This window comes from Dioscorea cayenensis, chromosome 21, assembly GCF_009730915.1.
Source record: "Dioscorea cayenensis subsp. rotundata cultivar TDr96_F1 chromosome 21, TDr96_F1_v2_PseudoChromosome.rev07_lg8_w22 25.fasta, whole genome shotgun sequence".
Classification (NCBI taxonomy): Eukaryota; Viridiplantae; Streptophyta; class Magnoliopsida; order Dioscoreales; family Dioscoreaceae; genus Dioscorea; species Dioscorea cayenensis.
In genome coordinates, this window is record NC_052491.1 from 307,302 (window position 1) to 379,390 (window position 72,089).

A 72,089-nucleotide genomic window follows, 5' to 3' on the forward strand; every position below is an offset into this window, starting at 1 on the left:
AGTGAAGCTCAATAAAAACCAAATAATTCGAGTATATATAAAAGATAGACAATGAATACAACTCGAACTGTAAAATGAAAATAAACTCAGAAGGAGAATCCTTTCTGAGTGAACGAGTCTAAAATAAAATGCAAAATAAAGGAAATGCAGAAAAATAAAGTCAAATGTCAGTGTCACGCTTTGTCGGCTCCTTTACTACTGCTGGTGGTGGGGAACATAAGGTGGATCCACCAGTGCTGGTATAGGAGATGGGGGTGCAGAAGATGCCGAGGGTCTGGATCTCAATAGATCTCGTAGGAAGTCGAAACGGGCCATAAGATCTGTACACTGAGTTGACTGTATCGTACGGAGCTCCGCTATCTCGGTCCGAATCTCTCTCACATCGCTCTTAAGCCTCTCAATAAGATCATAAGCTCGAGGCCCCTGTGCTGCACGGGATCTGGGAACCTGTCCGAAATCCTCCACTGTATCCCCTCCGCTCACAGCGGTCTCTGGGGTAGCTGAAGCAATAATATAGACCCCTGGCCCACATCTCCGTACCAACCCCATCATCCTGATCGTCTCAAATGCAAGAGGTGTAGCCACAACTGTCCTCTCAACACCATGTAAAGCATCTACCAAACCCATCCCCAAGATGAGTCTAGTAATGTAAGGGCCAGCAAATAATAATCCCACTTTCACAGACTGACCCTAGTACCTCAGAACATCCACCACTATGCACCCCAAACTGAATCGGCACATTACCGGCCATGGAGTATAAAAAGAATAAGTCCTGCCTGGTCAGAGCAGCTGTGTTATCACCTCGACCTGACACAGACTGACAAGATCCCCTTGCTTATATCCCGCAAGTGCACGGGCTTGTCGAAGTAATAATCCCAGGTGAGCGGGGTCGAATCCACAATGAGTAGGGAGTGAAAATACTTAATTTGATTCTTAGCTATGTGGAATATCAATAGTGATAAGTGTGAAATTGATTCAATTCTCAACAATAAAAACAACAAGTGAAAGAGCAAAAGTAAGAAGAGGGTAAGGCAATTGATAAAGAATGGGGTACTCGGATAATACTTCACCTAGGATGATCGCTTCAAGTGCAAGAACTCTCTATTATGCTTCCTAATCAATGCAATGGTGAGTCGTGGAAATCCTTACATACATAGTCCCAAATCTAAGGTCAACTATGCCTAACTCTATACATGTCCCGGAGGAGAAATCGAACAATCTCAACACCTCGCACTCGCATAGAGTTGCAATGAGCTCTAGAGATTCCAAGTGATAAATCTCTTCCTAAATATAGACCTACCCCTTTGGTCCAGGTGGAAGGTCCCTAGCCACAATTAAGCCCTAGATACTAAGATCCTCTCAACGCTTCACTCCATTGCACGCGCAACTAGGCCCCAGCGGAGGTTCATCCCTTAGACCATTCACTCCATTATGGCCGCAAAGAACTCGAGGAACAGAGGTAGAATCTATCACGTCGGAGGGGAAAGGGGACGCTCCTGTACCTCTCGACTCACCCTCTCAACCCTCTCCAACCTAGCTTTATCTAACGCTAGTGGTGTGTCACTCACTCACAAGGTTACCAACAAGAACTCTCAACCCTAGTGTCACTCTAGGGGAAACGTTCATACAATCAAACATTCAATGTTGGAACTCACAATAAACATCAATTTATTGAAAGCATAATAAAGAAGTTCAATGAAACGTATACATCCTAGGGTTCACAATCATCCAAGTACCCACTAGGGGTTTAGCTCTCCATGGAGCTTAGTACAATCAAAGAAATCGAATGTAAAAGCAATGAATCCATAAAGAAACCCCCTCGATGGTCCTGTCGATGGCCTTGTGGAAAGTCCTCTACTCGTCGTCCAAGGATTCCTTCATCCAGTATAGGATACACCTCGATGGAAGCTCCACTACCAACCTTCTTCTGAATGGAATCACGATGTCAGAGCCATAGAACCTCTCCAAAACCTTGGCCAATAACCCTCGAAACCCTAGCCAAAGTTCTCTCACAAGTTGGGGAAAAGATGGAGAAAAGAATACCAAAATCGGGGTTGAATCGGCTTTAAATAGGGCTGGAATCGGGCAACTCCACGGGCATGGACGATACACGCGCCCGTGCGGAATTTCCACACGGGCATGGATAATTTCCACACGCCCGTGTGGATTCTCTGTTTCTCTGATTTTTCAGCCGGCTGTGAACAGTGTTGCCACAGTAATTGCTACAGTCTTTAACCTGATTAACTTCCCAATTCCATACTTTCATCGGGGTAACGCAAATGGGCACACGTTCACGTCGTGAATCACTTACTTCTTCAATGATGTACATGTTGGTGGGGCTCTTGTTCTTATCTGCATAAGTCAAAATGCTCGAGCGTGACTGCCTTTGTGCCCCTCCAAATAGATGTGCTCACTCGAATGCGAGGAGGTTGACACACACTCTAGCATCTCACACCTGACCTATGTCTTCGCGTTTGAACCTTAACAAGATCTCCTCCAAAATAGGTGCATTATGATCCACATTGGCCCATTTCCTTCATACTCGGCCTCACAACCCTACCTGCGTAAAAGTAACATAAAAACACACATATTAATGTAGAAAACTGAGGAAAGTAATGCTCAACATAAGGAATGAACGCTTCGCATTCATATCACACAAGCACTTATCACAGACCTACTGAGGACCACGTGCAAATACCTGTAGCTCAACCGGGATAGGCTGGTGGCCTTCGACATTCCCAGTTCAATCTGCCCATATCCACATAGGACCCTATACACATAGTCTGGAGTCACTGATACTGGAAAATCCATAGGTAAACGTCCATTCTCCTCTGTACTGGTATATGCGATGTCGTACAAACCCATCCAAATCGAAAACTCATTGACACTCATGAAAATGGATGTCCGAATACTCGAAACTATATAGCATCCATAGTGTCAATTCTCCCATACCTCAACTCAAAAGACGCTAAAACCTCAAGCGTCAATGCGCAGTAAGACGGCTCATGAATCGTCAGTAACCTCCTCCAGCTTCCTACTGCTAACATATTATCGATCTCATTAGCTAGCTCATCACACCGCTGAATATTTCTCAGCGCTTGCAAATCCACAAAACAAGTCTGACCAAAACCAAGTGCTGAAAGTCTCTCAAATCGATCTTGATGCTCGGGATTTGAGAATTCCATGTGTATTGGCTCTGGTGGGGTGACTCTGAGACGCTTTACTTCGTTCTTCTTCACGTGAGGTGCCATACCTGTAGTACGAAAAGAGGAAAATGATCAAAGAAGCTCAAAATCAGTATACTGCAGAATTCCACACGGGCTTATGGAAATTACCCACGCCCGTTTGGATCTGCAGAGCGTGAAAAATCCGCATGGGTAAACTACAATTCTCAAGAGTTTAAGTTAAAACCGCGTTTAGACACTTTCTAAACATGCACCATGTATTGTAAAAATGAAAATTCACACTTATAGATATTTAATCTGTAAAAAACAAGAGTTGACGAAGAAAAGAGGATTAAAAGGTTACCGATGAAATAAATGCAAAAACTCTGAAAATTGGCATGATATGCGAAGAAAAATCCTCCAAATCAATGGTGAGAGGTCGGTAATATGATCAGAAATGGTTTTCAGGCGGTTGATGATGAAAAAGAAGAGAGCATGCAACGATTTTTTATAGGAAGACTCGCGCCTGTTGGACTTCTGCGCAATCGCACGGGCGTGCAGAAATTACGCACGCCGGTGCGCCTCATCAAGAGAGATCCACATGGGCAGATGCACGCCCCTGTGCGTTCTCGGGAGAAACTCGCACTGTCTCTGAACGCCCCTCCACGGGGGTGTGAAAATTACGCACGCCCGTGCGCCCGACCAACAGGGGCAGATGCACGCCCCTGTGACTACTCTGGTCATCCGAGAAAATCTCCTAAATGTTTCGCATGCCCATGCAGAAATTATGCACGGGCGTGGACATTCACAATCTCAGCTCACAGGGGCAAGCTTACGCCCCTGTGTCTTCTCGGGACGGTGAGAGCTCCTCTACAGAGATTCCCACGGGCGTGTGGAAATTACCCACGCCCATGCGATTTTCACAAGGTCGCCCACATGGGCGAGTTCACGCCCCTGTGCACTCTCGGGATAATTTGACAAACTCTGCAAGAAATCACACGCCCGTGCAGAAATTACCCACGGGCGTGGGATATTCGCATGGTCGTTCACAGGGACAGCTGCACGCCCCTGTGCCTTCTCTGGATAAGCTCGCAATACAAATACACGGCCGTGCAGAAATTCCACACGCTCGTGCGTTTTCACTAGATGCCTTAGAAAAACCTGCAGGCTCTGCAGAAAGTTTCTTAACATGTTTACACACTCAGAGCCTGCCCTAGTTTGTAAGTTTTACCAGTGAAAAACATGGAATAAAGCTCAAACAACATAACTTCGCCAATTCCACATGAAAACACACAATGAATATTCAAAGCCGACAAGAAAATCTCAGCACAAGCATCTAAAAATCAAGACACCAACACTTAACAAATTATTCATGTAAACAAACTAACCTAGAAGATAAGAAAATAGTAAACACTTGGGTTGCCACCCAAGAAGCGCTTGTTTAATGTTACTAAGCTTGACGTACCTTGTCTTACCTCACGGGGGTTCATAGATGAAGGTTGCCCTGTTACCCATGACTTTAAAGCATGATGTGCAAAGTCTCTTGAGGATAGAGGGTGAATTATTGGGCTTCGGACCACCTAGCGATGGTTCATCCAACTCCTTCGGTTTACGGACGTCTCCAATAGCCGTGGAGTGGTTCCGGTGGCCTCTCCTTGCCCTCTTCCTTTTTCGGAGCACCTTCTTCAAGATCCCCGGGGTAGATGGTACTTCTTCCGTCGAACCAAGCATCATTACTTCTTCATAATCCTCCTCTTGGTCGAACAAACCCTCGTATAGGTCCGGATTGAACATTTCCTGCATGTATTCATCAACAATCTCATCAGTAGTGCCTAGAAAGTATAAAGTATCATCAAAATCAAGAGAATGCCGCATGGCTTTGGCAAGGCGGTATGTGAGCTTGTCATCTCCAATCCTCAAAGTTAGCTCTCCACCGTCCATGTCAATCAATGCCTTGGAAGTCCGTAAGAATGGTCTCCCAAGTATCAAAGGTGCATCCGCATCCTCATCGATGTCTAGCACTACAAAGTTAACCAGAAAAATGTACTTGTCCACCTTGACAAGCACGTCTTCAATGATGCCTCTCGGATATCGCACTATTCGGTCTGCTAGTTGCAAAGTCATCCGAGTAGGCCTAGGCTCGGCCAAGTCTAGCTTTTGAAAGAAGGTGTATGGCATAACGTTGATACTGGCCCCTGAGTCTGCCAATGCCATTTCCTCACCTAGGTTACCAATATTACACAGAATGATGAAGCTTCCTGGGTCATTCTTCTTGTTCGACATGTTCTTTTGCAATACTGCCGAGCATGAAGCATCTAAAATCACTGAAGCACTTTCCTCCAACTTCCTCTTATTAGTCAACAAGTCTTTCAAGAACTTCACATACCTAGGCATTTGGGCCAATGCCTCAACAAAAGGAATATTGATGTGGAGTTGCTTGAACAAACTTAGGAACTTCTTGTACTGTTCATCCCCTTGGTCATTTTTCAATCTAGAGGGATAAGGGATTCTTGGCTTGAAAGGTGTGGGTGCCACCTCTTTCTCTTTGCTTGTTCCCTCTTCTACCTCTATAACCTCGGGTGCATATTCTTTTAGCTTCTCACTCCGAAGCCTACCTTCAACCTCATGACCACTTCTCAAAGAGATCGCCTTCACATGCTCTCTAGAGTTCGTCTCTGTATTGCTCGGTAACTTCCATGTGGCCTTTCAGAGAGAGACTTCGCAGTTTGCCCCACCTGATTTTTAAGGTTATGCAAAGAGGCGGTGTGGTTGCGAAGTGTAGCCTCCACTGATTCAAACCTTTTATTTGCAGATTGCACAAATCTAGTCAAGTGCTTCTCTAAGTCATTAATTCGGGTTTCCAAACCTGAGACTCTGTTTTCCACCTCAGGGGCTTGTTGTTGTTGTTGGAAACCCAGTGGCCCCATGGCTTTTTGTGGACCCTGATTACTCAATGAGAAATTGGGGTGATTCTTCCAACCCAAATTGTAGGTATTGCTATATGGGTTTCCTTGAGGTCCCATGCCATTACCTACAAAATCAACGTTCTCCACCGAAGAAACATCACCGATAGAGATCGGGCAATCGAAGGAAGCATGCCCTCCACCACACCCGGGGTAATTAGTCACGGCCGCCACTCTATTTGAAGTTAGAAGATCTAACTTCTTACTCAAATTTTCCACTTAAGCCGCCAATGAAGTCACCGCATCTATTTCATGGAGATCGGCCACTTTTTTCTTCTCCCTAGCATTCCATTGGTAGCTGTTTAACCCCATTTCTTCAATTAACTGATGGGCATCATCGACGGTCTTGCTACGTAAGGTACCTCCTACTACCGCATCCAAGAGTTGCCTTGTACTCGGGTTCAAACCATTATAAAAGATCTGAGAAAATCATCCACTCTGGGAATCCGTGTTGCGGGCAATTTCTCAAGAGCTCCTTGAACCTTTCCCATGTCTCGAATAGAGACTCCAATTCAAACTGAACAAAGGATGAGATCTCGTTCCTAAGCTTTGTTAATTTTGCGGGAGGGAAATAACAGGCCAGAAAAGCTTCTACCATCTACGCCCACGTGGTAATTGATGCTCTAGGTGATGAGTGTAGCCACTGCTCCGTCACCCCGTTTATCTTCAGCATATCACACATCTCAAGAAAGCTCTCTATATAACTATTTGGATTTTCATCGGCCAAACCATTGAATTGTGCAGATTGCTGTAACATGTGGATAAATGCCGGCTTCAGTTCAAAGTTCTGAGCTGTAATCGAGGGACGCACAATACTCGACTGTGTCCCCAACACTGAAGGTCTGGCATAATTGGATAATGTTCGCTGTTGCTCATTATGTTCTGCCATGTTTTCAGATTCTTTAACTTCCAAATCAGCTAAATTAGACTGTTCTTGCATAGGCTCTTTCCCTTTTCCTCTAAGTGTACGTTCAAGCTCAGGATCTCCTTCAATCAATATTGAGGGATTCCCTCGGGTCATAACCTGGAGTTGCACACAAAAAGAAAGAAAAAGAAATCAGAACGATGATAGAATAAGAAGATATGAAATAGAATGTATGGTGAAATAGCGAAGAAAACAAAGGGCAAAGTATCTCCAAATGCCTAGTCCCCGATAACGGCTACAAAAACTTGACAAAACCCCATTGCGTATATCCCGCAAGTGCACGGGTTTGTTGAAGTAATAATCCCGGATGAGCGGGTATCGAATCCACTGGGAGTATGGAATAAAAATACTTAATCCGCTTCTTAGCTATGTGAAAGATTAGTAGTGATAAGTGTGACAATGATTCAATTCTCAAAAGTAAAAGCAACAAGTAAGAGAGCAAGAGTAAAGGAGGAGGTAAGGCAATCGATAAAGATGGGGTACTGACAATGATAAGTGTGATAATCCCGGGTGAGCGGGGTCGAATCCACAGGGAGTAGGGAGTAAAGACACTTAATTCGATTCTTAGCTATGTGGAGTATCAACAATGATAAGTGTGATAATTATTCAATTCTCAACAATTAAAAGAAACAAGTAAGATAGCAAAAGTAAGGAGTAGGTAAGGCAATCGATAAAGATGGGGTACTCGGATGATGCTTCACCTAGGATAATCGCTTCAAGTGCAAGAACTCTCTATTATGCTTCCTAATCAATGCAATGGTGAGTCGTGGAAATCCTTATATACATAGTCCCAATTCTAAGGTCAACTATGTCTAACTCTATTCATATCTCAGAGGAGAGATTAAATAACCTCTCCACCTCGCACTCGATTAAAGTTGCAATGAGCTCTAGGGATTCCAAGTGATAAATCGCTTCCTAATTATACATCTAACCCTTTGGTCCAGGAGGAAGGTCCCTAGCCACAATTAAGCCCTAGATACTAAGATCACCTCAACGCTTCACTCCATTGCACGCGCAACTAGGCCCCAGCGGAGGTTCATCCCTTAGACCATTCACTCTATTATGGCCGCAAAGAACTCAAGGAACAGAGGTAGAATCTATCATGTCGGAGGGGAAAGGGGACGCTCCTGTACCTCTTGACTCACTCACAAGGTTACCAATAAGAACTCTCAACCCTAGTGTCACTCTAGGGGAAATGTTCATACAATCAAGCATTCAAAGTTGGAACTCACAATAAACATCAATTTATTGAAAGCATAATAAAGAAGTTCAATAAAACGAATACATCCTAGGGTTCACAATCACCCAAGTACCCACTAGGGGTTTAGCTCTCCGTGGAGCTAAGTACAATCAAAGAAATCGAATGTAAATGCAATGAATCCATAAAGAAACCTCCTCGATGGTCGTGTCGATGGTCTTGTGGAGAGTCCTCTACTCGTCGCAAGGGATCCTTTGTCCGGCCTAGGATACACCTCGCCGGATCGATGCCGACGAAAGCTCTCCCAATAACCATCTTCCAAATGACACGCGATATCGGAACCGTAGAACCTCTCCAAAAACCTAGCCAATACCCCTCAAAACCTAGCCGAAGCCCTCTCTCAAGTTGGGGAAAAGATGGAGAAAAGAATACCAAAATCGGGGCTGAATCGGCTTTAAATAGGACTGGAATCGGGCAACTCCACAGGCGTGGATGCTACACGCACCCGTGCGGAATTTCCACACGGGCGTGGATAATTTCCACACAGCCGTGTGGATTCTCTGTTTCTCTAATTTCTCGGCCGGCTGTAAACAGTGATGCTACAGTATTTGCGTCATTGTTGCTACAGTGCTCTGCTATAGTCTTCGGCCTGAATAACTTCCCAATTCCATACTTTTATCGGGGTAATGCAAACGGGCACACGTTCACGTTGTGAATCACTTGCTTCTTCAATGATATATATGTTGGTGGAGCTCTTGTTCTTATATGCATAAGACAAAATGCTCGAATGTGACTGCCTTTGTGCCCATCCAAATGGATGTGCTCACTCGAATGCGAGGAGGTTGGCACACACTCTAGCATCTCACACCTATCCTATGTCTTCGCGTTTGAACCTTAGCTAGTCTACTCCAAAATAGGCGTATTATGATCCACATTGGCCTATTTCCTTCATACTCAGCCTCACAATCATACCTGCATAAAAGTAACATAAAAACACACATATTAATGTAAAAACCTGAGAAAAGTAATGCTCAACATAAGGAATGAACATTTCACATTCATATCGCACGCCCGTGGGGAAATTCCCCACGGGCGTGGACATTCACATGCCCAACTCACAGGGGCAGCCGCACGCCCCTGTGTTTTCTCGGGATGGAGGGAGCAACCTGCAGAGTATCGCACGGGCGTGCGAAAATTACCCACGGCCGTGTGTGGATCACAAGGTCACTCACAGGGCGAGTCGACGCCCCTGCGTGTTCTCGGGAAAATCTGCCCAACTCTGTAGGAATTCACACGCCCGTGCGGAAATTATGCACGGGCGTGCTCCAGTCGCATGGTCGTCCACAGGGGCAGCCGCACGCCCCTGTGCCCTCTCTGGATGAGCTCACAGTACACATCCACGGGCGTGCAGAAATTCCACACGCCCGTGTGTTTTTCTGAATAACTTAGAAAAACAAACTGCAGGCTCTATAGAAATATTTTGAACATGTTTACACACTCAGAGCCTACCCTAGTATGCAAAATTTATCAGATAAAAACATGAAATAGAACTCAAACGACCAAACTTCGCCAATTCTTCATAAAACACCCGATGAATTTGAAAAACCCGCAATAAAAATTGCAGCACAAGCATTTAAAAATTGAAACACCAACACTTAATAGTTTATTCATGAAAACAAACTAAACTAACAGGTACGAAAACAGTAAACACTTGTGTTGCCTCTCAAGAAGTGCTTGTTTAATGTCACTAAGCTTGACGTATCTTTCTTACCTCACAGGGGTTCATAAATGAAGGTTGCCCTCTTACCCAAGGCTTGAAAGCATGATGAGCAAAGTCTCTTGAGGATAAAGGGTGTACTCTTGGGCTTCGGACCACCAAGAAATGGTTCGTCCAACTCCCTTGGCTTCTTTACGTCTCCAACAGTCTTGGAGCATTTTCGGTGGCGTCTTCGAGCCCTCTTTATTTTCTGGAGAACCTTCTTCAAGATCCCCGTGGTAGATGTTACTTCTTCAGTCAAACCAAGCATCATTACTTCTTCATTGCTCTCCTCTTAGTCAAACAATCCTTCATACGGATCCGGGTTGAACATTTCCTGCATATATTCATCAACAATTTCATCAGTAGTGTCTAGAAAGTATAGAGTATCATCAAAATCGAGAGAATGCCGCATGGCTTCAGCAAGGCGGTATGTGAGCTTATCATCTCCAACTCTCAATGTGAGTTCCCTGCCATCCATGTCAATCAATGGCTTGGACGTCCGCAAGAACGGTCTCCCAAGTATCAAGGGTACGTCTGCATCCTCATCGACATCTAGCACTATAAAGTCAACCGGAAAAATGTACTTTTCCACCTTGACAAGCACGTCTTCAATGATAGCTCTCGGATGTCGCACCGTTCGGTCCGCCAATTGTAAAGTCATCCGAGTAGGCCTAGGCTCACCCAAGCCTAGGTTTTGGAAGAAAGTATATGGCATGACGTTGATGCTCGCCCCTGAATCCGCCAATGCCATTTCCTCACCTAAGTTGCCGATGTTACACGGAATGATGAAGCTTCCCGGGTCTTTCTTCTTGTTTGCCATGTTCTTTTGCAACACCGTCGAGCATGAAGCATCAAGCACCACTGAAACACTCTCCTCCAATTTCCTCTTATTGGTCAATAGGTCTTTCAGGAACTTCGTATACTTAGGCATTTGAGCCAATGCCTCAAAAAAAAGAATGTTGATGTGGAGTTGCTTGAACAAACTCAGGAACTTCTTATACTGTTCATCCCCTTGGTCATTCTTCAATCTAGAGGGATAAGGGATTCTTGGCTTGAAAGGTGGGGTTGCCACCTCTTTCTCTTTGTTTGCTTCCTTCTCAACCTCTACAACCTCGGGTGTGTGTTCTTTCAGCTTCTCACTCAGAAGCCTCCCTTCAACCTCACGACCACTTCTCAAAGTGATCGCCTTCACATGTTCTCTAGGGTTGGTTTCCGTGTTACTTGGTAAACTTCCATGTGGCCTTTCGGAGAGAGACTTTGCAATTTGCCCCACATGATTTTCAAGATTGTGCAAGGAGGCAGTGTGATTGCGAAGTGTAGCCTCGACTGATTCAAACCTTGTATTTGCCGATTGAACAAATCTAGCCAAGTGCTTCTCCAAATCCGTCATTCGGGTTTCCAAGCCTGAAATTCTGTTTTCCACTTGAGGGGCTTGTTGTTGTTGTTGGAAACCCGATGGCCCCATGGTCTTCTGTGGTCCTTGATTACTCCATGAAAAGTTGGAATGATTCTTCCAACCTGAATTGTAGGTGTTGCTCTATGGATTCCCTTGAGGTCTCATTCCATTACCTACAAAGTCAACGATCTCAATTGAAGAAACATCAGCAATGACGATTGGGCAATAAAAGGGAGCATGTCCTCCACCACAACCGGTGCAATTGGTCACGGCCGCAACTCTATTAAAAGCTATAAGATCTAGCTTGTTACTCAAACTCTCCACTTTGGCCGCCAATGAAGTTACCGCATCAATTTCATGGAGACCGGCCACCTTTTTCTTCTCCCTAGCGTTCCACTGGTAGCTATTTAACCCTATTTCCTCAATCAATTTACGAGCCTCATCGGGGGTCTTGCTACCTAAGGTACCTCCTGCCGTCGCATCCTAGAGTTGCCTTGTACTCGGGTTCAAACCATTGTAGAAGGTTTGAACAATCATCCACTCTGGGAATCCGTGTTGCGGACACTTTCACAGGAGTTCCTTGAAACTTTCCCATGTCTCAAATAGATACTCCAATTCCAACTGCACAAAGGATGAGATCTCATTCCTAAGCTTTGCTGATTTTCCAGGAGGGAAATAACGGGCTAGAAAAGCTTCTACCATCTCCTCCCATGTAGTGATTGATGCTCTAGGTAATGAGTGTAGCCACTGCTTTGCTCTCCCGTTTAAGGAAAATAGGAAGACTCTCAATTTGATGGCATCATCCATCACACCATTTATCTTCAGCATGTCGCACACCTCGAGGAAGCTCTCTATGTGACTGTTTGGATCCTCATCGGCGAAACCATTGAATTGTACGGACTGCTGCAGCATATGGATGAATGCCAGCTTTAGCTCAAAGTTCTGAGCTGTAATTAGGGAGATGCACAATACTCAATTGTGTCCCCAACAATGAAGGTCTGGCATAATCGGATAGTGTTCGTTGTTGCTCATTTTGTTCTCCCATGTTTTCAGATCCTTCTACTTCCAAATCAGCTGGATTATGCTGTTCTTGCACAGGTTCTTTCCCTTTTCTTCTAAGTGTGCGTTCAAGCTCAGGGTCTCCTTCAATCAATATTGATGGATTCCCACGGGTCATAACCTGGAGCTGCACAAAAAATAAAGAAAAAGACAATCAGAACGATGATAGAATAAGAAGATATGAATTAGAATGTGTGGTGAAATAGCTAAGAAAACAAAGTGCGAAGTATCTTTAAACGCCTAGCTCCCCGGCAACCGCGCCAAAAACTGGACAAGGTCCCCTTGCGTATATCCCGCAAGTGCACGGGTTTGTCTAAGTAATAATCCCGGGTGAGCGGGGTCGAATCCACAGGGAGTAGGGAGTAAAGACACTTAATTCGATTCTTAGCTATGTGGAGTATCAACAATGGTAAGTGTGATAATGATTCAATTCTCAACAATTAAAAGCAACAAGTAAGAGAGCAAAAGTAAGGAGTAGGTAAGGCAATCGATAAAGATGGGGTACTCGGATGATGCTTCACCTAGGATAATCGCTTCAAGTACAAGAACTCTCTATTATGCTTCCTAATCAATGCAATGGTGAGTCATGGAAATCCTTATATACATAGTCCCAAATCTAAGGTCAACAATGCCTAACTCTATTCATGTCATGGAGGAGAGATTAACTTCCCAATTCCATACTTTCATCGGGGTAACGCAAACGGGCACACGTTCACGTCGTGAATCACTTGCTTCTTCAATGATATATATGTTGGTGGAGCTCTTATTCTTATATGCATAAGACGGAATGCTCGAGTGTGACTGCCTTTGTGCCCCTCCAAATGGATGTGCTCACTCGAATGCGAGGAGGTTGGCACACACTCTAGCATCTCACACCTGTCCTATGTCTTCGCATTTGAACCTTAGCAAGATCTCCTCCAAAATAGGTGCATTATGATCCACATTGGCCAATTTCCTTCATACTCAGCCTCACAACCATATCTGCATAAAAGTAACATAAAAACACACATATTAATGTAAAAACTTGAGAAATGTAATGCTCAACATAAGGAATGAACACTTCGCATTCATATCGCACAAGCACTTATAAGGTACTCGGATAATGCTCCTCCTAGGACAATCGTTTCAAGTGTAAGAACCCTCTATTATGCTTCCTAATTAATGCAATGGTGAGTCGTGGAAATCCTTAAATACATAGTCCCAAATCTAAAGTCAACTATGCCTAACTCTATACATGTCCCGGAGGAGAGATTAGATAACCTCTCAACCTCGCACTCGAATAGAGTTGCAATGAGCTCTAGGGATTCCAAGTGATAAATCTCTTCCTAATTATACACCTAACCCTTTGGTCAAGGTGGAAGGTCCCTAACCATTATTAAGCCCTAGATACTAAGATCACCTCAACGCTTCACTCCGTTGCATGCATAACTAGGCCCCAGCAGAGGGTCATCCCTTAGACCATTCACTCTATTATGGCCGCAAAGAACTCAAGGAACGGAGGTAGAATCTATCACGCCAGAGGGGAAAGGGGACGCTCCTGTACCTCTCGACTCACCCTCTCAACCCTCTCCAACATAGCTTTGTCTAACACTCGTGGTGTGTCACTCACTCACAAGGTTGCCAACAAGAAATCTCAACCTAGTGTCACTCTAGGGGAAATGCTCATTCAATCAAGCATTCAAGGTTGGAACTCACTACAAAAATCAATTAATTTAAAGCATAATAAAGAGATTCAATGAAACAAATACATCCTAGGGTTCACAAATACCCAAGTACCCACTATGCGTTTAGCTATCCATGGAGCTAAATACAATCAAAGAAATAGAATGTAAAAGCAATGAATCCATAGAGAAACCCCCTCGATAGTCGTGTCAATGGTCTTGTGGAAAGTCTTCTACTCGTCGTCCAAGGATTCCCTTGTCCGGTATAGGATACGCTTGATAAGTGCTTGTGTGATATGAATGCAAAGTCATCCATTAGACCATTCACTCTATTGTGGACGCAAAGAACTCGAGGAACGGAGGTAGAATCTAACACATCGGAGGGGAAAGGGGATGCTCCTGTAATACATCAAAGAAAAGCAATGCTCAACATAAGGAAAGCGCTTCTTGGGAGGCAACCCAAGTATTTACTATTTTCTTATCTTCTAGTTTAGTTTGTTTGCATGAATAATTTGTTAAGTGTTGGTGTCTTGATTTTTGGATGCTTTTGCTGAGATTTTCTTGTGGGCTTTCAGTATTCATCGTGTGTTTTCATGTGGAATTGGCGAAGTTATGTCGTTTGAGCTTTATTCCATGTGTTTTGCTGGTAAAACTTGCATACTAGGGCAGGCTCTGAGTGTGTAAACATGTTCAGAAACTTTCTACAGAGCCTGCAGTTTTTTTTAAGGAATCCAGTGAAAATGCACGGGCGTGTAGAATTTCCGCACGCCCATGTATTTGTATTGCGAGCTCATCCAGAGAAGGCACAGGGGCGTGCAGCTGTCCCTGTGAATGACCATGCGAATATCGCACGCTCGTGGGTAATTTCCGCACGGGCGTGTAATTTCCTGCAGAGTTTGTCAAATTATCCCGAGAGTGCACAGGGACGTGAACTCGCCCCTGTTGGTCACCTTGTGAAACCTGCACGGGTGTGGGTAATTTCCACATGGCCGTGCAAAACTCTGCAGAGGAGTTCTCTCCATCCCGAGAAGCCACAAGGGCGTGTGATCACCTCTGTGAGCTGGGCCTGTGAATGCCTATGACCGTGCGGAATTTCTGCACGGGCATGTGGAACACTTAGCAATTTTTCTAGGATGTCTAGAGAAGCCATAGGGGCATGTCGCTGCCCCTGTGGGTCGTGTGCACGGGCGTTGGTATTTTCCGCACGCCCGTGCGAGAGCATTCAGAGTCAGTGAGTGTTTTTCCCGATAGTGCCCGGGGGGTGCACCTACCTCTGTGAAGCTCTTCTGTGGGGGCGCACGGGCGTGGGTAATTTCCGCACGCTCGTGTGGATGTACAGAATGCCAGGAGGCATGACTTCTTTTTAAAGAATAGTCGTTTCTCTTCTCCCTCACACCCTCCATTCGTCTGGGAGCACTTTCACATCAACCCCCGACCTCCTAGCACCGATTTGGTAGGATTGTTGCAAGGTTTTTCGGCCGATTCATAGTTCTTTCATTTTAACTCGTTGGTAAGCCCTATTTATGATTTCCTTCATCAATTCATGATTTTCATAGATGAATCTGGTTAATAATGCTTTGTTTGGTCAATTAGAAAGATGATTTATGTTTAGAACAAAGTTAGAAGTATTTTTAAGTTGTATTTTTTTATTCTTGTGGCACGGCCATGTGGTTTTCATGCCCCGTGCATCCACACGGGCGTGCAGAAATTCCGCACGACTGTGTGGAATTCTGCAGTAATGCTTTATCATCTTGTTTGACCGATTTCTTCTCAAATTTTACAGATTATGGCACCCCGGTCGAAGAAGCAAGCTGATAAGTGGCCGCGTGAGTCATCTTTCGAGTCTGAGGACATGAGTTTCACCATTCTAGAGCACAGAGTTCATTTTGAGTGGCTGTCGAGAGTTTGTTTTGGACAGACTCGATTCCTTGATACGAGTATACTAAACGATCTGCCATACGAGAGCTCGCACTAAAGGTCTTATCATCATTTGATTTCGACAGATCCTATTCGATCTTTGACAGTATTGATGCCATTCAGTTCAGAGTATTTAGACACCACCATAGCTTGAGCGTTACTCAGTTTTCAGTTCTACTTGGCTTGTATGAGGAGGCATTCATAGACACTGAGGAGTACTATCAGTTACCGACTGATTATCCTGGAGCCTTGACCCCGCAGAGAGCTTACAGAGTGCTATGTGGTCAGGGTCAGTACGAGTCGGGGGTGTCCAAGGCTACGTGCCTTTCCTGACCTGCATATAGATATTTACATGCCATCATGAGTAGGTCGGTGAATGGCCGTGGTGATTGCATTGGTGTTCTGAGCCGACAGGAACTTTTGTACTTGTACTCAATGATGCAGTGCGTACCGATTCACTTAGGACACAACATGGCAGAGTACATCAGACATCAGGGGCATTATGCTAGACTGGGAGCGATCTTCTCGGGCCCCTACATTACGAGATTAGTGCTGGGCATTGGTCTCTTGGATGCAATTCGTGGGACTGAGAAGACGAGTATACCTACCCCCCTGAGTTTAGAGACACTGAGATTGATGGGCATGGTCTGTAGAGTTTAGACAAGGGTTTATGCGTTGGTGCTACCAGCTCCAGAGATAGCTGAGGGTGAGGGTGATCATGCCGAGGCTTCCCAGCCTGCTCCCCAGCCTCAGTCAGCATCGATGGAGACCGAGGCACCTTCGGCGGCAGATGACGCTCCCCCCATACATATGTTTTCACCATCTCGAGCCCATGATCACTTCGAGAGGCTTGAGAGTGCGGTGAGACGTTTCCTCAGTACACAGAGTTCATGGCACATTTCGACGTATTACAGCAGATCTTAGAGCGAGACGTCGCCTCCTCATTTGTCTTGCGACCGAGGACTCCTCAGTCCCCCTCGGCATCGCCTGCACCCCCATCTCCTATACCAGCACCGGTGGATCCACCTTATATTTCCCCACCACTAGAAGTAGCAGAGGAGCCGACAAAGCATGACACCGATATTTGACTTTATTTTTCTACATTTTTTTTATTTTGCATTTTATTTTAGACTTGTTCACTCAGAAAGGATTCTCCTTTTGAGTTTATTTTCATTTTGCATCTCAAGTTGTATTCATTGTCTATCTTTTATATATACTTGAGTTGTTTTTGTTTTATTGAGCTTCACTGAACCCCCTCGTGTATGCGTGCAGATGGTCTTGTAATCATGGGAATTGAGACTTTGTCATGGGCATGGCCAAAGTGCTTTGGCACTTGACCGTGTGAGCTTCACAACTCGTCGGAACATTACTCCCAAGGACTTAGCTCCATCAAATGTGACACTAGGAGTCAAGGGAGTATTGTTTTGATTGCTTCTCCCACATATATTTTTCATTGATATACATTATGAGTGAGCTTGCATGTGTACATTGGGGACAATGTACAACTTAAGTGTGGGGGGGGGGAGTTTCATAGTGCACATATCTTTTATATTAGTTTTGATTGTTATACATGCTCACATAGCCAATGGCGGTTCACCTTAGTTGCAATAATTGTATTTTTGAGTTTAGGAGAATTTTTAACATTGAATACCTTCATGCTCTAGTTTTATTTGAATTTTTAGGAATTTTTGCCCGAATTACACTCAGTGCACTACTCACTCTTTAAACTCTATTGGAAACTCATGTTTGATGTTAAAGGGACTAGTTATAGTTGTTTCTTGTGTTAAATTCTGGAAAAAAAAAGAATTATGAAAAGAGGGAAGAAAATAGTTTTGTTGTTTATTTGTGCTTATTGGGTGGAAAGAGCTACCACCTATGTAGTATGAAGCTACTCTCATAAGTCGGATACTAGTTATGCCCTAATGAGAGAAAGAGCTATCTCATAGGATGAGTGAAAGCTACCACTCCGGTAGAAAGAGCTACCACCTCGAAAATGTGAAAGCCACCTTAGCGGCCGGTTTGGAAAGGGCTACCTTAGAGGATGTGTGAAGCTACTACCATCTTTAAAATTGTTGTCACTTTTGTAGATAAATAAGTCCCTTGTACTTAGAACTTTGAGGAGTATACCTCGTTTTGTTTTGAGTGAGTTCACACACGTACACGATTTCGGGTTTGTTGTCCTATTTGATTCAAGTTTTTAGCTAGAGCTTTGATTTTTTGTATTTAATGTTGAAATTTCACTTACTTATAGAATGCTCTCTCTGTACACTTTGGTGAACCTAAGGCCAAGCACTTCCAATATTTCCTTCATCTATGCACAGAATGTTTAATTTTTGCTTGAGGACAAGCAAAAGCTTATGTGTGGGGGAGTTTGATAAGTGCTTGTGTGATATGAATGCGAAGCATTCTTTGCTTATGTTGAGCACTACTTTGCTCAGGTTTTACACTAATATATGTGTTTTTATGTCACTTTCGTGCAGGTAGGGTTGTGAGACCGAGTATGAAGGAAAGAAACCAATGTGGATCATAATGCTCCGATTTTGGAGGAAATCTTGGTAAGGTTTAAACGCGAAGACATAGGACGGGTGTGAGATGCTAGAGTGTGTGCCAACCTCCTCGTATTTGAGTTAGCACAACCATTTGGAGGGGCACAAGTGTAATCACACTCAAGCATTCCAACTTATACACATAGAACAAGATCTCCACCAACTTGTCCGTCATTAAAGAAGCAAAGCGATCCATGACGTGAACGTGTGCCCGTTTGCATCACCTCGATGAAAGTATGGACTTGGGAAGTATTTTAGGCCAGGTACTGTAGCAAAAGTACTGAAGCAGCACTGTTCATAGCCAGCCAAAAATCATAATTCCAGAGAATCCACATGGGCATGTGGAAATTACCCACGCCCATGTGGAAATTCCACATGGGCGTCTGAAAAATCCACAGGACCGTGTGGATGCCCGATTTCAGGCCCGATTTCAGAATTCTTTTCTCCATCTTTTCCAAACTTGTGAGAGGGTTTCGGCTATTGTTTGGAGAGGTATTAGCTAGGGTTTTGGAGAGGTTCTACAGCTCCGACATCGTCATTCCTTTGGAAGAAGGTTGGTATGGGAGCTTCCATCGAGGCGTATCCTATACCGGACAAGATAGTCCTTGGACGACGAGTAGAGGACTTTCCACAAGACCATCGACATGACTATCGAGGGGGTTTCTCTATGGATTCATTACTTTTACATTCTATTTCTTTGATTGTACTTAGCTACATGGAGAGCTAAACCCCTAGTGGGTACTTGGGTATTTGTGAACACTAAGATGTATTTGTTTCATTGAATCTCTTTATTATGCTTTCAATTAATTGATGTTTGTTGTGAGTTCCAACCTTGAATGCTTGATTGTATGAGCATTTCCCCTAGAGTGACACTAGGGTTGAGAGTTGTTGTTGGTAACCTTGTGAGTGAGTGACACACCACGAGCGTTAGACAAAGCTAGGTTGGAGAGGGTTGAGAGGGTGAGTCGAGAGGTATAGGAGCCTCCCCTTTTCCCTCCGGTGTGATAGATTCTACCTCCATTCCTCGAGTTCTTTGCGGCCATAATGGAGTGAATGGTCTAAGGGATGAACCTCCGCTGGGGCCTAGTTGCGCGTGCAACGTAGTAAAGCATTGAGGTGATCTTAGTATCTAGGGCTTAATTGTGGTTAGGGACCTTCCACCTGGACCAAAGGGTTAGGTCTATAACTAGGAAGAGATTTATCACATGGAATCCCTAGAGCTCATTGCAACTCTGTTCGAGTGCGAGGTTGAGAGGTTATCTAATCTCTCCTCCGGGACATGTATAGAATTAGGCATAGTTGACCTTAGATTTGGGACTATGTATTTAAGGATTTCCACGACTCACCATTGCATTGATTAGAAAGCATAATAGAGAGTTCTTGCACTTGAAACAATTGTCTTAGGCGGAGCATTATCTAAGTACCCCATCTTTATCGATTGGCTTACCTCCTCCTTTACTCGTGCTCTCTTACTTGTTGTTTTTACTTTTGAGAATTAAATCATTGTCACACTTATCACTACTGATTTTTCACAAAGCTAAGAAGCGGATTAAGTGTTTTTATTCCCCTCTCCCTGTGGATTCGACACCCGCTCATCAGGGATTATTACTTCAACAAACCCGTGCACTTGTGGGATATACGCAAGGAGATCTTGTCAAGTTTTTGGCGCCATTGCCGGGGAGTAGGCGTTTAGAGATACTTTGCATTTTGTTTTCTTAGCTATTTCACCATGCATTCTATTTCATATCTTCTTATTATATCATTATTCTAACTTTTCCTTATTTCTTTTTGGTTGCAGAAAATGATTAACATGTTTGAGTCATTTGACACTATCATGAGAATGGTTGAAAACGTGGAGCAAAAAGTTCAAACAGTTGCATTGCGCGACATACGGTGTTATTCTCATCATGAGTAGTATACAACTCAACAGCCAGTAGAAGAATCAATTGAAGAGTACATCGCCAGGATTGAAGGGCAAAACTATGAATTAGATAACTTGATAAAGCAGTTTGAGAGATCCACCATCTTTGGAATTGTAATTTTCAGCCGACTGTGAACAATACCTGGCCTAAAATACTTTCCATGTCCATACTTTCATCGAGGTGACGTAAACGGGCACACGTTCATGTCGTGGATCCCTTTACTTCTTTAATGATGGACAAGTTGGTGGAGATCTTGTTCTATGTTCATAAGTCGGAATGCTTGAGTGTGACTGCCCTTGTGCCCCTCCAAATGGTTGTGCTAACTCAAATACGAGGATGTTGGCACACACTCAAGCATCTCACACCCGACCTATGTCTTCGCGTTTGAACCTTAGCAAGATTTCCTCCAAAATCGGTGCATTATGATCCACATTGGTTTCTTTCCTTGATACTCGGCCTCACAACCCTACCTGCGTAAAGGTAACATAAAAACACACATATTAGTGTAAAAACCCGAGAAAAGTAAGGCTCAACATAAAGAAAGAACGCTTCACATTCATATCGTACAAGCACTTATCACTCCTACCGGCTCAAAACGCCAGCACTATCACCACGGCTTTTACCAACCTGCTCATGATGGTATGTAGATATCGGTACACAAGTCAGGAAAGGAACGTGGCCTTGGACACCCCCGGCTCATACTGGACCTGACCACATAATGTACTTTAAGCTCTCTGTGCGGTCAAAGCTCTAGGATAATCTGTCGGTAATATTGAGTACTCCTCAGTGTCTGTAAATACCGCCTCGTATAAGCCGAGCCAAATTGAAAACTAAGTAATGCTCAGACTATAGTGATGTCCAAGTGCTCTGAACTAAAGTACGTCAAGGTTGTCGAATCTCGCATAAGATCTGTCGAACTCGAATGTTGACAGAACCTCAAGTATAAGCTCCCGGATGGCTGGCTCTCTAATCGACAATAACTGCCTCCAACCACCCACTGAAATGAGATCCTCGACCTCATCAGTGAACTCATTTCCCTGCTATAAATCTCTCAATATACTCGTGTCTAAGAATCGAGTTTGTCTGAACCAAAGTCTCAACAGATACTCAAAACAAGGCTGATGCTCGGGAATAGTGAATCTCATGCTCTCGGACTCAGGAGATGACTCTTGCGGACGCTTATCAGCTTGCTTCTTTGACCTGGGTGCCATAGTCTGTAAAAATTGGAAGAGAATTGATCAACCTAGTTAATGAAACATAGCTGTAGAAAACCACACGGTCGTGCGGAATTTCTGCACGCCTGTGTGGATCCATGGGCTATGAAGAAACGCACTATCACGCTTAAAACTCCACAAATATACCATTACAACACTCTTACTTCGATCTACATACGGCTTACTGTCGAGTTGAGATGAAAAAGCTTTGAAAATGGCCAGAAAACCAAGCTAAATCCCTCCAAATTGGCGATATGAGGTCGGGAAACAATGTTGAAGTGCTATCAGATAACTGGAGGATATTAGGTTGAAGAGAAATGATAATCCTTTTAAAAGGACTCACGCCTCTTGGAGTTCTGTACATCCGCACGGGCGTGCGAAAATTACACACGCCTCTTTGCGGCCACAATCGAGGTACTACAGTACTGGCCCAAAATACTCCCGAATCCATGCTTTCATCGAGGTAGCGCAAATGGACACATGTTTATATCGTGGATCGCTTTGCTTCTTCAATAACGAACATGTTAGTGGAGATCTTGTTATATATGCACAAGTTGGAACATATTGTGCTAACTCGAATACGAGGAGGTTGGTATAAATTCCCGCATTTCAAACCCGACCTATGTCTTCGCGTTTGAACCTTAGCAAGATTTCCTCTAAATTGGTGCATTATGACCTACATTGGCTTCTTTCTCTCATATTCAGCCTCACAAACCTACCTGTATGAAAGTAACATAAATACGCATTTATTAGCATTAAAACCCAAGAAATGTAATACTCAACACATGGAAAGAATGCTTCGCATTCTTATCGCACAAGAACTTATCAGCACGGGCGTGTGGAATTTCCACACGCCCGTGGATCTATATTGCGAGCTCATCAAGAGAAAGCACAAGGGCGTGGACTCGCCCCTGTGAGCGACCTCATGACTTACGCATGGCCGTGGGTAATTTCCGCACGAGCGTGCACTGGAGAGACTTGGCAACTTATCCCGAGAGAACACAAGGGCATGGACTTGCCTTTGTGGGTGAACTTGTGAAAAATGCATGGGTGTGGGTAATTTTTGCACGCCCATGTGAAACCCTGCAGAAGAGCTTTCTCTATCTCGAGAAGGCACAAGGGCGTGCGCTTGCCCCTGTGAGTTGGGCCTGTGAATGTCCATGCCCGTGCGGAATTTTCGCTCGCCCGTGCGGAATACTTAGCAATTTTTCTCGCTTAGACAGAGAAGATACAAGGGCGTGCGGCTACCCATGTGGGTCGGGCGCAAGGGCATGGGTATTTTCCACACGCCCGTGTGGTTGCATTCAGAAAGATTGAGTGATGTCTCGAGAGGGCACATGGGCATGTGTCTGCCCTGTGGCTCTCACATGTGGAGGTGCATGGGCGTGGGTAATTTCTCCACGTGGTGCGGATGTATAGAACACCAAGAGGTGTGAGTTCCTTTTAAAAGATCACCATTCCTCTTCATCCTAACATTCTCCATTCGTCTGAGAGCACTCTCACATCATTTCCCGACCTCACATTGCCGATTTGGAAGGATTTTTATTTGGTTTTCCGACCGATTCAAGGTTTTCTATCTCAACTCGTCGGTAAGCACTATCTTTTGTTTTGTTTTCTTCACCAATTCTTCATCTTAATTGATGAAACTAGTTAATAATGCTTCATTCCTACAATTAGAATGATTATGCATGTTTAGAACGAACTTAGAAGCGATTTAACAGGCATGCAGAAATTCTGCACGACCATGTGGATTTTTGCAGCATTACTTTATTAATTGGTTTAATCGATTTCCCTTTAAATTTTGCAGATTATAGCATCTCGGTCAAAGAAACAAGCTAAGAAACAGCCGTGTGAGTCATCCCCCAGTCAGAGAGCATGAGATTCACTATCCCAGAGCATCAGGCTCATTTTGAGCATTTGTCAAGACTTCGGTTTGAACATACTCGATTCCTGGCATGAGCATATTAAGAGATTTACAGTAGGGAGATGAGTTTGTAGATGAGGTCGAGGATCTCATTTTGGTTGGTGGATGGAGGCAGTTATTGTCGAATAGGGAGCCAGCCATCCGTGAGCTTACACTTAAGGTCTAATCATCATTTGTGTTTGATAGATCTTATGCGAGATTCAACAGGCTCGATGCCGATCAGTTCAGAGCATTTGGACATTACCATAGCATGAGCATCACCTAGTTTTTAGTTCGGCTTGGCTTGTATAAGGAGGCATTCTACGTACATCGAGGAGTATTCCCGATTCACGACTGATTGCCATGGAGTGTTGACCGCGCAGAAAGCTTACTAAGCGTTGTGTGGTCATGGCCAGTATCAGCCAGGGGTGTTGATAAGTGTCTAAATGTAGGTGTTTTCATATATTTATCGTATTCACTTTGCATGTATTTTGTGAGGTTTGATGCCCGTTTTATGCTTAATCATCTACTATTTGCTTTGTAGGGCATAAGGAAGCCATTGAGAACAAGAAGATATCATCTGGGCAAAAAGAGAAGAAACCAAGAATTTCATACTACCCAGTATGGGGGCCGTATGCACCCCGTATGGATCGCAAATCTAGGGTTTTTGGGTGCCATACGACCCCCATACGACCCCCATACGACCCGTATGCCTCGGGGGGGGGGGGTATAAATACCAACTTTTAGGGCGAGATATTTGGGACTTTTTTTCACTAGGCTTTTTCTAGACCTTTTCTTGGCCGATTTTGGGGAGACACTTGAGAAGTTTTTTTGGGCGACCTTGGGGAGGAGAAGAAGGGCAAGGAAGCTAGAAGATCATCCAAGCCCAAGGTCCAAGACTCTCAAGGCAAGAAGCAACATGATTCAAAAGGGAGATCTACCACGCTTTGAAGGAAGGAGACCCGCGGCTAGAGGAAGCGTCATTCGGCATTCCTTTGGCGAGGGAAGCATCATTCGGCATACATTCTACCTCCTCCTACACCATTTCATCTAGGGAGTGTCACTCATGCTTTTCTTGTGTGTTTTACTTGATTATGTTACTTGTTGTGGGATGATGACACACTGGACCCCCAAGGCCACCGGGTGTTGGTGAACCTTGGGGGTGGTTTTATCATGTATTTTGGATGATTACTTTTTAATTCTATGCTTGGGTAATTTTGAGATCTAATCCATTGTTTTCATGCTAAGTGCTACATTAAGGAGAAATCCGTAGCTCTTTTATGATTGATGCATGTAGATGTGACTTGCTCGCATGTATTAGATCATGAATGGATTAGAAGGGGATACTTGTATCATCACATCGAGAAATTGGGTGTTTGGTAGCCCTCCATGTAGGTTTAATCCGAAGAAGAGTAGGTTTATTCCTAAGCGAGATTTCCTCATACTTAATGCAATCGTAGGGGATGTAGATTTGGGAGAAATTCCTATCTATGTTCGTATGGGATTAGGGTTCAATCGCGAGAAATTGGGGTTGTTCTAAACTTGGAATCTCATGGTCCATTTTACCCTTGCATCTTTTAAATCATCATCCATGTTGCATGATAACCCCTCAAGGGGATCCACATCCATAGGCCTTTGCATTATATTGTATTTCTTGCTTGCCCATTGCTTGTTCTCTCTAATTTGGTCATAATCTCATTTTAGTTTTAATTGCTTTAGTAGAGTAAAAATCCATCATTTGAGATCTTAGGCTAGATAATAGCTCGAGAAGGAGTAATAGGAGATCCTTAGCCCCGTGGAATACGATCCTCGTGTCTACACGCGAGGTATTACTTGCCGATCCCGTACACTTGCGGGGAAGCAATCAGGTGTTAAAGGCCATGTGCCTTTCCCGACCTATGTACTGATATTAACACACCATTCTGATCAGGTCTGTGAATAGCCTTGGTGATAACACTGACGTTCTGAGCAGGCATGAGCTTCTGTACTTATATTTGATGGTGCACCGCATACCAATTCATCCAGGGCACATCATGGCAAAGTATATTCGACATCAGGGGCAGTATGCCAGATTAGGAGCGATCTTCTCGGGCATCTACATTAAGAAACTAGTTTTGGGCATGGGCCTCTTGGGCACGATTCGCGGTGTCGAGAAGACGAGTACACCTACGCCCCTGAGCCCGGAGATAATAAGATTGATTTTTATTGTCCACAGGGTTCGGACAGGAGTTTATGCTTTTGGTTCTATCAGTTTTAGAGATAGCTGAGGATGAGGGATGATGATGCCGAGGCTTCTCATCCTGCCCTCGAGCATCAGCCAACACCAATAGAGACTGAGGCACCTCTAGTGGCAGAGGACCCACCCCAAGTAGGTATGCTTTCACCATCTCAAGCCCATGATCACTTTGAGAGGCTTGAGAGTGTTGTGTGGGTGATACGGGCAAAGGTTGCTGAGGTCTGAGCAAAGATTGCTGAGATTCGTGCTGCGCAGGCTGCACAGTATACAGAGTTCATGGGATGTTTCGACATGTTAAAGCAGATTTTAGAGCGAGATGTTGCCTCGTCATTTGTCTTGCGGCCGAGGACTCCTCAGGCCCCCTCCAGCATCACCATCACCACCTCCACTAGCACCCTTCAATCTAGCACTCACAGCAGCAGAGGAGCTAGAGCGCGACACCAACACTTGATTTATTTTCTTTCATCTTATTACTTTTGCATTTTTATTCCAGACTTGTATACTCAGAAATGACTTTCCTTTTGAGTTTGTTTTCATTTTTGGTTCTCGAGTTGTATTCATTACCTTATCTTTTATATACTCGAGTTGTTTTTGTTTTATTGAGCCTCACTAAATCACCTTGTGTATGCGTGCAGATGGTCTTGTCATCATGGGAATTGAGATTTTGTCATGGGCACGGCCAATGGTGCTTTGGTTCTTGGTCGTGTGTGCTTCACAACCCATTGGAACATCACTCCCAAGGATTTAGCTCTATCAGATGCAACCCTAGGAGCCAGGGGAGTATTGTTTTGATTGCTTCTCCCAAATTTGTTCTTGATTGATATACATTATGAGTGAGCTTACATGTGTACATTGGGGACAATGTACAACTTAAGTGTGTGAGGGGTGGGTGGGAGAGTTTCATAGTGCACCCATCTCTTTTATATTAATTTTGATTGATATACATGCTCACATAGCCAATGGCGGTTCACCTTAGTTACAATGATTGTATTCTTGAGTTTAGGAGAATTTTTAACATTAAATGTCTTCATGCTCTAGTTTTTGCTTGAATTTGTAGGAATTTTTGCCCGATTGACACTTGTTGCACTACTCACTCTTTAAACTCTTTTGGAAAATCATGTTCGATGTTAAAAGGACTAGTTATTGTTGTTTCTTTTGTTATTTGTGAAAGAAATGGTGAAATGAAAAGATAGAACAAAATAGTTTTATTGTTTATTTGTGCTTGTTGAGTGGAAAAAGCTGCCACCTATGAAGTATGAAGCTACTCTCATAAGTCAGATACTAGTTATGCCCTAATGAGAGAAAGAGCTATCTCATAGAATGTGTGAAGCTAATATCATCTTTGAAATTTTGTTACTGTTTGTAGATAAATAAGTCCCTTGTACTTAAAACTTTGAGGAGTATACTTTGGGTTGTTTTGAGTGAGTTCACACACTTATACGATTTTGGGCTTGTTGTCCTTTTTGAATCATGTTTTTAGCTAGAGCATTGATTTTTCAAATTTAGTGTTGAAATTTCCCTTACTTGTAGAATGCTCTCTTTGTATGCTTTGGTGAACCTAAGGCCAAGCACTTCCAATATTTCCATCATCTATTCACATAATGTTTTAATTTTTGCTTGAGGAAAAGCAAAAGCTTAAGTGTGGCGGAGTTTCATAAGTGCTTATGCGATAAGAATGCGAAGTGTTCTTTCCTTATGATGAGCATTACTTTTAGCGTGTTTTAACAATAATATGTGTGTATTTATGTTAGTTTCATGCAGATAGGGTTATGAGAATGAATATTAGAGAAAGAAGCTAATGTGGATCATAAATGCACCATTTGGAGGAAATCTTGAGAAGGTTCAAACGCGAAGACATAAGTCGGGTTCGAGATGCGGGAATGTGTGCCAACCTCCTCATATTCAATTTAACACAATGATTTGGAGGGCACAAGGGCAGTTACATTGAAGCATTCCGGCTTGTGCATGTATAGCAAGATCTTCACCAACATGTCCGTTATTGAAGAAGCAAAGCAATCTATGACATAAACCTCGATGAAAGCATGGATTCAGGACTGGTTTAGGCAGGTATTGTAGTAGGGGGCTGTAGTAAATACTGTAGCAAAACACTGTAGTAGGTACTGTTCACTGCCGGTCGAAGAAGGATGAAAATAGAGAATCCACATGGACATGCATTAATTCCACACGCCCGTGTGAAAAATCCACAGGGGCGTGTGGATTCCCGATTCCAGCCTTTAAAAGCAGATTTCAGCCCAGATTTCAGCATTCTTTTCTCCATCTTTTCCCCAACTTGAGAGAGGGTTAAGGCTAGAATCTTGAGAGTTATTAGCTAGTGATTTGGAGAGGTTCTATGGCTCCGATAGCACACTCCGTTTAGAAGAAGGTTAGAGGGAGAACTTTCATCGGCACCGATTTGGCGAGGTGTATCCTAGGCCGGACAAATAGACGCTTGGACGAGTAGAGGACTCTCCATAAGACCATTGCCACGACTATCAAGCGGATTTTCTATGGATTATTTACTTTTACATTTGATTTCATTGATTGTAATTAGCTCCATGGAGAGCTAAACCCCCTAGTGGGTACTTGGGTATTTGTGAACCCTAGGATGTATTCGTTTTATGGAACCTCTTTATTATAATTTCAATTAATTGATGTTTTATTTGAGTTCCAATCTTGAATGCTTGATTGTATGAATACTCCCTTAGAGTAAGACTAGGGTTGAGAGTTATTGTTGGTAACCCTTGTGAGTGAGTGACATACTACGAGAGTTAGACAAATATAGATTGGAGAGGGTTGCGAGGGTGAGTTGAGAGGTAGCGGAGCGTCCCCTTTCCCCTCCGGTGTGACTTATTCTACCTCCATTTTCTCAAGTTCTTTGTGGTCATAGTAGAGTGAATGGGCTAAATGATGACTGATAAGCGCTTGTGCGATATGAATGCGAAGCATTATTTCCTTATGTTGAGCATTACTTTCCTAGGGTTTTTACACTAATATGTGTGTTTTTATGTTACTTTCGTGCATGTAGGGTAGTGAAACCAATTATGAAGGAAAGAAGCCAATGTGGATCACAATGCACTGATTTCGGACGAAATCTTGCTAAAGTTCAAACGCGAAGATATAAGTCGGGTGCGAGATGCTAGAGTGTGTGCCAATCTCCCCGTATTTGAGTTTACACAACCAATTGGAGGGGCACAAGGGCAGTCACACTCAAGCATTCCGACTTATGCACATAAAACAATATCTCTATCATATTATCCGTCATTGAAGAAGCAAAGCGATCCACGGCATAAACGTGTGCCCGTTTATGTTACCTCGATGAAAAGTGGATACGGGAGTATTTTTGGCATAGTAATGTAGCAGATACTGTTCACAGCCGCCAGAAAATCGCAGAAACAGAGAATCCACACGGGCGTGTGGAAATTATCCACGGCTGTGTGGAAATTCCGCACGGGCGCGTGTTCCGTACACGCCCGTGGAGTCGCCCGATTCCAGCCCTATTTAAAGCCGATTTCAGCCCCAATTTCATTATTCTTTTCTCCATTTTTTCCCCAACTTGTGAGAGGACTTCGGCTAGGGTTTCGAGGGGTATTGGCCAAGGTATTGGGGAAGTTCTACGGCTCTGACATCGTGATTCCATTAGGAAGAAGGTTGGTAGGGGAGCTTTGATCGGGGCGTATCTTATACCGGACGAAAGAATCTTTGGACGACGAGTAGAGGACTCTCCATAAGACCATCGACACGATCATCGAGGGGGTTTCTTTATGGATTCATTACTTTTACATTTGATTTCCTTGATTGTATTAAGTCCCATGGAGAGCTAAACCCCTAGTGGGTACTAGGATGATTGTGAACCATAGGATGTATTCGTTTCATTGAACTTCTTTATTATGCTTTCAATAAATTGATGGTTATTGTGAGTTCCAACCGTGAATGCTTGATTGTATGAACATTTCCCCTAGAGTGACACTAGGGTTGAGAGTTCTTATTGGTAACCTTGTGAGTGAGTGACACACCACTAGCGTTAGACAAAGCTAGGTTGGTGAGGGTTGAGAGAGTGAGTCGAGAGGTACAGGAGCGTCCCCTTTCCCCTCCGACGTGATAGATTCTACCTAAGTTCCTCGAGTTCTTTGCAACCATAATGGAGTGAATGGTCTAAGGGATGAACCTCCACTGGGGCCTAGTTGCGCGTGCAATGGTTTGAAGCATTGAGAGGATCTTAGTATCTAGGGCTTAATTGCGGCTAGGGACCTTCTATCTGGACCAAAAGGGGTAGGTCTATATTTAGGAAGAGATTTATCACTTGGAACCTCTAGAGCTCATTGCAACTTTATGCGAGTGCGAGGTGTTGAGATTGTTCGATTTCTCCTCTGGGACATGTATAGAGTTAGGCATAGTTGACCTTAGATTTGGGACTATGTATGTAAGGATTTCCACGACTCACCATTGCATTGATTAGGAAGCATAATAGAGAGTTCTTGCACTTGAAGTGATCATCCTAGGTGAAGCATTATCCGAGTACCCCATTCTTTATCGATTGCCTTACCCTCTTCTTACTTTTGCTCTTTCACTTGTTATTTTTATTGTTGAGAATTGAATCAATTTCACACTTATCACTATTGATATTCCACATAGCTAAGAATCAAATTAAGTATTTTCAATCCCTACTCCCTGTGGATTCGACACCGCTCACCCGGGATTATTACTTCGACAAGCCCGTGCACTTGCGGGATATAAGCAAAGGGATCTTGTTAATGACTTTTCGCTGGGGCTTAGTTACGGGTGCAACGGAGTGAAACGTTGAAGTGATTTTAGCACCTAGTGCTTAATTGTGGCTAGGTACCTTCCAGCTGGACCAAAGGGTTGGGTCTACATCTAGGAAGTGGATTTATCACTTGGAATCCCTACAACTCATTGAAATTCTATATGAGTGCGAGGTTGAGAGGTTATTCAATTTCTCCTCCAAGACATGTATAGAGTTAGGCATGGTTGACCTTAGATATGGGACCATGTACTTAAGGATCTCCACAACTCATTATTGCATCTGCTAGAAAGTATAATAGAGGGTTCTTGCACTTAAAATGATTATCCTAGGTGGGACAATATCCGGGTACCCCATTTAAATCGATTGCCTTATCTTCTCCTTTACTTGTGCTCTCTTTCTTGTTATTTTACTTTTGTTATTTCACATCTTGTCACACATATCACTATTCATCTTTCATTTAGTTAAGAAACAATTTAAGTGTTTTTATTGCCTACTCCCTGTGGATAGGATACCCCACTCATCTGGGATTTTATTACTTTGACAAACCCGTACACTTGCGGACATACGCAAAGGGCGTTGTCATTGTTGTCAGATACCAAGTGGTGCCATGGCCTTTGGTTGCCCTTGGTTGCTCCATGAAAAGTTGGGATGACTCTTCCAATCCTTATTGTAGGTGTTGCTATATGGATTACCTTGGTTCCTCATTGCATTACCCACAAAGTCGACTTTCTCCGCTGAATATACATCACCAATAGAGATAGAGCAATCGGAGGAAGCATGTCCTCCGCTACACCTGGGCAAGTAGTCATGGCCGCCACTCTATTCATATTTAAAAGGTCTAACTTCTTACTCAATGATTCCACTTGGACTTCCAAAGAAGTGACTGCATCTATTTCATGGAACCCGGCCACCATTTTCCTTTCCCTCGCATTCCACTGATAACTGTTCATGGCCATGTCTTTTACTAATAGTCAGGCTTCTTCCGGTGTTTTACTCCCCATTATACCTCCCACGGTAGCATCTAGCAATTGCCTTGTACTCAAATTCAACCCATTATAGATAGTTTGAATAATCATCCATTCAAGAAATCCATGTTGTGGGAACCTCCGCAAAAGGTGCTCGAAATGCTCCCATGTCTCAAACAATGATTCCAAATCCATCTGCACGAACGACAATATCTCAGTGCGAAGCTTGGCCGACTTCCTAGGAGGGAAGTATCTAGCAAGAAAAGACTCGACCATTTCATTCCATGTCATGATGGATGCTTTTGGCAAGGAATGAAGCCACTACCTGGCTCTTCCCTTGAGAGAAAATGGGAAAGCCCTTAATCTCATAGCATCATTCGATACACTGTTGATCTTTAGCATATCACAAACTTCCAAGAAGTTCTCTATGTGGTTGTTAGGATCGTCATTAGCAAAACCATTGAACTGCGCTGACTACTGAATCATCTTGATGAATGCTGGTTTCAGCTCAAAATTCAGAGCTATAATCGGGGGTCGCACAATGCTAGATTATGTCCTCAGTACTAATGGTCACGCGTAATCAGATAATGTTCTTTGCTATTCATTCTGCTTAGCCATGTTGTAAGATCCTTCAACTTCCACTTCATCTAGATTTGATAGTTCTTGCACAGGTTCTTTCCATTTTCTTTGGAGTGTACATTCAAGTTCAGGATCTTCTTTAATTAATATCGAAGTGTTCGCTCAGGTCATAACCTAGAGCTGTACCAAAAGATAAAGAACAAATCAGAATGATGATAGAAAAAGAAGATGTGAAATAAAATGAATGAACGAATAGTTAAGAAAACAAAGTGCAAAGTATCTCTAAATGCCTACTCCCCAGCAATGGCACCAAAAACTTGACAACGCACCTTGCGTAAGTCCCACAAGTGCACATGTTTGTCGAGTAATAAAATTCCAGGTGAGTGGGTATCGTATCCACAGGGAGTAGGGAGTAAAAATACTTAAATTTTTGCTAGCTTGAATGCACTGAGGTTGGTACACATTCTGGCATCTTGTACCCGACTTATGTCTTCATGTTTGGCTTCTTTCTTTAACATTATGCTTCACAACCCTATATGCATGAAAGTAACACAAATGCACAAGTATTAGCACTAAAACCTGGTAATAGTAATGCTCATCATAAGGAAAGAACACTTCGCATTCTTATCACACAAGCACTTATCACCAGTCAACCCCTCCAATCTAGCATTGTCTAACCCTCATGGTGCGTCACTCATCCACAAGGATTACCAAAATTGATTCTCAACTCTAGTGTCACTCAAAGAGAAAATCAACTCAACAGGCATTCAAGATTGGAACTAAATTAAAACATCAATTAATGAAAGCATAATAAGAGGTCAAAGAAACAATATCATCCGAGGATTTACAAGCCCAAGTACCTACTAGGGGTTTAGCCCTTCATGGAGCAAAATATAATCAGTAATGAAATCAAAATTAAAAATATGAAATCCATGAGTAAAAAACACCTTGGTGTTCATGTCGATGGTCTTGTGGAACGGCCGCGTCTTCTCCAAAGGTCCCCTCATCAAGTCTAGGGCACACCTCACTGGATCAGTGCCCCAAAAGCTCCCCCAATAACTCTATTCCAAAGGAAATGTGATTTCAAAGGCCGCAAACCCTCCAAAACCTAGTGAAAGGCTCTCCAAACCCTAGCCACGTGGGCGCCTCCAAAGATGGAGAAAAGATAGCCAAAAGATGGAAAAGAGGATTTTGAAATCTGGCTGAAATTGTGATTTAAATAGGGCTAGAATCGGGCATCCACACGGGCATGTAAAATTTCCACACGCCTGTGTGAATCTCCAGGAAATCAATTTTTTGCAGCCTGTGAACAGTAACTACAACTGTAAATTGCTGCAGTAATTTTCTACATTAATCTGCTATAGTACTCTGTCAAAATACTCCTGAATGCACACTTTTCATAGAGGCAACATAAATGGGCACACGTCTACGTTGTAGGTTGCGTTGCATCTTCAAATAAAAGCACATTTGATGACAATCTCGCTAGCTTTGCACAAGTTGGAACACTTGAGTGTGACTACCTTTATGCCCCTCCAATTTACATATTTCCTTGAACACCACAGAGGTTGGCACACACTCACATGTCCTTGATCACAATTTGTGTCTTCACATTTGCTCACTCCAAGATTTCATCAACCAAGTGCACTCGCAATCTACTTTAGCTTCTTTCTTCTATATTTTTCTCCATAACCCTACGTGCATAAAAGAATGCAAATTCACATGCATTAGCGATAAAATCTGAGAAAAGTAATGCCCATCATAAGAAAAGAATACTTTGTATTAATAATACACAAGCACTTATCAAACTCTCCCACACTTAAGCTTTTGCTTGTTCTCCAGCTTAAATAAAACATTGAAGTAAAGAAGAAGGAAATATTGAAAGTGCTTGGCCTTAGGTTCACCAAAGCATGCAAGGGAAGTATTCTACAAGTAAGGAGAATTTCAACACTAAATATGAAAAGTCCATACTCTAACTAAAAACTCGAATTAAAAAGGACAAAAAACCTCAAATTGTGTGAGTGTGTGTAGACTCACTCAATGAGACAAAACCTATACTCCACAAAGTTCTAAGCATAGGGGACTTATTTATGTACAAGACAAAGCAAAGAGACGGTAGTAGCTTCACACAACCTCTAAGGTAGCCCTTTCCGAAGCGGCCACTAAGGTGGTTTTCACACTTTCGAGGTGGTAGCTCTTTCTACCAGGGTAGTAGCTTTCACTCATCCCATGAGATAGCTCTTTCTCTCATTAGGGTATAACTAGTATCCGACTTATGAGAGTAGCTTTATTCTTCATAGGTGGTAGCTCTTTCCACCCCACATGCACAACCACAACAACCATTTTTTTCTTTCTTTTTCCAATTATTTTTTTTAAATTAACTCAAGACACAAAAATAATTAGTCCCTTAAACATCAAACTTGAGTTTCCACAATGTTTCAAGAGCGAGCAGTGCAACAAGTGTCAATCGAGCAAAAATTCCTAGAAATTCAAGTAAAAACTAGAGCATGAAAATAGTCAATGTTAAAAATTCTCTTAGACTTAAGAATACGGACATTGCAACTAAGGTGAACAGCCATTGGCTCTGTGAGTATATAATTTCTGTCAAAACATGTGTAATATACATGTGTAATGTGAACTCCCCCCCACCTTCCACAACAATTAAGATGTACATTACCCTAAATGTACGCATGTAAGCACAATAAAAAGTATAACACTTAAGATAACATGTAAAGGTCGGTAATTGAAACAATACTCCCTTAAATTCCTAATGGTACATTTGATGGAGCTATTTTCCTTGAGAGTTGAGTTCCAATAGGTTGTGGAGCACACATGGTCATGTGAATACCACCTTGACCATGTCCATGACTACTCCTCAAATTCCATACTCAAAAGACTATCTACACGTATACATAATGGGGTTCAGTGAAGCTCAATAAAAATAAAATAAACTCTAGTATATAAAGATATGAAAATGAAATACAACTCGTAACAATGAAAATAAAAGTTAAAGTCAGAAGGATGATCCTTTCTGAGTAGTACAAGTCCAAAATATAATACAGAAGTAAAATATGAGAAATAAAAAACAAAGAAAACTAAAGATGCCTCAAGAGTCAGTGTCATCGGCTGTCAGCTCTGCTGCTGCTATTGGTGCTACTGGTTATGCTAGTGGATCTATCGGTACTGCTACTGGTGATGGTGGTGCTGGAGATACCTGAGGGGTTCTTGGTCTCATCACAAAGGGTGATGTCGTGTCTCGCTTAAGAATCAGCTGTATGATGTCAAGGCGTGCCGTTACTTCTGTGTGGTTCACTGTTGGTAGCGCGCTAACCTCAGCTAAATCAGACTAGAGGACCCCTACCACACTCTCGGCATCTCAAAATGATCATGGGCTCGAGTTAGTGAGAAGATCCGAACTAAAGGTGGCTCCTAGGCTGCAAGTTATCCCTCGGCCTCCATATGCTCCTCCTGTGGCTCGAAAAAAGGATGAGACCGCTCTGCTGCAACTCCCTTGACCTCAACTGGCTTTGGTGGTGGCATATTTAGCACATACTCCCCATCTCTATATCTTCTGATCATGTCCATCATACGCATGGTCTCTAGGCTGAGGGGTGCTGTAACTATCGTCTTCTTAACCCCTTGATAGCATCCAGAAGACCCATCCCCATGATAAGTCTAGTGATATATGGGCCTGAGAAGATCACCCCCACTCTTGCATACTGCCTCTGATGTCCCAAATACTCGCCCATAATGTGTCCTAGATGCAACGACTCGCTCTGTACCATGGAGTATAAGTATAGAAGCTCATGTCTGCTCAAAACTCTGGTACTATCGCCACGGCCATTCACTGATATGCTCAGGATGGCATGAATATATCTCTAACTCGATCGAGATAAACAAGTAGCTTTTAGTACCCTGGGCTCACACTGTCCCTATTCGCACAACGCTCTGTATGCTCACCGCGGTGTCAAGCTACGGGGTAGTCAGTGGGTAAACGATCATACTCCTCTATGGCAGTAAAGTCCTCATCGTATAACCCAAGCTTGACCAAAAATTGCGTGACATTCATATTGTAATGGTGTCCAAATGCTCAAAACTGTATGGTGTCACTACAGTCAAATTGAGAATATGATCGATCAAACTCAAATGATGCTAAAACCTCCAACGTTAGCAAATGAATGGCAGGCTCATGAATAGATAGCAATTTGCGCCAACTACCTACAATAAGAAACTGCTCAACCTTATCGGCCATGTCATCAGCCAACTATACCTCCCTGAGTGAGCTCAAGTCAGAGAATCGTGTCTGACAGAACTTGAGCTTCAATAATCACTCAAACGGAGCCTGGTGATCTAGAATAGCGAACTCTATAATCTCTAGCTCTGGGGACAGCTCACGAGGATGTTTTTCGGCCACTTTCTTTGCTCTAGAAGCCATATCTGCAAGTTTTGAAACAAAAACGGATCAGTTAAACTCATAGAACAACACTACAGAAATCCACACGGCCGTCTGGAAATTCCACATCCCCGTGTGGATCCAAGGGGCATGAAAGCCGCATGGCCACTATGCAAAAATCCATGAAAATACATCAAATTCATTTCTACATTCATTTTAAACATGCAATAACCACTTTAGCATAGAAACGAAGCACATTCACTAGTTTAATCGAATAAAATCAAGTATGGCAAGAAAAGAGAGAATGAGGGTTTACCAACATGATGAAGATGAAAACGTTGAAATTTGCCAGAAAACTAGAGTGAAGTCTCTCTAAAAAAATGGTGTGAAGTCAGGAGGGATTCTTTTGGTGTGGAGAAGTGTAAAAATAAGAAGGCGCAAAAGATTTATAAAATAAAATCAGGGCCTTTTAAATTTTGTACATTCACACAAGTATGTGGAAATTATCCAGGCTCGTGTGACTGCACACAAGTCTGAATATGCATGTAAACCGCAAGTGCATGAGTGTCGAAGTAATAATTACTCGGTGAATCGGGTAGTCAAATTCATAGGGAACAGGGCTATTAGTAGTAACTTCTCCTCTGTTCTCTAGCCTAATGATAATGGGATAGTGTGATGATCTAATGTGCAAAGAATTGAATACCGGAGATGAATATGCAAGGGTAAAATAAAGGAAGATCTCAATCAGTAAAATTAGGGCATTCGGAAAATGATCATCCTAGGATTCTGGTATTAGGTACCAGATATGCAAAGTGTTTCAATGATGATTAAGTTAAGTCATGGAAATCCAAATATAATCGGATATGTCTCCAGATCACCGATACTAGCCCCCCACGAGGTCACGATGGAGTAATCGCTCAATCTCAACACCTCACACCACATATGACCGCAAAGCACTCTAGGGATTTTGAAAGGTGTAACTGATTCCTAAATATTGATCCAACCCTAATTCCCGGTGAAGGATCCTAACCCCCTACAAGGTCCTGGCGGAGAAATCGAACAATCTCATGCCTCCCACCAAATATGGTTGCATAGAGTCTAGGGAATGGAGATAGAATACACCAATCAGAGGGGAAAGGGGATACTTCACTATCTCATGACTCACCCTCTCAACCCTCTTCAATCTTGAGGTTCTAACCCTAATGGAGATCTTTCTCTCACCAAAGTAACAAATCATGCAAACAAAATAACTACAAAATAATTAAGGCAAGCAAGCATTAAACAATCAAGAATGAAACTTAATCAAACTTAAATTAAATAGAAACACAAAGCAAATCCACACAAGATGAGAATCCTAGGGTTCACAAGCCCAAATACCCTCTAGGGTTTTAGTTCTCCATGGAGCAACATACAAAACACACCATCAATGAATGAAAGTACATTAAAACCATAGATATAAACCCCCTTATATATGAACTGATGGCCTTGATGGAGAGCTTCAACGTCTTGAAGGACCCTCTCCGAAGCTAGGTTCACCAGTGGCTTCCTTGATGCTATGAAGGAGGAGGAATCGATTAAAGTTGGTGATAAAGCACCCCCCAAGTCGCAAAGACCTTCTCTCTAAACCATAGCCATCTCACCCCTCAAGAACCGCATAAAAGATGAGAAAGAATAGGGCAAAACGTCTATTTATAGGCCTTAGACCGTGTCTGTCATGTGCCCCCACGCGCACATGTGGATTTTCCACGCGCCGGCGTGGGCTAGGTTTCCTACCAAGAAGCGCTTGTTTAATGTCACTTAGATGAAGGTTTTCCTCTTACCCACAACCTGAAAGCATGATGAATATAATCTTTTGAAGGTAGAGGAGGAGTTTTCGAGGTTGTTACCGCACAAGTGTTCGTCATCCTTACTCTATTCTTTCATATCCCCATTAGCCTTGCGGCGTTTCTTGTGACATCTCCTTGAATGCTTCATTTTTTAAGCACACTCTTCATCATCTCCGGGGTAGGTTGCATCTTCTCTTCTAGACAAAGCATCAAGACATCTTCATTCTCCGCTCCTTGATCTAGCACCCCTTCATATGGGTCCAGATTCATCATTTCCTGCACATATTCATCTATCAGGTCATCAGTTGTGTCAAGAAAATAAAGAGTATCATCAAAGTCTAGAGAATGTCTCATAGCTTCAGCGAGACGGTATGTAAGCTTGTCATCCCCAACTCATAAAGTTAACTCTTCACTGTCCATGTTGATAAGAGCCTTGGAAGTTGGTAAGTGCTTGTGTGATAAAATGTGAAGTGTTCTTTCCTTATGATGAGAATTACTTTTAGCAGGTTTAAGCGTTGATTTATGTATATTTGTGTTCTTTTGCACATGTATCGTTGTGAACCTAAGTATTAATAAAAGAAGCCAAAAGTAGATCATAAACACACTATTTAGTGGAATCTTAGAAGCAACAAACGCGAAGGCACAAGTAGGGCTCTAAGATACGTAAATGTGTGCCAACCTCCATATATTCAAGCCATTACAATGAGTTGGAGGGGGACAAAGGCAGTCATATTTGCGTATCTCAACTTGTGCAATGATAGCAAGATCTTCGCCAATGAGCCCATTTATTGAAGAAGTGACACAATCTATGGCATAAACGTGTGCCTATTTATGTTGCCTCGATGAAAAGTGGATTGGGGAGTGTTTTTTAGCGGGTGGCACCGCAGCTAGTTACTGTAGCAAATCACTGAAGCAATTTGTTGTAGCATTTACTGTGCATAGTTTGCCAAAAATCAGAATTCCAGAGAGTCCACACGGGCATGTGGAAATTCCAAACAGGCGTGTGGAAATTCTATGGGGTGTGTGGAACATCCACAGGCCTGTGTGGATGCCCGATTCCAGCCCTATTTAAGGCCGATTTCAGCCCTGATTTCAGCATTCTTTTCTCCATCTTTTTACCAACTTGAGAGAGGGTGGCAGCTAGGGTTTAGAGGGGTTTTAGCAAGGCTTTGGAGTGGTTCTCTGGCTTCAACAGCGTGCTCCACTTGGAAGAAAGTTATTGGGGAGCTTTCATCGACACCGATTCAGCGAGGTGTGCCCTAGGCTTGATAAGGTGACCTTTGGAGAGGACAAGGCCACTCAACAAGACCATCGACATGAACACCGAGGGTGTTTTACTATGGATTAGTTATTTTTACATTCAATTTCATTGTTGATTGTAACTAGCTCCATGGAGAGCTAAACCCGCTAGAGGGTACTTGGATTTGTGAACCCTAGGATGCTATTGTTTCTTGAAATCTTTTATTATGCTTTCCTTAATTGATGTTTTAATTGAGTTCCAATCTTGAATGCGTGTTGAATGATTTCTCCCTTTGAGTGACACTTGGGTTAAGAGTCCATATTGGTAACCTTTGTGGATGGGTGACATGCCATGAGGGTTAGACAAAGCTAGATTGGAGAGGGTTGAGAGAGTGAGTCGAGAAGTAGAGGAGCATCCCCTTTCCCCTTCGATTTGATTCATCCTACCTCCATTTGCTCAAGTTCTTTATAGTTATAGTAGAGTCAATGGGCTAAGGGATGACCTTTCACTGGGCCTTAGTTGCAGAGCCAACGGAGTGAAGTGTTTAAGTGATTTTAGCACCTAAGGCTTAATTGTGACTAGGGACCTTCCACCTCGACCAAAGGGTTAGGTCTACACATAGGAATAGGGTTTATCATTTGGAATACCTAGAACTCATTGCGATTCTATGCGAGTGTGAGGTTGAGAGATTGCTCAATTTCTTCTCCGGGACATTGATAAGTGCTTGTGCGATATGAATGCGAAGCGTTCATTCCTTATGTTGAGCATTACTTTTCTCAAGTTTTTACACTAATATCTGTATTTTTATGTTACTTTTATGCAGGTAGGGTTGTGAGGCCGAGTATGAAGGAAATAGGCCAATGTGGATCATAATGCACCTATTTTGGAGGAAATCTTGCTAAGGTTCAAACGCGAAGACATAAGTCAGGTGTGAGATGCTAGAGTGTGCACATAAGAATGAGCATTCCGATTTATGCACATAAGAACGAGAGCTCCACCAACATGTATATCATTAAAGAAGCAAGTGATTCACGATGTAAATGTGTGCCCGTTTGCATTACCCCGATGAAAATATGGAATTGGGAAGTTATTTAGGTCAAAGACTGTAGCAGAGCACTGCAGCAACAATGAAGCATATACTGTAGCAGCACTGTTCACAACCGGCCGAGAAATCAGAGAAATAGAGAATCCACACGGGCGTGTGGAAATTATCCACGGCCGTGTGGAAATTCCTCACGGGCGCGTGTACCGTCCACGCCCGTGGAGTCGCCCGATTCCAGCCTTATTTAAAGCCGATTCAGCCCCGATTTTGTTATTCTTTTCTCCATCTTATCCCCAACTTGAGAGAGGGCTTCGGCTAGGGTTTTGAGGGGTATTGGCTAGGTTTTTGGAGAGGTTCTATGGCTCCGACATCGCGCGTCGTTTGGAAGAAGGTTATTGGGAGAGCTTTCGTCGGCACCGATCCGGCGAGGTGTATTCTAGGCCGGACAAAGGATCACTTGTGACGAGTAGAGGATTCTCCACAAGACCATCGACATAACCATCGAGGGGGTTTCTTTATGGATTCATTGCTTTTACATTCGATTTCTTTGATTGTACTTAGTACCATGGAGAGCTAAACCCCTAGTGGGTACTTGGGTGATTGTGAACCCTATGATGTATTCGTTTCATTGAACTTCTTTATTATGCTTTCAATAAATTGATGTTTATTGTGAGTTCCAACTTTGAATGCTTGATTGTATGAACATTTTCCCTAGAGTGACACTATGGTTGAGAGTTCTTGTTGGTAACCTTGTGAGTGAGTGACACACCACGAGCATTAGACAAAGCTAGGTTGGAGAGGGTTGAGAGGGTGAGTCGAGAGGTACAAGAGCGTCCCCTTTCCCCTTCGACATGATAGATTCTACCTCCATTCCTCGAGTTCTTTGAGGCCATAATAGAGTGAACGGTCTAAGGGATGAATTTCTGCTGGGGCTTAGTTGCGCGTGCAACGGAGTGAAGCGTTCAGGGGATCTTAGTATCTAGGGCTTAATTGTAGTTAGGGACCTTCCGCCTGGACCAAAGGGTTAGGTCTATAATTAGGAATAGATATATCACCTGGAATCCCTAGAGCTCATTGCAACTTTATTCTAGTGCGAGGTTGAGAGGTTATTTAATCTCTCCTCCGGGACATGAATAGAGTTAGGCATAGTTGACCTTAGATTTGCGACTATGTATGTAAGGATTTCCATGATTCACCATTGCATTTATTAGGAAGCATAATAGAGAGTTCTTGCACTTGAAGCGATTATCCTAGGTGAAACATCATCCGAGTACCCCATCTTTATCGATTGCCTTACCTCCTCCTTACTTTTGCTCTCTTACTTGTTGCTTTTAATTGTTGAGAATTGAATCATTATCACACTTATCATTGTTCATATTCCACATAACTAAGAATCGAATTAAGTGTCTTTACTCCCTACTCCCTATGGATTCGATACCCGCTCACCCGGGATTATTACTTTGACAAACCCGTTCACTTGCGGGATATACGCAAGGGGATTTTGTCAGACATGTATAGAGTTAGGCATGGTTTACCCTAGATTTGGGACCATGTATCTTAGGTTCTCCAAGACTCATTAATGCATTAGTTATCAAGCATAATAGTTGGTTTTGCACTTGAAGCAATATTCCTTGGCGGAACAATATCCGAGTACCCCATTTACATCGATTGCCTTTTCCCTCTCAATTATTATGCTTCTCTCTCTTATTTCTTTTATCTCTTTTTATATCACTCTCATTCATCATACCATCAATGTATTCTCATCATAGTTAGGTAGTAATCATTGTGTTTCTATTCACTATTCCCTATGGATACGATACCCACCCACCTGGGATTTATTACTTCGACACCCGTGCACTTATGGTTTACACGCATATTTGGTCATGTCAGAGGTACGCAAGAACGGACTCCAAAGTATCAGTGTAACATTGACATCCTCATCAATATCCAATACTACAAAATCCATAGGAAATATATATTTGTCAACCTTCACAAGTACGTCTTCGATTATGCCCCTCGGATGTCTCACCGTTCGGTCCGCCAATTATAATGTCATCCGAGTGGGCTTAGGCTCTCCCAAGCCTAGTTTTAGGAAGAATGTATAAGGCATGACGTTGATACTAGCCCCTGAATCCGCCAATGCCTTTTCTTCACCCATGTTACCAATGTTGCACGGAATGATGAAGCTTCTAGTGTCTTTCTTCATGTTTGGAATATTCTTTTGCAACATCGCCGAACAAGTAGAATCTAAGATCATAGATACACTCACCTCCAACTTCCTCTTGTTGGTTAAGAGGTCCTTGAGAAACTTTGCATACCGAGGCATTTGAGAGAACGCCTCCACAAATAGGATGTTGATGTGCAATTGCTTGAATAGACCCAGAAACTTCTTGTACTATTCATCATTTTGGTCATTCTTGAATCTTGAAGGATAAGTGATTATTGGCTTTTAAGGTGGGGGTGCTACCTCATTTCCTTTAGTTCTCTCCTCAACCTCTATGACCTCAGGTGCTTCTATATTGGTCTTCTCACTAGGAGTTATGCTTTCAACATCATGACCACTTTTCAAAGTGATCGCCTTCATATGTTCTCTTGGATTGATTTCGGCGTTGCTAGGTAAACTCCCTTGAGGTCTCTCCCATAGAGACTTTGTAATTTGCCCCACTTGATTCTCCATGTCGTGCAATGATGCTATGTGGTTGTGAAGTGTGGCTTCAACCGATTGAAATCTTGTATCCGATGATTGGATGAACTTGGTTAAAGCCTTCTCTAGATTGGTCATAAGATTTTCCAACCCTAAAACTCAGTTTTCCATGTTGGGGACTTCTTGTTGTTGTTGTTGGAAACCGGTTGGTGCCATGGATTTTTGTAGCCCTTGATTACTCCATGAAAGATTCACGTGGCTCCTCCAACCCGAATTGTAGATGTTGCTATATAGATTGCCTTAGTTTCTCATTGCATTACCCATAAAATCCACTTGTTCTATCTAGGATGTACCACCAATAGAAATTGGGCAAACAGATGGACCATTTCCTCCCCCACACCCTGTGTAACTAGTCACAGTCGCCACTCTATTAGAAGTTAGACTGTCTAACTTCTTGCTCAGAGACTCAACTTAGGCTACCACTGAAGTAACTGCATCAATCTTATGAAGTCCGCCTACTTTCTTCCTGTCTCTTGTATTCCACTAATAACTGGCCATAGACATTTCTTTAATGAGAAAGCTAGCTTCTTCTGGGGTCTTGCTCCCTAAGGTACCCCTGCTGCAATATCAAGTAACTGTCTTGTGGACGGGTTCAACCCATTATAGAAAGTCTAAATGATTATCCATTCGGGGAACCCATGTTAAGGACATTTCTGCAGGAGCTCCATGGACCTATCCCATGTCTCAAATAGAGACTCTAATTTTCTTTACACTAAAGAGGATATTTCATTCCTAAGCTTTGCAGATTTCCTGGAGGGAAATATCGGGCAAGAAAGGCTTCTACAATCTCCTCCCATGTAGTGATCGATGATGTAGGTAATGAATGTAGCCATTGCTTCGCTATCCGTTTTAAGGAAAATGGTAAGGCTCTCAACTTGATAGCATTATCCGTAACACCATTGATCTTAAACATGTCGCACAATTCCAAGAAGTTCTCTATGTGATTGTTTGGATCCTCATCAACCAAACCATAAAACTATGCCGACTGCTGTAACATTTGGATGAATGCTGGCTTGTACTCAAAATTCAAAGTTGTAATCGGTAGACGCACAATGCTAGATTGTGTGCCAAGAACTACTGGTCTGGCAAAATCTGAGAGCGTCATCTTCTGTTCATTCTGCTCTGCCATTCTATCTCAGCTTGATTAGACTATTCTTGCATAGGTTATTTCCTCCTTCTATGAATTCTTCGTTTAATGTCCGGATTTCCTTCAACCAATGTCGAAGGGTTTCCTCGAGTCATAACCTGGAGCTTGATAAGTGCTTGTGTCATAAGAATCCAAAGTATTATTTCCTTATGATGAGCATTACTTTTATTAGGTTTTAACGCTAATATGTGTGCATTTATTTACTTTCATGCATAAAGGGTTTTGAAGCCAAATGTTAAAGAAAGAAGCTAATGTAGGTCATGAATGCACAATTTGGAGGAAATCTTGAGTAGGTTCAAACGCGAAGTCATAAGTCTGGTTCAAGATGCAAGAATGTGTGCCAACCTCCTTGTATTCAAGTTAGCACAATGATATGGATGGCCACAAAGACAGTCACATTCGAGTCTCTCAGCTTGTGCATTGATAGCAAGATCTTCACCACTGAAGCCGTTTATTGAAGAAGCAAGGCGATCTACAACGTAAACGTGTGCCCATTTATGTTACCTTAATGAAAACATGGATTTGGGAGTGTTTCAGACCATTACTGTAGCAGGTTCTGCTCACAACCGGCTAAAAAAATGAAGTTCAGAGAATCCACATGTGCTTGTGGACATTATCCATGCCCATGTGGAATTTCCACAGGCCCGTGTATTGTTCATAATCGAGTATTGTGCGACCCCCGATCACTGCTCCAAACTTTGAGCTGAAACCGTCATTCATCCAAATGATTTAGCAATCAGTGCAGTTCAACGGTTTGGCCAATGAGGACCCAAACAACCACATTGAGAACTTCTTGGAAGTTTGTGATATGCTGAAGATTAATGGTATATCGGATGATGCTATTAGATTGAGTGCTTTCCAATTCTCTCTCAAGGGAAGAGCCAAGCAGTGGCTTCATTCCTTGCCCAAAGCCTCCATCATGACTTGGAATGAGATGGTCGAAGCTTTTCTTGCTAGGTACTTTCCTCCTGGGAAATCGGCCAAACTTCTCAATGAGATATTGTCGTTTGTATAGATTAAGATGGAATCATTATTTGAGACATGGGAGCACTTCAAGGATCTTTTGCGGAGGTGCTCACAACACGGACTTTCCGAATGGATGATTATCCAAACCTTCTACAATGGGTTGAATCCGAGTATAAGGCAATTGCTAGATACCGCCGTAGGAGGTACAATGCGGAGTAAAACCTAAGAAGAAGCTCAACAGTTAGTGGAAGACATGGCCATGAATAGTTATCAATGAAATGTGAGGAAAGCAAAAAGGTGGCCGGGCATCATGGAATAGTTGCGGTAATCTCTTTGGCGACCCAAGTGGAATCATTGAGTAAGAAGTTAGATTTTCTAACTTCTAATAGGGTGGTGGCTGTGACTACTTGCACTGGGTGCGGTGGAAGACATGCTCCATCTGATTGCCTAATCTCTATTGGTGATGCATCTTTGGTGGAGAAAGTTAACTTTGTAGGTAATGCAATGAGAAACCAAGGAAATCCATATAGCAACACCTGCAATCTAGGTTGGAAGAATCATCCCAATTTTTTGTGGAGCAACCAAGGACCATAAAAGGCCATGGCACCACCAGAATTCCAACAACAACAAGCCACAAACATGGGGAACTGTGTTTCAGGCTTGGAGACGCAAATGACTGATTTAGAGAAAGCGTTGACTAGATTTGTCCAATCATCAGATTCAAGGTTTCAATCAATGGAGGCTACATTTCGCAACCACACTGATTCCTTGAACAATCTTGAGAATCAAGTGGGGTAAATTGCAAAGTCTCTATCGGAGAGACCACAAGGAAGCTTGCCAAGTAATACAGAGACCAATCCTAGAGAGCATGTGAAGATGGTCACTATGAGAAGTGGTCGTGAGGTTGAGGGTAGGCTTCTGAGTGAGAAGCCCAATGTAGATGCAACCAAGGTCAAAGAGATTGAGGAGGGAGCAACCAAAGAGAAGGAGGTGGTGGCCCCATCTTTCAAGCCAAGAATCCCTTATCCCTCTAGATTGAAGAATGACCAAGAGGATCAACAGTATAAGAAGTTCTTGAGTTTGTTTAAGCAACTCCACATCAATATTCCCTTTATTGAGGCATTATCCCAAATGCCTAAATATGCAAAATTCTTGAAGGACCTATTAACCAACAAGAGTAAATTGGAGGAGAGTGCCTCCATGATTCTATATGCATCTTGCTCAGCGGTCTTGCAAAAGAATATGCCGAACAAGAAGAAAGACCTAGGAAGCTTCATCATTCCGTGCAACATTGGCAACTTGGGTGAGGAAATGGCATTTGGCGGACTCAGGGGCCAGTATCAACGTCATGCTATATTCCTTCTTTCAGAAGCTAGGATTGGGAGAGCCTAGGCTTGCTCTGATGATATTGCAATTGGCCAACCGAACATTGAGACATCCGAGGGGGATCATTGAAGATGTGCTTGTCAAAGTTGATAAATATATATTTCCTATAGATTTTGTGGTGTTGGACGTCGATGGGGATGCGGATGGTCCATTGATACTTGGGAGGCCATTCTTGCGCACTTCCAAGGCATTGATCGACATGACAGCGGGAAGTTGACACTGAGGGTTGGAGATGATAACTCACATACTGCCTCGCTGAAGCCATGCAACATTCTCTTAACTTTGATGATACTCTTTACTTTCTTAACACTACTGATGAAATTGTTGATGAATACATGAAGAAAATGTTCAATCCGGACCTGTACAAGGGTTTGTTTGACCAAGAGATGGACAATGAAGAAGAAATGATGCTTGGTCTGGAGGAACACATACCATCTACTCCAGGAATAATGAAGAAGGTGCTCCGGAAGATGAAGAGGGTGAGGAGACTCCACAAGAAATGGCCTAAGGCTGTTGGGGATATGCGTGAACTGAACAAGTTGGATGAACACTTGTTAAGTGGTACCAAGCCCAATAACTCCCCGTCTACCTTCAAGAGACTTTTCTCATCATGCTTTCAAGTTATGGGTAAGAGGACAACCTTCATCTATGAACCCCCGTGAGGTAAGACAAGGTATGTTAAGCTTAGTGACGTTAAACAAGCACTTCTTGGGAGGAAACCTAAGTGTTTACTGTTTTCTTAGTTGCTACTTTAGTGTTTGCATGAATAAAGTGTTCAGTGTTGGTGTGTATATGTTTTGACACATTACTGTGTGTTTTCTTGTGGATTTTTGATGTCATCGCTCTTTTATGTGGATTTGGCGAAGTTTTTGGTTGTGTGAGCTACTTTCTCATGTTTTTACTGGTAGAGTTTCCATAATAGAACAGGCTCTGAGTGTGTTTACATGTTCCAGAATTTTCTAAAACGCACGGACGTGTGGAATTTGCACATGCTCGTGGATTTGCACTGTGAGCTTGTCCAGAGAAGGTACAGGGGCATGGATATGCCCTGTGAATAACTTTGTGAGACCCGCATGCCCGTGGGTTTTTTTCGCACGGATGTGTGTTTTTCTATAGAGTGTTAGCAATTTTTCCCGAGAGCACACAGGGGTATAGACTCGCCCCTGTCGGTGAACTTATGACAAACGCACGGGCGTGAGTATTTCCCGCATGCCCGTGTGGATCTCTGCAGAAGAGCTCTCCACAGGGACATGCATCTGCCACTTTGAACTGCCAAGTAATGATCAATGCCGGTGCGGAATGTCCACACGGGCGTGCGAAACAGTTTGAGAATTTTCTTGGTTGGACAGAGGAGCCATAGGGCCGTGCGGCCACTCCTATGGGTCGGGCGCACGGGCGTGGGTAATTTCCGCATGCTTGTGCGGTTGCATTTAGAGATATTGTGTTTTCCCAAGAGTGCGCAGGGGCGTGTGTTTGCCCCTGTGGCTATCTCTAGTGGAGGCACACGGGCGTGGGTAATGTTTGCACGCCCATTTGGATGTGTAGAATTCCAAGAGACGCGATTTTCCTTTAAAAATCTCGTTGAAGTTTTCATCCATTACCCTTCTATACACTCAAAAACCATTCTTGATCATTTTCTCAACCTTGTACCGCTGTTTTAGAGGGATTTGCAGACAATTTACATGTTGAATTCGAAGTTTTCATACCCATTTCATCGGTAAACCTTTTACTCTCTCTATTATTCTCAAATGCTTGTTTTTATTGGATTAAAAGTGTTGAGTTGTGGTAATTTTCACTCTATAATGGTTTATACATGCTTGGAAAGAGCTTAGACGCAATTTTAAGGTGTGTTTTGGGAGTATTGACTTGCAGCCGTGTAATTTTCACGCCACACAGATACACACGGTTATGGAGAATTTCCACAGGCTCATGTGGAATTGTGCAATATTATTTCTAGAGCTTCGTTGATCGTTTTCTCGTCAATTCTTACAGGTATGGCACCTCATTTGAACAAGCATGAAGTTAAGCATCCCAAAGAGACCCCACCCGAACCAGTACACATGGAATTCTAGAATCCCGAGCATTAGGCTCGCTTTGAGAGATTATCATCACTAAGTTTTGGTTAGTCTCGCTTTGTGGTTTTGAGTGTGCTGAGAGAGATTCGGCGGAGTGACAAGCTATCTGATGAGATTGATAAAATGCTACCAGTAGGAAGCTGGAGAAGATTATTGACTATCCGAGAGCCAACTTTCCGTGCATTGACGCTAGAGGTGTTGGAGTCTTTTGAATTTGATCAGTTATATAGGAGATTTGACACTGTGGATGCCATATGTTTCAGAGCATTCGGACGTCATTTTAACATAAGTGCCACTGAGTTTTCAATTCGTATGGGCTTGTATGACGAGACATACACAGATACTAAGAAGTATGGACAGTTGCCAACAGATTACCTTGGCACCTTGACCCCACCGCAAGCTTACCAAGCCTTGAGCAGATAGGGGCAGTATGAATCGGGAGTGTCCAAGGCCACATATTTGTGCTGGTTGAGCTATAGGTATTTATTTGCCGTCCTTAGCAGATCTGTGGATGACCAAGACAACCATATAACAGTTTTGAGCCGGCAGAGGTTACTTTATTTGTATTCCATAGTCTGGACCTTGCCGATTCACCTGAGGCACGTTGTGGCAGACCACCTACGATACCAGGGCCAAAATCGTAAAGCAGAAGTATTATTTGCTGGTCCCTGCATCACTAGACTTATTCGGGGGATGGTCCTCGTGGATGCTATTCAGGATGCCTAAAAGACAGTTATTCCTTCTCCACTTGGACTTGATACTCTTAGGATGATGGGATTAGTACATAGATATGGGCCTGGAGTTTACATTTTGGCCACATCCACCACTGAGAGCGCCGAGGGTAGAGGGGATGCAGCAGAGAATTCCGCACTGATGGCGAGCTAGACCTCAGGGTGCACGATTACCCTTACCAGAGCCTATGATCCTATTGAGAGGCTCGAGAGCACTGTGAGTGTATTGTAGTCTGAGATCATCAAGATTTAGGTGATACAGTCAGCATAATATACCGAGATGGTGGCCAGTTTTGACGTGTTACAACAGCTATTGATTGGCAGACCTCCAGCCCCTCCAGCAACACCCTCACCACCTCCATCGGCACCCTTTGGTCTAGCACCACCATCAGCAGCAAAGCAGGGACCTGACGACCACGACACTTGATTCTGCTTTTCATTTCTTTACTTTTGCATTTCATTTCGACGTGTATTGATAAGTGCTTGTGCGATATGAATGCGAAGTGTTCTTTCCTTATGTTGAACATTACTTTTCTCGAGTTTTACAGTAATATGTGTGTTTTTATGTTACATTTATGCAGGTAGGGTTGTGAAACCAATTATGAAGGAAAGAAGCCAATGTGGATCACAATGCACCGATTTTGGATGAAATCTTGCTAAAGTTCAAATGCGAAGATATAAGTCGGGTGCGAGATGATAGAGTGTGTGCCAACCTCCCCGTATTTGAGTTTGTACAACCATTTGGAAGGGTACAAGGGCAGTCACACTCAAGCATTCCGACTTATGCACATAGAACAAGATCTCCATCAACTTATCCGTCATTGAAGAAGTAAAGTGATCCATGGCATAAACGTGTGCCCATTTATGTTAGCTCGATGAAAAGTAGATTCGGAAGTATTTTTTGGCAGAGCACTGTAGCAGGCTACTGTAGCAAATCACTATAGCAAATAACTGTAGCGAACCACTTTTCACAGCCGGCCGAAAATCACAATTCCAGAGAATCCACACAGGCATGTGGAAATTACCCACGCCCGTGTGGAAATTCCACAGGGGTGTGTGAAAAATCCACAGGACCGTGTGGATGCCCGATTGCAGCCCTATTTAAAGCCAATTTCAGCATTCTTTTCTCCATCTTTTCCCCAACTTGAGAGAGTGTTTCGGCTAGGGTTTGGAGAGGTATTGGCTAGGGTTTTGGAGAGGTTCTTTGACTCTGACATCGTCATTCCTTTGGAAGAAGGTTGGTAGGGGAGCTTCCGCCAAAGCGTATCCTATACCGGACAAGGGAATCCTTGGATGACGAGTAGAGGACTTTCCACAAAACCATCGACACAACTATCGAGGGGTTTCTCTATGGATTCATTGCTTTTACATTCTATTTGTTTGATTGTACTTAGCTCCATGGAGAGCTAAACCCCTAGTGGGTACTTGGGTATTTGTGAACCCTAGGATATAATTGTTTCATTGAATCTCTTTATTATGCTTTCAATTAATTGATGTTTGTTGTGAGTTCCAACCTTGAATACTTAATTGTATGAACATTTCCCCTAGAGTAACACTAGGGTTGAGAGTTCTTGTTGGTAACCTCGTGAGTGAGTGACACACCACGAGTGTTAGACAAAGCTAGGTTGGAGAGGGTTGAGAGGGTGAGTCGAGAGTACAGGAGCGTCCCCTTTCCACTGTGATGTGATAGATTCTACCTCCATTCCTCGAGTTCTTTGCTGCCATAATAGAGTGAATGGTCTAAGGGATGACCCTCCACTGGGCTTAGTTGCACGTGCAACGGAGTAAAGTGTTGAGGTGATCTTAGTATCTAGGGCTTAATTGTGGTTAGGGACCTTTCACCTATGCCAAAGGGTTAGATCTATAATTAGGAAGAGATTTATCACTTGGAATCCCTAGAGCTCATTGCAACTCTATTTGAGTGCGAGGTTGAGAGGTTATCTAATCTTTCCTCCGGGACATGTATAAAGTTAGGTATAGTTGACCTTAGATTTGGGACTATGTATTTAAGGATTTCCATGACTCACCATTGCATTGATTAGGAAGCATAATAGAGGGTTCTTGCACTTGAAACAATTGTCCTAGGCGGAGCATTATCCGAGTACCCCATCTTTATCGATTGCCTTATCTCCTCCTTTACTCGTGCTCTCTTACTTGTTGTTTTTACTTTTGAGAATTGAATCATTGTCACACTTATCACTACTGATCTTTCACATAGCTAAGAAGCAGATTAAGTGTTTTTATTCCCTACTCCTTGTGGATTCGATATCCGCTCATCCGGGATTATTACTTCGACAAACTCGTGCACTTGCGCGATATACGCAAGGGGATCTTGTCATGTATCCACTGCCTTGATCCACTTGGCTACATCCGCCCCTTATCTAGCTAAAGGATTTTCTCTTTTTTCAATTCATCATTATTTATTGTATTTATTATTCTAAGATTCATATACATTAAGACAAAAGTCTTATCCATTTGTAGATGGAGCTTCAACAGCGGCTAGGTCTAGAGGGAAGATGTATTTATTATTCTCAGAAAGGACTTTCCTTCTGAGTTTAGTTTTGTTTTGATGTTTCAAGTTGTATTCATTGCTTCATCTTTTATATACTCACGCTATTTTATTTTGTTGAGCTTCACTAAATCCCATTGTGTATGCGTGCAGATGGTCTTGTTAGTATGGTAACTGAGATCTAGTCATGGACATGGCCAACGTGCTTCGGCACTTGGCCGTGTATATTTCACAACCCGTTGGAATAACACTCCCAAGGATTTAGCTCCATAAAATGCAACACTAGGAGTCAAGGAAGTATTGTTTTTATTGGTTCTCCCACATATATTCTTGTTTTATATATTATAAGTGAGCTTGCATATGTACATTGCCAAAATGTACAACTTAAGTGTGTGTGGGGGGAGGGGAGGTGGGAATTTCATAATGCATGTCTGCTTTATATTAGTTTTTGATTGATATACATGCTCAAATAGCCAATGGAGGTTCACCTTAGTTGCAATGATTGTATTCTTGAGTTTAGGAGAATTTTTAACATTGAATGTTCTAATGCTCTAATTCTTGCTTGAATTTCTAGGAATGTTTTCCCTGTTGACACTTGTTGCATTACTCACTATTTAAACTCTTTTTGAAACTCAAGTTTGATGTTAAAGGAACTAGTTAAAGTTGTTTCTTTTGTTAACTATTTCAAAAAAAATGGAAAAAGGAAAAGAAAGAACTAAATAGTTTTATTTTTTTTAGTTTTGCTTGCTGGGTGGAAAGAGCTACCACCTATAAAGTATAAAGCTTCTCTCATAAGTCAGATACTAGTTATGCCCTAATGAGAGAAAGAGCTATCTCATAGGATGAGTGAAAGCTACCACTCCGGTAGAAAGAGCTACCACCTAGAAAGTGTGAAAGCCATCTTAACGGCCGCTTTGGAAAGGACTACCTTAGAGGATGTGTGAAGTACGACCTTCTTTTTAATTTTTGTTACTTTTTTGTAGATAAATATGTCCCTTATACTTAGAAGTTTGAGGAGTATACCTTGGGTTCACCTGAGTGAGTTTAAATACACTTACACGACTTCGGGTTTGTTATCCTTTTTTTATTCATCTTTTTAGCTAGGCATTGATTTTTTTCGTATTTAGTGTTGAATTTCCCTTACTAATAAATGCTCTCTTTGCATGGTTTTGTGAACCTAAGGCAAAGCACTTCCAATATTTCTTTTGTATATACTTCAATGTTTTAATGTTTGCTTGAGTACAAGCAAAAGCTTAATTGTGCGGGAGTTTGATAAGTGCTTGTGTAATAAGAATGTGAAGTATTCTTTACTTATGATGAGCATTACTTTATCAGGTTTTAGCGCTAATATGTGTGCATTTATGTTACTTTCATGCGTATAGGGTTGTGAAGCCGAATGTTAAAGAAAGAAGAAAATGTAGGTCGTGAACGCAATATTTGGAGGAAAACTTGAGAAGGTTCAAATGCGAAGTCATAAGTCAGGTTCAAGATGCAAGAATGTGTGCCAACCTCCTTGTATTCAAGTTAGCACAATGATTTGGATAGGCACAAAGGCAGTCACATTCGAGTATCCCGGCTTGTGCATTGATAGCAAGATCTTCACCAATGAAGCTGTTTATAGAGGTATTGGAAAGGGATTTGGAGAGGTTTTATGACTCGACATCGTGCTCTATTTAGAAGAAGGTTAGTGGGAGATCTTTCATTGGCATCGATCTGGCAAGGTGTATACTAGGTCGAACAAAGGGACCTTTGGAAGAGTTGAGGCTTCTCCACAAGACCATCGCCACAACTATCGAGAGGGGTTTCTATAGATTACTTGCTTTTATATTTGATTTCATTGTTGATTGTAACTAGCTCCATGGAGAGCTAAACCCCTTAGTGGCCACTTGGATTTGTGAACCCTAGGATGTATTTATTTCATTAAACCTTTTATTATGCTTCCATTAATTGATGCTTTAATTAAGTTCCAATCTTGAATGTTTGATTAAATGAATACTCCCTTAGAGTGACACTAGGGTTGAGAGTTCTTATTGGTAACCCTTGTGAGTGAGTGACACACCACGAGAGTTAGACAAAGCTAGATTGGAGAGGGTTGAGAGGCTGAGTCAAGAGGTAGTAGAGCGTCCCCTTTCCCTTTCGGTGTGATTTATCCTATCTCCATTTCCTCGAGTTCTTTGCGGTCATAGTAGAGTGAATGGGCTAATGGATGACCTTCCGCTGGGGCTTAGTTGCAGAGGCAACAGAGTGAAGTGTTGAAGTGATTTTAGCACCTAGGGCTTAATTGTGACTAAAGACCTTCCACCTGGACCAAAGGGTTAGGCTTACATCTAGGAAAAGGATTTTTCACTTGCAATCCCTATAACTCATTGTGACTCTGTACGAGTGCGAGGTGTTGAGATCATTTGATTTCTCCTCCGAGACATGTATAGAGTCAGGCATGGTTGACCTTAGATTTGGGATCATGTATTGAAGGATCTCCACGACTCATTAATGCATTAGTTAGGAAGCATAATAGAGGTTTTGCACTTGAACCGATTGTCCTAGGCGGATCAATATCCGAGTACCCAATTTATATCGATTGCCTTAGCTCTCGTTTACTTGTACTTCTCTTTCTTGTCTATTTTATTTTTGTTTACATTACATCTTGTTAACAAAACCATTATTCTTCTTTCACTTTGTTAAGAAACAATTTAAGTATTTTTATTCCCTACTCCCTGTGGATACGATACCTAATCACCTGGGATTTTATTACTCGATAAACATATGTACTTGCGAGATATACGCAAGGGGCGCTATCAGAGCTGTAACCAAAGAAAGAAAAACAAATCAGAACGATGGAAGAATAAGAAGATATGAAATAGAACGGGTGATGAATAGTTAAAATAGCAAAGTGCAAAGTGTTTCTAAAATGCCTACTCCCCAGCAACGGCGCCAAAAACCTAACAAATCACCTTTTCACGTGTGCACCGCAAGTGCACGGATTTGTCGAAGTAAAAATACCCCGGTGAGTGGGTAGTGGAATCCACAGGGAATAGTGATTAGAAATACGAAGATTGGTATTTAACTATGATGAAGATGAATCGATAATGATGTGAATAAGAAATAATGCAAATAGAAATAAGAAAAGAAGAATGAGGCACAAGTAAAAGATTGGAGAGGCAATCGATGATAAATGGGGTACTCAGACATTGCTCACCCTAGGACTATTTTTTCAAGTGCAAGACCAATCATTATATTCCTTAATTAACGCTTAATGAGTCGTGGAGATCTTTAAACACACAGTCCCAAAACTTAAGGTCAACCATCACTAACCCTACACTATACCCCAGTGGAGAAATCTCTCAGTCTCGACACCTCACACTGTTCTAGGTTGCTTTAGGCTCTAGGGATTCCAACTGATAAACCCTATTTCCTAAAATAGATCTAATGATTTTGGTCCAGGCGAAAGACCACTAGTCACAATTAAGCCCCAGATACTAAGGATTACTTTAACACTTCACTCTATTGCTTGCGCAACTAAGCCCCAAAGGAGTTTGTCTCTTAGCACTTAACTCTATTATGACCGCAAAGAACTCTTGGAATGTGGAGGTAGGACAAATCACACCGGAGGTGAAAGGGGACATTCCGCTACCTCTCAACTCACCCTCTCAACCCTCTCCAATCTAGTATTGTCTAACCCTCATGGTGAGTCCCTCATCCACAAGGATTACCAAAATGGATTCTCAACCCTAGTGTCACTCTAACAGAAAATCAACTCAACAAGAATTCAAGATTAGAACTCAATTAATAATATCATCCTAGGTTTTACAAGCCCAAGTACCCACTAGAGGTTTAGCTCTCCATCGAGAAAAATACAATCAATAATGAAATCAAAAGTAAAAATATCAAATCCGTGAATAAAACCCCCTTGGTGTTTGTGTTGATGGACTTGTGGAGTGGCCGCGTCTTCTACGAAAGGTCCCCTCGTCAAGCCTAGGGCACACCTCGCCGGATCGGTACCAACGAAAGAAACCCCAATAACTCTCTTTCGAAGGAAAGGCGATTTCAAAGGCCGTAAACCCCTACAAAACCTAGCCAAAGCCTCTCCAAACCCTAGCCGTGGGCGCTTCCAAATATGGAGAAAAGATAGCCAAAAGATGGAAAAAAGGATTCTAAAATCGGACTGAAATAGCGACTTAGATAGGGCCGGAATCGGGCATCCACACGCCCGTGTGAATATCCAGTAAATCGATTTTTTTGCGGTCTGTGAACAGTAACTGCTACAATAAATCAATATAGTGATTTTCTACATTAATCTGCTATAGTACTCTACCAAAATACTCCCGAATCCACACTTTTCATTGTGGCAACATAAACGGGCACATGTCTACGCTGTAGATTGCATTGTATCTTGAAAATAAAAAGCACATTTGACGATAATCTTGCTAGCTTTGCACAAGTTAGAAACATATGATTGTGACTGCCTTTGTGCCCCTCTAATTTGCATATTTCCTTGAACACCACGGAGGTTGGCACACACTCACATGTCCTTGAGCACAACTTGTGTCATCACGTTTGTTCACTTCAAGATTTCATCAACTAAGTGCACTCGCAATCTACTTTGGCTTCTTTTTCTATATTTGTTTCCATAACACTACATGCACAAAAGAACACAAATACACATGCATTAATGATAAAATCTGAGAAAAGTAATGCTCATCGTAAGAAAAGAATACTTCGTATTAGTAATACACAACCACTTATCAGCTCCTGAATCAACTCTTATCATCGAGGCCACATGAATAGGCACACATCTATGCGGTAGATCGTGTTGCGTCTTTAATGAAATCACATTGACGAAGATCTTGCTAGCATTGCATAAGTCAGAACACATGAGTGTGACTTGCTTTGTGCCCCTCCACTGTATGTATTCGCTTAAGCACAATCGAGGTCTGTACATACCCATATGTCTTTGAGCATGACTCGTGTCTTCGCGTTTATCCAATCTAAGAACTTCATCAACAATTGCATCCACGATCTACTTTTGCTTTCTTTCATCCAACTTTATCTCCGCAACCTTACATGCACAAAAGAATACAAATACACATGAATAAGCGATAAAATCTAATAAAAGTGATTCTCAATATAAAAGAAGAATTCTTTATATTACTTATACACAAGCACTTATGACGTGGCCTACCCACGCACCCGCGTGGACATGGACAGTGACCAACTAGCCATATTTCTTCCCTTGGCTCACTGCCCTCAGGCAAGTGGTGCCTGGTTTACATCGTATTCATGTTGAACTAACTTTTTTCAATATTTTCTTCGCAGGTATGACACCACAGACCATGAAATTAGCTCAAAAATGTCCTCGCCATGATAGGGAGCCAACGCCATCACCAGAAGTTGAGTTTCCTAATCCTATTCATCAGTAGAGGTTCAAGCGTCTCCAGCATCTCAAGATTGGACAGTCACGCTTTATTGATTGAGATGCACTAGAGGAGATTAGTCTTGCTAATGTGGTTTGAGAGCTTTTTAGTGTGGGAGGTTGGGACTGACTATTCTCCATTCAGGAGCCCGTCCACCGAGACATTACTTTGGGGGTTCTTGCCTCATTTAACTTTGACCGTACCATGGCCGACACTGACTTTGACACGAAGGATTCTATTAATTTATGAGCCTTTGGTCAGCCACATGGGATGAATCGACCCGAGTTTTTCAATGTTACTCGGCTTAATTATGTTGGCACCATCAAGTACACACATCTGCCTATCGACTACCCTTATGATCTCACTCTAGTCCAGGTTTTTTATGATCTATGTGGTGCCCACCAGTATATCCTGGGCCAGTCAAAGGCCTCTCTACTAACATAACTGTCGTATAGGTATATTCATGCTATTCTCAGCCGGTAAGTGACGGGTCATGGAGATGGTACAGGCTCACTTCGTAGGACTGATCTTTTGTATATCCACTCCATGGCGCAGAGAGTGCCCATCCATTTGGGATATGTTATCACAGACTACCTTTACCACGAGAGTGAGTATTTGCAGATAGGAGCATTATTTATGGGATCCTATATCACTCCTCTCGTGTTCAAGATGGGTCTGATCCGCTAAGTCAGAGGCGAGGAGAGGATTAGTACCCCAGCACCTTCGAGCTAGTCACTCTCCGCTTGATGGGCATTGTAAGATGCACATGTTCAGGTGGATATGCATTAGTAGAGCCATCATCTGAGGACGATGAAGAGCCTGCTGAGGCTATAGAGGCACCCCTATAGCCGAGCCCGGGATCACCGAGGCAGCACAAGTTCATCAGCCGATTCTGAGCCATCTTCCACTCGACTTCACGAGCGTCTGGCTCTACTCGAGGCTGTTGTGGCTACAATCATTGAGAACCAGGCACAGATTCTAAAGCAACTTGATCGCATTCAGCTTCATCGTCTGTTGACTTTTGTACTCATAAAGGTTTCCCTTTCTTAGAGTTATCTTCATGTTTTTTTATTTTGTGTTGCGAGTATGTACTTTATTATTCTTGTTGTATGAACTCATATTTTATTTTCTATTTTGTTGAGCTTTACTGAACCCCTTGTATTCCGTGCAGATGGCCTTGAGAGTGATGTTGATGATGTTTAGTCATAGACACGATCATGTGACATTGTCACATGATCGTGTGAGCTTCACAACCCATACAATAGGCCCATGAGTTAGACTTCACCAAATGTTTAATGAGGAGTTCAAGGGAGTATTGTTTTTATTGCATTCCCTCAAACATGTTGCTTTCCATTGATACTATCCTTATTGTGCTTGCATGCGTACATTGAGGGCAATGTACATCTTAAGTGTGGGGGAGGGTTCATCTTATACATGACTTTTACTTGTGTTTTCATGAGCATGCTCTTGTTGCCAATGAAGGTTCACCTTAGGGTTAAGAGTTTAATTATTAGTGTTTTGGAAATTTTAAACATTAGATTTTATCATGCTCTATTTTTCATCCAATTTTCTTGAATACTTTTGTCCGATAGCTCTTTATGCACTTTTCTCACTCATTAGACCTATGAAGACTCTAGTTCATTATTTTTGGGACTTTAGAGTGCTAGTTCTATTCTTAAAGAAAAATAAAAAATCAGAAAAAATTGAAAAAATTTCGGAAATTGTTTGTTATTTGTACATAGGGGGTGGAAAGAGTGATTTGCTTTTGATTGATTTTTATCCTATTGTGCTTGCTTGCTTACATTGAGGGCAATGTACATCTTAAGTGTAGGGGCGGAGTTTACATTACATATGTTCATTACACAAGTTTTGATTAAAATACATGTGCACATAGCAAATGGTAGTTCACCTTAGTTGTAATGATTGTATTTTTATGTTTAGGGGAATTTTTAACATTTAATGTTCTCATGCTCTAGTTTTTACTTGAATTTCTAAGAATTTTTGCTCGATTGACAATTGTTGCACTACTCGCTCGTTAAACACTTTTGGGAACTCAAGTTTGATATTTAAGGTACTAGTTAGTTTTTTCTTCTTGTGTTAATTTTGCTAAAAAAAGAGAAAGTTACTTGTTTTAGTTGTGAATTTGGGATGGAAAGAGCTATCAACGATGAAGTATGTAGTGACTCTCATAACTCAGATACTAGTTATGCCCTAATGAGAGATGGAGCTATCTCATGGGATGAGTGAAAGCTACCACCCCGGTAGAAAGAGCTACCACCTCGAAAATGTAAAAACCACCTTAGTGGCCACTTTGGAAAGGGTTACCTTAGAGGATGTGTGAAGCTACTACCATATCATTGTTTTGTGTTACTTTGTAGATAAACAAGCCCCTTATACTTAGAACTTTGAGGCGTATATGTTGGGTTGACTTGAGTAAGGTTACACACACCTACACGATTTCAGGTTTGCTGTCCTTTTTCATTCGAGTTTTTAGCTAGAGCATTGATTTTTCACATTTAGTGTTGAAAGTTACCTTACTTGTAGAATGCTCTCCTTGCATGCTTTGGTGAACCTAAGGCCAAGAACTTTCAATATTTCAATATTTCCTTCTTCTATGCTTCAGTGTTTTATTTTTCCTTGAGTACAAGCAAAAGCTTAAGTGTGGAGAGATTTGATAAGTGCTTGTGTATTAGTAATACAAAGTATTCTTTTCTTACGATGAGCATTACTTTGATCAGATTTTAGTTCTAATATATGTGTATTTGTATTACTTGTGTGCATGTAGGGTTGTGGAGCCAAATACAGAGGAAGGAAGCCAAAGTAGATTGCGATTGCTCTTAGTTGATGGAATCTTGGAGTGAACAAATGTGAAAACACAAGTTGTGCTCGAAGATACATGAATGTGTGCCAATCTTCATGCACTCAAGCAATTAGATGGTTTGGAGGGTACAAAGGCAGTCAGATTTGCCTATTCTGACTTGTACAATGATAGCAAGATCTTCATTAATGTTATCCCTTATTGAAGAAGCGACGCGATCTATGGCATAGATGTGTGCCCATTTATGTTGCCTCAATGAAAAGTGTGGATTTGGGAGTGTTTTTTGATAGAGTACTGTAGCAGGCACTGTAGTAAATTATTGTAGCAATTTACTGTAGTAGTTATTGTTCATAGGCCGCTAAAAGACCAAGTTCTGTAGATTCACATGGGCGTGTGGAAATTCCACACGCCCGTGTGAATTCCCGATTGTAGCCCTTTATAAAGTCGCGACTTGTACCAATTTGGGAATCCTTCTTTCCATCTTTTCTCTATATTTTCCCCAACTTTGGAGAGGCCTGTGGCTAGGGTTTAGAGGGGCTTTGGCAAGGCTTTTGGACTGGTTCTACGGTCATCGACACCTCATTCCTTTGGAAGAGAGTTATTGGGGGGGCTTTCGTCTGCACCGATCAGGCGAGGTGTGCCCTAGGCTTGACAAGGGAACCTTTAGGACCATATATTTTAGGATTTCCATGACTCACTAAGTGTCAGTATGAGCCGGGAATGTCGAAGGCCACATGCCTCTTCTAGCCAGCTTACCACTACATCTACGCCATTCTTAGTCGATCAGTAAACGACCGTGGTGACAGTATAGGGGTGTTGAGTCGCCAGGAGTTGTTGTATCTTTACTCAATGTTATAGAGTGAGCCACTTCACCTGTGGTACATTGTGGCAGAGTACCTGAGAAATTAGAGTCAGTATGGCAAGGTTGAGGTGCTCTTCTCGGGCCCATACATCACTCGGCTCATTATCGGGATGGGTTTGTTAGAGGCGATCAGATGGGCCGAGAAGACGATTGTACCATTATCTCTCGGCCTAGAGATAATGAGACTTATGGGGATGATCTGTAGATACAACGATGGAGTATATGTTATGATCATGTCCCCACAAAAGCCAGCAGAGGATGAGGGTAACGCAGAAGAGGGATCTTAGCCTGCTCCTGAGCTATAGCTAGAGCCTACGAAGATAGGAGCATCCCTTACAGAACAAGAGCCACCTCTAGTGTGTATCTTTTCTCCTTCTCGAGCCCATGGTCATTTTGAGAGCCTCGAGCATGCGGTGGGGGTGCTATAGTCAGATTTAACTGAGGTTCGCGCTACACAGGGCTCTAATAAGAGCTTGTATAATAGTAATGCAAATTATTCTTTTCTAACGATGAGCATTACTTTTATAAGATTCTATCGCTCATATTTGTGTTTTTGTGTTACTTTTGTGCATGTAGGATTGTGGATACAGATATGGAAGAAAGAAACCAAAATAGATCATGGATGCACTTTGTTGATGAATTTTTAGAGTGAACAAACATGAAGACACAAGTTATGGCCAAATACATGTGATTGTCTGCCAACCTCCATGGTGTTCAAGCAAATATATCATTTAGAGGGGCACAAAAGCAGTCACATTCGTGTGTTTCTGACTTGTGCAATGCTAGCAAGATCTTCATCAATGTAACTTTTATGGAAGACGCGAAGCGATCTACTGAATGAAGGTGTGCCCATTCATGTCGCCTCAATGAAAAGTGTGGATTCTGGAGCATTTCAGTGACGCACTGTAGCAGTTTACTGTAGTAAAATACTGTGGATGCTCGATTCCAACACTATTTAAGTCACGATTTCAGCCGTTTGGGGGGATCTTCTTTCCATCCTTAGGCCCACCTTTCCACATCTTTGGAGGTGCTCATGGCTAGGGTTTAGAAAGGCTTTGGAAAGAGTTTTGGAGTAGTTCTATGGCCTTCAACACCGCTTTCCTTCAAAAGATAGTTATTGGGGGAGGTTTGGTCAACATCGATTAGGTGAGCTGTGCCGTAAACTTGACGAGGACACCTTTGGAGAAGACGTACTCCATAAGACCATCGAAATGAATATCAAGAGGGTTTACTTATGGATTGCATGTTTTTACTTTCGATTTCATTATTGATAGTATTTTACGCCATGGAGAGCTAAACCCTTAGTGGGTACTTGGACTTGTAGAGCCTAGGATGATATTGTTTCTTTGAGCATTCTATTATATTTTTCTTTAATTGATATCTTAAATTCAGTTCCAATCTTGAATGCTTGTTAAATGGATTTTACCTTAGAGTGATACTAGGGTTGAGAGTTGATAAGTGCTTGAGTAGACATATTTTTATATATGTTTTACGTGCATTCAGCATCATTTTTACCATTGTTTATGTCTCATATTGTGTATTTGGTGTTCTTTTATGCATATAGGTTGTGAATGCCTTGAAGATTAAAAAGGAATCAAAGATAGGCTATAAAGACACAATGTTGGGAGGTCTTGTTCAATTCAAGGACCAAGACACGAAAGGAGTTCATAAACGTGGAGATGTGTGCCAACTTCCAAGAAGGTTCAAGTCAATTCACTAGTTCGAAGGGCACAAAGGCAGCCACATCTTCATGTTCCTTCTCTTTTTGAAGATTGCAAGACCTCTCAAAGATACGTCAATGAAGAGAAGTTTTTTAGCCTACCACATGAACGTGTGCCCGGATATGTGGCCTCAAGAGAAGAGTGTTTGGACCACGTTTTGTGAAAGCAATGTAGCAAAGTACTGTTCACACGCTCACGTGGAAATTCCTCCAGCCCAGGCGGGCGCGTGGAAAATCCACATGGGCGCGTAGGGGCACGTGACAAACACGGTGTAAGGCCTATAAATAGGCATTTTGCCCTATTCTTTCTCATCTTTTGTGTGGCTCTTGAGGGGTGAGACGGCTAGGGTTTGGAGAGGAGGTCTTTTTGGATTTGGAGGCGCTTCGTCACCAACTTTGAGCGATTCCTCCTCCGTCATAGCATCAAGGAAGCCACCGGTGAACCTAGCTTCGGAGTGGGTCCTTCAAGATGTCGAAGCTCTCCATCAAGGCCATCAGTTCATTGATGGTGTGTTTTGCATGTTGCTCCATGGAGAGCTAAAACCCTAGAGGGTATTTGGGCTTGTGAACCCTAGGATTCTTATCTTTTGTGGATTTGCTTAGTGTTTCTATTTAATCCGAGTTTGATTAAGTTTTAATCTTGATTGTCTATGCTTGCTTGCCTTATTGATCTTTTGGTCATTTGGTTTTCATGATTTGTTACCTTGGTGAGAGAGAGGTATCCATTAGATAGTGAGCATGAGATAGTGAGCATCCCCTTTTCCCTCTAATTGGTGTATTCTCTCTCTGTTCCCTAAGCTCTATGCAACCATATTTGGTGTGAGCCGTGAGATTGAGAGATTTCTCCACCGGGACCTTGTAGCGGGTTAGGATCCTTCGCCGGGAATTAGGGTTGCATCAATCTTTAGGAATCGGATACACCTCTTGGAATCCCTAGAGTGTTTTGCGGTCATATGTGGTGTGAGGTGTTGAGATTGAGCGATTTCTCCACTGGGACCTCGTAGGAGACTAGTATCGGAGATCGGGAGGCCAGAGCCGATTATATTTGGATTTCCACGACTTAACTTACTCTTCATAGAAACACTTTGCTTATCCAGTACCTAATACCTGAATCCTAGGGGATCATTGCCCGAATACCCCACTTTTACTGATTGAGATCTCCATCCATTTCACCCTTGCATATTCGTCTCCGGTATTCATTTAACTTACTCTTCCTTATGATCTCTCTGATAGAGACTTCGCAATCTGCCCCACTTGATTCTCAAGGTTGTGCAAAGAAGCGGTGTGGTTGCGAAGTGTAGCCTTAACTAATTGAAACCTTGTATCTGATGATTACACAAATCTAGTCAAGGCCTTCTCCAAATCAGTTATTCGGGTCTCCAAACCGGAAACTTGGTTCTCCATGTTTGGGGCTTGTTGTTGTTGGAAACCCGGTGTCCCCATGGCCTTTTGTGGACCTTGGTTACTCCATGAGAAATTGGGATGATTTTTCCCACCCGGATTGTTGGTGTTGCTATATGGATTCCCTTGATTCCTCATCTCATTACCAACAAAATCAACATTCTCAACCGAAGATGCATCACCAATAGGGATCAGGCAATCAGAGGGAGCATGTCCTCCACCACACCCGTTGCAAGTAGTCATGGTCGCCACTCTATTAGAAGTGAGAACATCTAACTTCTTACTCAATCATTCCACTTGAGCCGCCAATAAAGTTACTGCATCTATCTCATGAATCCCGGCCATCTTCTTCCACTCCCTAGCATTCCGTTCGTAGCTATTTACCCCATTTCTTCAATTATTGATGGGCCTCACCATGGTTCTTGCTACCTAACGTACCTCCTGCTGCTGCATCTAAGAGTTGCCTTGTGCTCGGATTCAACCTGTTATAAAAGTCTGAACAATCATCCACTCTGGGAATCCGTGTTGCGGGTCTTTTCTCAGGAGCTCTTTGAACCTTTCCCACATCTCAAATAGAGACTCAAATTCTGACTGTACAAAGGACAAGATCTCATTCCTAAGCTTTACAGATTTTTCGGGAGGGAAATAATGGGCAAGAAAGGCTTCTACCATATCCTTCCATGTGGTAATTGATGCTCTAGGTAATGAGTGTAGCCACTGCTTCGCTCTCCCATTTAAGGAAAATGGGAAGGCTCTGAACTTGATGGCATCATCCGTCATACCGTTTATCTTGAGCATATCACACACCTCGAGAAAGTTCCCTATATGACTGTTTGGATCCTCATCGGCCAAACCATTGAACTGTGTGGATTGCCGCAACATGTGGATGAATGCCGGCTTCAACTCGAAGTTATGAGCTGTAATCAGGGCACGCACAATACTCGATTATGTCCCCAATACTGACGGTCTGGCATAATCGGATAATGTCCTCTGTTGCTAATTTTGTTCCGCCATATTATCTGATCCTTTAACTTCCAAATCAGCTAGATTAGACTGTTCTTGCACAGGTTCTTTCCCTTTTCTTCTAAGTGTATGTTCGAGGTCCGGATCTCCTTCAATCAATATTGAGGGGTTTCCTCGGGTCATGAACCTGGAGCTGCACAAAATGAAAGAAAACAAATCAGAACAATGATAGAAAAGAAGATGTGAAATAGAATGAATAAATGAATGGCTAAGAAAACAAAGTGCAAAGTATCTCTAAACACCTATTCCGCAGCAACGGCGCCAAAAACATGACAATGTCCCTTGCGCATGTCCCGCAAGTGCACGGGTTTGTCAAGTAATAAAATCCCAGGTGAGTGGGTATCGTATCCACAGGGAATAGGAGTAAAAATACTTAAGTTGTTTCTTAACTAAGCGAAATATGAATAGTGATTTGTGCGGTAAGATGTAATGCACACAAAAGTAAAAGAGACAAGAGAGAGCACAAGTAAAGGATAGGTAAGGCAATCGATATAAATTGAGTACTCAGATATTGATCCACCTAGGACAATCACTTCAAGTGCAAAACCCTTTATTATGCTTCCTAACTAATTCATTAATGAGTCATGGAGATCCTTTAATACATGGTCCCAAATCTAAGGTCAACCATACCTAACCCTATACATGTCCCGGAGGAGAAATTGAACAATCTCTCAACCTTACACTCATATAGAATTACAATGAGTTCTAGGGATTCCAAGTGATAAATCCCCTTCCTTTATGTAGAGCTAACCTTTTGGTCCAGGCAGAAGGTCCCTAGCAACAATTAAGCCCTAGATACTAAAATCACTTCAACCCTTCACTATATTGCACTCGCAATTAAGCCCCAGTGGAAGGTCATCCCTTAGCCCATTCACTCTATTATGACTGCAAAGAACTCAAGGAATTGGATGTAGAATAAATCACACCGGAGGGGAAAGGGGACACTCTGTTATGTCTCGACTCACCCTCTCAACCCTCTCAAATCTAGCTTTGTCTAACTCTCGTGGTGTGTCATTCACTCACAAGGGTTACCAAAAAGAACTCTCAACCCTAGTCTCACTCTAAGGGAGTAATCATACAATCAATGCATTCAAGATTGGAACTCAATAAAAACATCAATTAATGAAAGCATAATAACAAGGTTCAATGAAATGAATACATCCTAGGATTCACAATCCAAGTACCCACTAGGTGGTTTAACTCTCCATGGAGCTAAGTACAATCAATGAAATCGAATGTTAAAGCAATGAATCCATAGAAAACCACCTCAATAGTCATAACAATGGTCTTGTGGAGAGTCCTCTACTCGTCCAAAGGTCCCTTTGTTTGGTGTACGATACACCTCACCGGATCGGTGCCGACGAAATCTTTCCCACTAACCTTCTTCCAAACGGAGGGCGATGTCAGAACCGTAGAACCTCTCCCAATCCCTAACCAATATCTCTCACAACCCTAGCCGCAGCCCTCTCTCAAGTTGGGGCAAAGATGGAGAAAAGAATTCGAAAATCGTGACTGAAATCGGCTTTAAATAGGGTTGGAATCGGGAATCCACATGCCCATGTGAATATTTCACACGGCCCGTGTGCAATTAATGCATGGGCGTGTGGAATTTCCACATGCTCATGTGGCTTCTCTGGATGTCTCCTTCTTCGGCCGGTAGTGAACAATACCTGCTATAGTATTTTACTACAGTATCTGATAAGTGCTTGTGTGATATGAATGCGAAGCATTCTTTCCTTATGTTGAGCATTACTTTTCTCGGGTTTTTACACTAATATGTGTGTTTTTATGTTACTTTTGTGCAGGTAGGGTTGTGAGACCGAGTATGAAGGAAAGAAACCAATGTGGATCATTATGCACCGATTTTGGAGAAAATCTTGCTAAGGTTCAAACGCGAAGACATAGGTCGGGTGTGAGATGCTAGAGTGTGTGCCAACCTCCTCGTATTTGAGTTAGCACAACCAATTGGAGGGGCACAAGGGCAGTCACACTCAAGCATTCTGACTTATGCACATAGAACAAGATTTCCACCAACTTGTCCGTCATTAAAGATGCAAAGCGATCCATGACATGAACGTGTGCCTGTTTGTATCACCTCGATGAAAGTATGGACTCGGGAAGTATTTTAGGCCAGGTACTCTAGCGGAACACTGTAGCGATAGTACTGCAGTAGCACTGTTCACAGCGGGCCGAGAAAACAGGAATTCAGAGAATCCACACGGGCGTGTGGAAATTATACACGCCCGTGTGGAAATTCCACATGGGCGTGTGTAAAATCCACAGGCCCACGTGGTCGCCCGATTCCAGCCCTGTAAAAAGCCGATTCAGCCCCGATTTCAGCATTCTTTTCTCCATCTTTTCCCCAACTTGAGAGAGGGTTTTGGCTAAGGTTTTGAGAGGTATTGGCTAAGGTTTTGGAGATGTTCTACGGCTCCGACATCGTCATTCCTTAGGAAGAAGGTTGGTAGGGGAGCTCCCGTCGAGGTGTATCCTATACCGGACGAGGGAATCCTTGGACGACAACTAGAGGACTTTCCACAAGACCATCGACATGGCTATCGAGGGGGTTTCTCTATGGATTCATTGTTTTTACATTCTATTTCTTTGATTGTACTTAGATCCATGGAGAGCTAAACCCCTAGTGGGTACTTGGTATTTGTGAACCCTAGGATGTATTTGTTTCATTGAATCTCTTTATTATGCTTTCAATTAATTGATGTTTGTTGTGAGTTCCAACCTTGAATGCTTGATTGTATGAACATTTCCCCTAGAGTGACACTAGGGTTGAGAGTTCTTGTTGGTAACCTTGTGAGTGAGTGACACACCATGAGTGTTAGACAAAGCTAGGTTGGAGAGGATTGAGACGGTGAGTCGAGATGTACAGGAGCGTCCCCTTTCTCCTCTGATGTGATAGATTCTACCTCCGTTCCTCGAGTTCTTTGCGGCCATAATAGAGTGAATGGTCTAAGGGATGAACCTCCACTGTGGCTTAGTTGCTCGTGCAATGGAGTGAAGCGTTGAGGTGATCTTGTTATCTAGGGTTTAATTGTGGTTAGGGACCTTCCACCTGGACCAAAGGGTTAGGTCTATAATTAGGAAGAGATTTATCACTTGGAATCCCTAGAGCTCATTGCAACTCTATTCGAGTGCGAGGTTGAGAGGTTATCTAATCTTTCTCCGGGACATGTATAGAGTTAGGCATAGTTGACCTTAGGTTTGGGACTATGTATTTAAGGATTTCCACGACTCACCATTGCATTGATTAGGAAGCATAATAGAGGGTTCTTACACTTGAAACGATTATCCTAGGCGGATCATTATCCGAGTACCCCATCTTTATCGATTGCCTTACCTCCTCCTTTACTCATGCTTTCTTACTCGTTGTTTTTATTTTTGAGAATTGAATCATTGTAACACTTATCACTACTGATCTTTCACATAGCTAAGAAGCGGATTAAGTGTTTTTATTCCCTACTCCCTTTGGATTCGATACCCGCTCATCTGGGATTATTACTTTGACAAACCCGTGTACTTGCGGGATATACGCAAGGGGACCTTATTAGTGTCGGTCTGAAACACTCCTGAAACCATGCTTTCATCGAGGTAACATAAATGGGCACACGTTTATGTCGTAGATGGCTTTGCTTTCATCGAGCTAACATAAATGGGCACACATTGGTGGAGATCTTGTTACACATGCACAAGCCAGAATATGTAGAATGTGACTGCCTCTGTGCCTCTCCAAATCATTGTGCTAGCTTGAATACAAGGAGGTTGGCACGCATTCTAGTATCTTGAATCCAACTTATGTCTTCGTGTTTAAACCTTCTCAAGATTTCCTCCAAATGGTGCACTCACGATCTACATTGGCTTCTTTATCTAAGATTCGACTTCACAAGCCTATATGCATGAAAGTAATATAAATACACACATTTAGAGTTAAACGCCGATAAAAGTAATGCTCATCATTAGGAAAGAACACTTCGTATTCTTATCACACAAGCACTTATCAACTTGTGGGTCTCACGCAAGGGGCGTTGTCAAAACTCATGTTCGATGTTTAAAGGGACTACTTTTAGTTTGTTTCTTGTTTTAATTTCTTTGAAAAAAAATAGTTACTAACTCATTAAGCCTTGTGAAGCTACCACCTATAAAATGTGAAGCTACTCTTATAAGTCAGATACTAATTATGCCCTAATGAGAGAAAGAGCTATCTCATAGCATGAGTGAAAGCTACTACCCCGGTAGAAAGAGCTACCACCTCGAAAGTGTGAAAGCTACCTTAGTGGCCACTTAGGAAAGGCCTACCTTAGAGGATGTGTTAAGCTACTACCTACTATTTTCTTTTAATACATAAATAAGTCTCTCTCACTTAGAGCTTTGAGGAGTATACGTTGGGTTGACTTGAATTAGTTTACACACACTTACACGATATCGGGTTATTGTTCTTTTTGATTCAAGTTTTTCGCTAGATCATCGATTTTTCTTAGTTGGTGTTGGAATTTTTCCTTGCTTGTAGAATCTTCCTTTACATTCTTTTGGTGAACCTAAGGCCAAGCACTTCCAATTTTCCTTCTTAGAGGCTTTAATGTTTTATTTTTTCTTGAGGACAAGAAAAAGCTTAAGTATGGGGGAGTTTGATAAGTGCTTGGGTATAAGTAATATGAAGTATTCTTTTCCTATATTGAGCATCACTTTTATCATATTTTATCGCTTATTCGTGTGTATTTGTGTTCTTTTGTGCGTGTAGGGTTATGGAGACAAAGTTGGATGAAAGAAAGCAAAATAGATCATGGATGCAATTGTTGATGATGTTCTTGGATTTGATAAATGTGAAGACAAGAGTCATGCTCAAACACATGTGGGTGTGTGCCGACCTCCATTGTGCTCAAGCGAATATGACAAGGTCCCCTTGCGTATATCCCGCAAGTGCACGGGTTTGTCAAAGTACTAATCCCGGATGAGCGGGTATCAAATCCACAGGGAGTAAGAAATAAAAACACTTAATCCGCTTCTTAGCTATGTGAAAAATCAATAGTGATAAGTGTGACAATGATTCAATTCTCAAAAGTAAAATCAACAAGTAAGAGAGCACGAGTAAAGGAGAAGGTAAGGCAATCGATAAAGATGGGGTACTCGGATAATGCTCCACCTAGAATGATCGCTTCAAGTGCTAGAACCCTCTATTATGCTTCCTAATCAATGAAATAGTGAGTCGTGGAAATCCTTCATTACATAGTCCCAAATCTAAGGTCAACTATACCTAACTCTATACATGTCCCGGAGGAGAAATCGAACAATCTCAACACCTCGCACTCGCATAGAGGTGCAATGAGCTCTAGGAATTCCAAGTGATAAATCTCTTTCTAATTATAGACCTAACACTTTGGTCCAGGTGGAAGGTCCCTAACCATGATTAAGCCCTAGATACTAAGATCACCTCAACGCTTCACTATGTTGCACTCGCAACTAAGCCCCAGCGGAGGGTCATCCCTTAGACCATTCACTCTATTATGGCCGCAAATAACTCGAGGAACGGAGGTAGAATCTATCACATCAGAGGGGAAAGAGGACGCTCCTGTACCTCTCGACTCACCCTCTCAACCCTCTCCTACCTAGCTTGTCTAACACTCGTGGTGTGTCACTCACTCATAAGGTTACCAATAAGAACTCTCAACCCTAGTGTCACTCTAGGGGAAATGTTCATACAATCAAGCATTCAAGGTTGGAACTCACAATAAACATCAATTAATTGAAAGCATAATAAAGAGATTCAATGAAATGAATACATCCTAGGGTTCACAAATACCCAGGTACCCACTAGGGGTTTAACTCTCCATGGAGCTAAATACAATCAAAGAAATAGAATGTAAAAGCAATGAATCCATAGAAAACCCCCTCGATGGCCGTGTCGATGGTCTTGTGGAGAGTCCTCTACTCGTCGCAAGGGATCCTTTGTCCGGCCTAGAATACACTTCGCCGGATCAGTATCATCGAAAGCTCTCCCAGTAACCTTCTTCCAAATAACGGGCGATGTCAGAGCCATAGAACTTCTCCAAAACCCTAGCCAACACCCGTCAAAACCCTGGCCGAAGCCCTCTCTCAAGTTGGGAAAAAGATGGAGAAAGAAATGCTGAAATCGGGGCTGAATCGGCTTTAAATAGGGATGGGGTGGGGCGACTACACGGTCCTGTGGATTTTTCACACGCCCATGTGGAATTTCCACACGTGCATGGATAATTTCCACATGCCCATGTGGATTCTCTGAATTCCTGTTTTCTCGGCCGGCTGTGTACGTTTGTGAACTCACTCAAAATAACCCAAGGTATACTCCTCAAAGTTCTAAGTACAAGGGACTTATTTATCTACAAAAGTGACAACAATTTCAAAGATGGTAGTAGCTTCACACATCCTCTAAGGTAGCCCTTTCCAAAGCGGCCGTTAAGATGGCTTTCACACTTTCGAGGTGGTAGCTCTTTCTACTGGAGTGGTAGCTTTCACTCATCCTATGAGATAGCTGTTTCTCTCATTAGGACATAGCTAGTATACGACTTATGAGAGTAGCTTCATACTTCATAGGTGGTAGCTCTTTCCACCCAACAAGCACAAATAAACAATAAAACTATTTTGTTCCTTCTTTTCATTTTTTTTTAGAATTTAACACAAGAA

The 72,089-nt window shown here is 42.5% G+C and overlaps 4 non-coding genes across 4 annotated transcripts; all 4 read left to right on the plus strand.

Moving 5' to 3' along the window:
- Positions 1–6,570: 6,570 nt before the first annotated feature.
- On the plus strand, positions 6,571–6,677 carry LOC120252631. Its single transcript, XR_005534088.1, has one exon. It is a non-coding gene; the product is annotated as a small nucleolar RNA R71 (small nucleolar RNA).
- A 5,275-nt stretch (positions 6,678–11,952) lies between these two features.
- On the plus strand, positions 11,953–12,059 carry LOC120252619. The gene has a single exon (XR_005534076.1). It is a non-coding gene; the product is annotated as a small nucleolar RNA R71 (small nucleolar RNA).
- Positions 12,060–44,004: 31,945 nt separating this feature from the next.
- On the plus strand, positions 44,005–44,111 carry LOC120252610. The gene has a single exon (XR_005534067.1). It is a non-coding gene; the product is annotated as a small nucleolar RNA R71 (small nucleolar RNA).
- Positions 44,112–64,914: 20,803 nt separating this feature from the next.
- On the plus strand, positions 64,915–65,021 carry LOC120252660. The gene has a single exon (XR_005534117.1). It is a non-coding gene; the product is annotated as a small nucleolar RNA R71 (small nucleolar RNA).
- Positions 65,022–72,089: the final 7,068 nt, after the last annotated feature.